Source organism: Daktulosphaira vitifoliae, unplaced genomic scaffold, assembly GCF_025091365.1.
Source record: "Daktulosphaira vitifoliae isolate Bord-2020 unplaced genomic scaffold, ASM2509136v1 Scaffold_4, whole genome shotgun sequence".
NCBI classification, from domain to species: domain Eukaryota; kingdom Metazoa; phylum Arthropoda; class Insecta; order Hemiptera; family Phylloxeridae; genus Daktulosphaira; species Daktulosphaira vitifoliae.
Genome location: NW_026099575.1, coordinates 32275099 through 32347187, shown reverse-complemented (window position 1 = coordinate 32347187; position 72089 = coordinate 32275099). Strand labels below are relative to the sequence as shown.

At 26.3% G+C, this 72089-nt stretch overlaps 1 long non-coding RNA gene across 1 annotated transcript; it reads left to right on the top strand.

Moving 5' to 3' along the window:
- The first annotated feature begins 34586 nt into the window (after positions 1-34586).
- Positions 34587-70853, top strand: LOC126904905 (uncharacterized). The gene is made up of 3 exons (XR_007703850.1): positions 34587-34659; positions 66246-66398; positions 70556-70853. It is a non-coding gene; the product is annotated as an uncharacterized LOC126904905 (long non-coding RNA).
- The last annotated feature ends 1236 nt before the right edge of the window (positions 70854-72089 follow it).

The window sequence follows — 72089 nt, the reverse complement described above, 5'->3', positions numbered from 1 at the left end:
GATCGGCGCTAATTTGTTTTGGTCAAACGAGTTGCGACCGCCGCGAACACTAGCGGCGGTCACGAAGCACTTAGCAATTTAGATTATATTATTATTATGCGCAACCGGGTGCCCGGCTGATGCGTCGACCACCGTCGAGACGTGATCGACTAATACGATTGAAACTGGAATGGAAATGGAAAAAAAAAAAAATGGAAAAGCATTACACGTATTCGCAATTAAACTGTACAAAACGATCGTTACGAAACCTGTGCGCTATACCGCCGGAGTGAATCGACTGCATTGACCTACGCGGCCATTGCATAAAATTATTATTCCGTGCACGTTGCATTTGAGAACCAGCAGATAACGACGAATTTCCTAGGCGCTTTGCTAGCTTTTGTCCGAGTTTCTGCTGATTTTTCTACTCAAAACGAATAGACATCAATCGGAGAGCAAATTTCGAAAATATTTAAATGTGCCCCCTGCTTAAGTAGTAGATACGAAACCGTGTGAAGACGACACTCGAAGCTATGTATCGCTATTGCCGTTTCAATGCCAAACTAATATTCATTCCTCCTGTGTATGACTAGTAATATTTTTACTTTGAACAATAATCAACAATTGACAATCAATTCTGGTAGATTCCATTTTGTTGAAAATGTTTTTCGCGATAAAAATGCGTCTCTATTGAAGTATTTAATACAATGATATATCACGTTGATTAACAAAAACTAACCCGAAGAAAAAATCAATTGCAACGCTGTGATGAGCACAATGAATGATCAGCAGACAATTGTTTGTTAGTAGGGAATATTTTTAAAAGTTTTTAGAACAATGGGTTCCTGAAATATTTAATTTTAAAAAGCTTTTAGTTAAAAAAAATAATTTAATAAGTTTTTTTATAATTTCAATATGGTACTCCGTAAGAGATAATGGAATATTTCCATATTCGTAAGTATCACAAAACCAATATAATAGTTGAATAGTAAACTACGGAGGAAACACAAAAAATGTTTTTATTTTAACTTGAACAATTCGATGTTTAAAATTACGAAATGTGTATGTATTTTCCTATTATTTGTTTTGGTTTTATTATCTCTTCAGTACTCCAAATAATCATATTTACTCACCCGAACCCTTTTAGTTATGATTAAAATTCAATATTATTTTCTTTATTTGTTTTATTAAGTATTTCTGTTTACCATAAAATCGATTCTTAACTAAAAATTTCAAAATTATATTACAGTAAACTCAAAAATTTTATTCCTCAACATTTTTCAGTACTTTATTTATAACACATAAAATAAACATAAAGTTATTGTCTGGAAAACTATTCGTTTAATCATAACTGCAACGGACATTATTCAGCAAAATAAAATATTCTCATACAATTTAATCAGTAGAGGCCCTGATTGCCAACAACCCTACCTTTGAAGTGTTTTCTTTCTTGTGTTGTCGTTGACAAATACAGCTGCTTCCTAAAAGCAATTATTTGATTTCGTAGTCCTAAATGGGATTCGCCCAAAGGATCCCTGTTCCTCATACAACGTACTTACAAAAAGACAAACAGCTCATATACTGATAGCAATTTCAAATTCTTAGAAATTCAATACCTTTTTAACGACTAATAAAGTTACACTTTTACTACCTATTTATTTTATTTCTCTACTCGAGAATTTAACATCAAGTGGATATTTGTGTATAGTACACGGGTAAATCTTATTTAAAATAATGAGCGCTATTTTATTTTGCTCATTTGTTCAGCAATAAATAGATATAAAGGGATACCATTGTAAGTGTTATATATATTTAAATGAATTTTTGTATAAATTGGACTGCAGTTAAATTAATATATCAGTTTTTTTTTTTTAATTCAACGTATAGAGTTTGTCTGTTTATAAATCTATACTTACAATTATATAAATACAACAATTTAAAATGCTATATAAAAATAAAATTACAATAAAGTAATGTTTTGGTAAGTGATAGATTTCTATGAAAATGCATTACTTTTAAAAATGTAAATGTTGTTATAACTATGACTGATTGCCAAAAGCTGATTGTGCTGTTTAAATTTTTTTTTAGTAGAATAAAAAAAATTGCAAACATTAATTATGTCCTAATGAGATTTGAAAGTAAATTTGAAGTAAAAAAAAGACAAACTTTTTCGATAAAATTGAAAGGTAAACTTTTGGTAGAGAGAACAATAGATTTAAGCCANTTGCAAACATTAATTATGTCCTAATGAGATTGACAAATTTGAAGTAAAAAAAAGACAAACTTTTTCGATAAAATTGAAAGGTAAACTTTTGGTAGAGAGAACAATAGATTTAAGCCATAGATAAAAATGATCAATAAAATAGATATTAGAGTCAAAACCGACACAAAAGATTTGAACGTAATCTGTACAAAAAATGTACGAAAAATAAATTTTGTTTAATGTTATATGCAACTAGTTTAAAATTTATTCTTATTAAAAAAAAAAAAACAATAACAAGTTACGCTAAGAAGCCATTAAATTAATGGATTTATACTAAGTAAATGATGACGTTGTATGAACATCTTTGGTATCTTTCCACTTGTCTGGACATTTTATTGTATGACGTTTATGCATCAGTACAATGGATGAAAAATGAAGATTATTTAAACTACTTTGACTTCAATGCATCTTGTCTTTGAATAACGATTTTTCCTTGCATAGGGCGAGAAAAAGTAGCTGCAGGTGTGTATGAACAACAGTATTGGAGTATTTGGACCTTTCGTGGGATCCTTCTTCATAGGATTTTTCGTTTTTTCATATACAACAATATCAATGAAGTGTCTTGGCATTTTTCACGTGGTTTAAACACACTCGGACGAGTTTTATTGGCAAAACATAATAATCTTATAAGATGAGCATTGTAGTATTGCGTACTTATGTATGTTTGGGTCCATTTGTAAACACGGAAAGAAAAAAAACAAATGCTAACTTAAGATATATTTCTACTGGAAAAAACAAACTTTATATTTAACAGGTAGTGCCCAAACTGAAGAAGTTGAAAATCTTAAACTCGTCAAATAATTTCTCATTTTAGTTTCATTTTTTATTTAAACAATACATTTTTGATAGTTATTTATTTGAACAAAATATGACTCTTAATTTTCATTTAACTCTATTATTTATTTAGCTTTGTCATTAAAAAAAAACTAAAATGTTTTAGCTTGTTAATTGTTAAAAAGATATTAAGGAAATTTAAAACTGGAACTGATTGACATATTTCAACGATAAAAGGGATTAAAATTATAAACATCCAAAAATGTCGAGTTTAATATATATTTATAGCAAATTCCTACAATAGTTGCGTAGAATAAAATGTTTTCGAATGACCCTATCAACTATTATTACCATTAAATACTAACTGTATTATATGAGTTTTCCTTTTAATTAATTAATATTTATGCATCCTGAATTCCGTTCATATGCATTTAATTACGCTGAGTAAATATTTGCTTACTGCAATATAAACAGTAGCGTTCTACTGAAATAACATGGGTAGGTATGATATTTTATAAATACCTACTGTAGTAGTTCCATTTCTGTCTCATTGATTTTTAAATTCAAAACGTCAAAATTAAATTATCCGACCTTGTCTTAAGGAGACATGAAAGTTTTCAAGTAAAAGAAAATTGTGTTTTCTTAAAGTTGCAGAAATTGTTATCTTAAATGATGAATATACGGTAGTTGGTGGTAATAATAATATCTCATTCGTGATGGCATGTTTTGTCAGTTGAGTAAATGACAACACTAATGTTTGCAGCAGAATTAATGAAACATTACGTTTTGACATTAATGTGCAAAAGCTATATTATATGGTAAACTGAGCTACCAAAGGCACGTGCAAAGGATAGTGACAAGGGAGCGCGATGAGGATTTCAATAGAATTTACAAATATGGACACAACGGTATCACCAGTGGCTGCAGCCGGTTTCAAAATAATCATAATAATAATAATAATGACGACAAATGCGACGGACTGACAAACATGCGTAGCTCTGCAAATGTATTAGTGTGTGGAATTTCCGACGAAAAGTCGCTCTCTCGGGGTGATAGGCCGTTGAGCAATGGCGGTGGATTTTGCAAAGATACACATGCTGCTGTTATGCATAAAACGTTACACAACCCTCCACTCCTGTCGATTCATATCATGGGAAGGGTCCAGGTGGTTCAACAAAAGTCCAAAAACAACCTTCATGTTACATATTTGTAACGTTAAACCCACCCATTGATGGTTTGAACAATACGTATAATTTAACATATTAAACTGACATTATTTTAACAATACAAGTTTAACGATTAAAAGGTCACTCGTTTATCTAACTAATTTAATTCATTCGAAAATAATTCTCTGAAAATATATATTTGATATGAAAGTTTACACCGATCAAAATATTGACATTTATATTTAACAAATCTATTTAACTTTGAAAATTGACATCTTTCAGAGAGCCTTTTATGAATCATATTTGTTTTAGAATTCTACTTTTCATATTTTATTTGAATTCATTCATGTATTTAATTTCAACCCAACTTCACCAATATACATTTGAATGATACAAACACAGCGCACGAGTTTCTCTTATTTATTTGTCTTTCCGATACAATTTTAGTTGTGTATAATCGAGTATATTTATTTACTGACTTATAAGTACAAAGTATTAACCATAACTCAATATCAATTCCTTAGAGTTATTGACCGAAAGATAAATATAAATTTAATATTATTGATGAACTTAAACATTTGAATACAATAATCACTATTGAATTTTTTGTACTATTACTATTGATAATGGTGAATAAACGATTGTTTAATAAATTATTACACCAGATACCAGAAATTTTTACATGCAATAAATTAACAGTTATATTCATTGATGAATTTCGTATTGTTTGTTCACTTTTGGTTTCATGTCAGTAAACATTTATGAGTGCATTCCTATGGAATGTTTTGTAAAAATGTTCTTGCAAAAAACACTTCTAACACATGTATAAATTAATAATCCTTTAATGTGTCTCTTTTTAAAGCGAATACGATTAAGTAATACGTGCATAAAATTTCACAACGATTTTTACAGTACATTGTATAGTTCTTTTTTTTTAAAATTAAATCGAATCGATGACAGTTATTTTACCTTAAAAAAAACAACATGTTTAACTTATATAAATGTATTATAGGGATTTTAAATTTTCTCTTAAAAATAATTTCTATGAAAAGAGATCATGAAAACTGTTAGTGAGTGATTATTTAAAATTCTAAAAAGATATAGATTTAAAATTTTATAAAACTTTTTGTTTCTAGTCTAAATATAAACACATGTTTTACTGCATAAACTATAAACATAGCGTTTACTACTTTTATTTATTAAATAAAATATACACATTAGATTATTTAATTAAATTAATTTCGAGTCCTTAAAACATGAATTAATTTTATTAAAATGCGTGTAAAGTTTCCATTATTTTATGAATAATACTTAAAGGGAAGCTATTTTTCATAGAATCAGAAAGACTAAAAAGGTTTAGTTGTTCTGGACTTTGATGGGATAAAAAAGTTTAACTTTTTCATTGAAACGCTAAATAGAAGTCTGCAAAATTCTATGAATATGATTTCTAGAGCATCAATAAAACTCTTTGAAATGTGAAGTGTTGTCATTTATCAAAAAACAGCGAGAATAATTGTCGTAACATTTAAGTATCTACGTAGACTAGCGATTTTTCAATTTTTGACACTTTTTCATTGAACACTATTCTAATTTTTTCAGCCATAGATGGTGATTCCTTTATCCGGCTAAAGATTAACGATTTCTAAAGCTCTTCATTTGTAGAGTAGTCAACCAAAAATTCAGTAAAATTTGCTTAATTTCTCTCATTAAATTTAAACAGATTTCTAAAAAAATTTAATTTAAAATCCATTTGTGATTTTTTATAATTGTCCAGCTTAAGCGAAACGCTTACCAAATGAGATATGGGTTTGTCACCAATTACGCGATAAGCACTATCACGTCTTAAAAACATATATAGCTGCATGTAAGATAATATCATGTTACATTAACAATATACAGCGGCAGCACTCATGCAGTCTGTTAATGGCAACTTTGGACCGATAGCGTGTGCAAATCCGGTCACGACATAGTTGCGTAACGGTTAACACAAAAGGTTAATTTGCTTAGTATCATATTGAAAATAATAAGTCTAGTAAAGTGTACAAGATTATTGAATTTTTCATTAAATAGAGGTTGGATACCAGTTATGAGAGTATAATTTAATTAAGGTATAGAATTATTGAAAATTAATTTTGAACAAGTGCTCATTAGACTTTGATGCAGTTTACAACTTGTCATTAAACGTTGTTTACAAGTTAAGAATATTATAAATCATAATTGTTTTCATCTAATCTATAAAAACAATAAAATATTTTATCGAAAAAGTGGTACCAAAACATATATCCACATTATATACAATCGTGTACTGTATGGATATATGTATTTTTTCTCATTTGTTAATTTAATATATTATTGTTACTCAACCTAGTAATTATTTTATTCATATTATTTACTTAAAGATTTACATTTTATTTTTGTTTTAATAATATACAAGTATATTATACGCCAGCACTCTACTAAATATAAATAAAGATAAATAAATCTTTGAATCTTATACGCAGTTACTTTTTGATGCATATCATAAATTATCAAGCTATTTTTGTTATTAAAAATATTTGTATGCTAATTGTCTCGATAATACGTCATGATAATAGAAAAAAATAAACTATTATGCTTTGAAAAGTGCTATTATAAAATTAATAATAAGATATTATTCTGGAGACTATGCGCAAGGCATTTTCTTACCCCTACGAATTCTGTTTAAAGTATGTCATTTTTTTAAGGTTCTGAAACTGTTCGAAATAGTTTAAAAACTGGATACCCCTAAAACTTTTGAATAACCCAACTGAATTAAATAATATACAGTCTTTAAAAACACGAAATTATCTTTTCCTATGTTTATTTAATTAACACATTAATTTAACGTTCAATTGCAATTGACAATATTAATTTTATCTGTTCAATTATTCCAATAAAGATGATAATTATAATATTATGATGATGATTTCCTAGTTTAAGCTTGTTCCCGTCTTACCTTTGTCGGCATATATTTTTATCACTTGTCTTCACTACCACTGTCATGAGTCACGACGCCTCTATAGTGTTTTTACGGTTTATGTCACGCGATTCGCTATACTGCCGTTGGGATGACTTCGGGGCGACCGACCGATATGGTTCACCGCCATTCGACTCGTTCAATCGTGCATAGTATATATACAGATATACATACACATAAGAATAATAATATAATATAATATTGGACTGTGTCTGTCTGTAGCAAAAACAGAACATCTTGTTACTCTTGTTAGTCTTCGTCATAATGTAGTTATAGGTCTCCATGGGAATTTGTTGCCGTTTCTACTACGCTATCATTCTTTTGCTATTCGATCGAATTAGACCTATTAGGAATATAATATTACGTGACTTATTATAATGTTATTTTTCTTTATTCGTCAACCATATCGCCTCTATTATTATTTTCTATTGATGTGGTGTTGTTGTTTACCAACATTTTTTCCCTCTGTTTCACTTACCGCTCCGTTTGTTACAAATGTCGACAAAACTACAGCACTACGTCAATAACAGTACTATTGAATCATTTTTGTTGTTATCATAATTGTTTTACTTAACTTTAGTTTGAAATTCATAACAACTGTCTGCCATTTTTCCCCTTCAACAGTGTTATGGCGTAAAACTAATATTTTAATGGCTAGTTTCCTACACCTTAAAAATACCCTTGTCTGATATAAATGTTACTATCGAGTGAAATATTTACATTTGGTTTAAAGGCCAATGCTCTTCTGATATGTACATATTAATTTATAGTATATGAAGTATAGCTAAAATATACACGAATTGTAGTGCCTATAATACTGAACTATTGCATTTACTGATTAAGCGGTATTTCGATCTAGATAGATATTTTTTAGTGTCATTTAGAATATGTATACACTTGTTAAGAATAATATAGTCATATAACACTTTAAATGTAGTATGAATTAATAAATCTTTGTAGAAGTCGTATTGATATGTAATTTTCTCGTTTAATATAATAGAATTTGATACTTTGACAGTTTTTGCGTTGTGGGTTGATTTAAATAAATATGGAAAGTTATATTGATTGATAGCAGGCAACAATGTGATTAGACGTTTGATAAGACGAGTTATAAGTTTGTGCCACTAGTCAACCACTGATGCAGTAGTTAAAAATAAAAATGCAAATAAATTATTTATAATCTATCAATGCTTTTGTTTCAACAAAGCATTACCTTAAAGAAAATGCCCGACTAAATATAATGCCTTTAAAACTTAATTGGACCAGTTGACGCAGCAGAAGTATTATATACAGTTCATGCGATAACACAACTCTTGTGAAATACTGTAGATATGTTTAATGATTTTGTTTTTTTTGACAGAGATAAAAAAACCATCTGGTGACATATAATAATATTTTCTTTAAGAATCATACAATATGTTCACATGTCTATGGTTCACATCGTATTGTTATTTCAACTACCCGCATGGTTAAACGAAGCGATGCTATTACAGTAATGAAAGAAGTTTTGTACTAGTAAATTGAGAAATGTGTAATGAAAAAGCTAGCAAAGAAAAAAATTGTTATATATCATCATTATTTTATAATATCAATTAATATAGATATAGTCAAGATCGTAATGAATTCACAGGTACAAGGAAAGCCGTTAAAAAAACAACCAAAAAAATTAAACGTATTTATATTTGAACTTTAATATGGTGATCTTTATCGTATTTTTGGAGATTATACAATTACAGATTATCCAATTGTTAATAGTTTTCTTGATTTTTAATACTAACTGTAACTGTCGTATGCATTTAGTTTAACATAATCGTCTTTTTATTCTTTTTCCTCGCATTTATTACAAATACTTGGTCAGCCACCCTTATCCTAAACTCCACTATCTACGCTCATATCATTCGTCCTCATATTGCATTCAATAACGTACCTCACTTCTTTTTTGAAATTCCTCTACCTTTTCTTTCTTCAACATTAATTTCCATTTACAAATGGATGATAACAGCTTCTAAACATTTTCTTCTTATAACATAAACAAACCATCAAAGTCAATTTTCTCTCATCTTATTCACGATTGACGCTACACCTATGCTCCTCTCCTTCTTATATGTTCGTTCCTTATCCTATCTAGTCACTCCACTTGTGGTGTTAGCTACACCCCTCGCTTTTAAGAAAAGATAAAAACTAATGATAAGACTATATTATGTATTGTGTTTTAAAAAATGTTTTAAGTAATAAACGCAATATTTAAACAAACGTGTATTATTCATCTCTTATGAGCAATGGTTAATTGGTTTATGTAAAATTGAAAACATAAAATTGCATAATTGGTTAATTTTTATTAAAAGTAGACTACTTCTCTAACTTTATTTGATCGAATTATTTGAAGTTAAATAAATTTGGAGATACAAATTTTTTATTTGTTAGCTAAATCAGGAATTATTTTAAAATGATTTAAAATAGAATAAACAGTTAAAAGAATATTCTTGTTTTTATTTTTAAATATTTTTGACTAAAATTATTATGGTAATTTTACATCACTACATACAGATGATGTATCTAATTCTAAATACTTGTACAATTTTTTATTGCTCAATACCTTCCAGTTTCAAAGCTACCAAAATTGATTTATTAGAATCGTATTCACTGGTAATTATTGTCGCCATTAGCAACACGTTTTAATATTAATGTTGCAAAAATTATGATGATAGTATCTTGTTATACCGTTAAGGCATAAACCTCCTACATGTGAAAATTTATATGTATGTTTCAATAAATATGTTAATGAATATGTTTCATAGATTTTAAAAGTTTTATAGTACACATCTATAAAATTTAATAGAAAAACCAATTATAAAAATGAATAACATTATATTATTTATAAATTAATTATATGTATAAATTGTACTTATGAGTTACTTATAAAGTATGTTAAATATTATTGGCTGTGCAAATAAGACTAATAATATAATAATAATAAATAATTTTATATATATTACGCAAATATTTCAGTGATGACCACCATATCAATACTGTTACAGACTGAGGTGACTGTTTTTCGTTTATTGTTTCTATTTACAAAGGTGGATTAATAGATAATATCTTATTTATTTTTTAATAAAAAGTTCATTCTTAATATGAATAATTAGATAAAAATTAATTTCCTTTTTCGAATTTGAAATAAAAATGTATTTTAACTTATATCATAAAAATTAATTTTTTCTAGTCTACATCTCAAGTGTGTAATATTTAAACTATATTTCCATAGCTTGTGCGATATACTGAATTATTTTTGATAAATTTTAATTATAAATACTTGATTATATTATTGTCCTTTTATATTTCAAATAGAAAAAAATATTAAAAGTATGGCAAAAATAAGTTGGTTTCTAAAATATATAAATTAGAATATATTTAATTGTTAGTCTTGATAATTATATATGAAACGATGACTTTAAAATTAATATTAAAAATATTTAATTCAGAAAGCCACAAAAAAAAAAAAAAAATTTACTAAAAGATCGAGGACACATATTTTAGGGACAATGTTACCGTTATCAACGCTAAACATATACTGACACCCTAACCGGAAAAAAAGCCCATTATATACCCCTAGTGACGTTATCATCTAGAGACGTCATCACCTAGTGACGTTATCACTAAGTAATATTATCACATTTTGTCAGTTTCCACAAGTTTAATAAGGATTTTTTTTTAAATAAAAAATTTTTTTTGTATATTTAAAATTGTTGATAATTTCCAATGTTATTAAAGCAATCCTTTTCCTAATAAGATAATTTTTTATTTTATAAGCTAGTTAAATATGTATGTTTCTATTAAATTATAAATAAAGTTGACTTCCTTATAAGGTATCACGAGATATAAGTGTATGTCTCGTATGGTGCACAACTCATAATTTGTACATACTGACACGTTTTATATATAATATATAAGAGCTATTTTATTTTTAATTTCAAAATAATTTAAACAAAGTAACTCAATGATGAATTATTAACAAGACAAAATCTGATTCTCCCCATGTGTTATCATTTATCACTATGTAACTAGTCATAACATTAATTCCTAAAGTTGGGATATTTGAGACAGAGATTATGAAAAATTATGATGTGGACTGAGTAAATAGAACAAAATTTATTAAATATATTTAGAAGCAGCTTTTTTTCTTTTTGAAGTTATAACTTAAAGAAGTTATAACATATCTACTCTATGAAAAAATGGAAGTTATTATAGGTAAATTTTAATATTTTTTTAGAAAATTAAAAATATTTTGATGTATTAAGTCCTTATTGTGAAATAGAAAATAAACTAGAATAATTGAAATATTATAAGTTATTTAAACTAGAAATAATTAAAAAAACTATGGAAATATATGTATCAAATTTAATAAAAATCTGTATTTAATAAATTTTAATATTTTTTTTTTAATTTTGAAGTTGAATATTGATTTATTGTTAATAAAAAAATTGAATTGCTTAGTGAATTCATTTTTAATTTTGATAATAGGCTAATTAAATCTGATTAATAGCACATAATTAAAATATTGGACTATAGTTTTATTATTGGTCATATAATATATATATATATATACTGAGTAGAACAGATCTAACTGATAATTCATATAACTTTTGATTTGCGTAACATTCTCAATTTTTTTTATGTACTATCAATTTTTACAAAATAGGACTATACATATTTAAAGTATGTTTTATGTTATTTTTCGTATTTATAAAATATATTTTAAAAGTAAATTTTTTTATAAAAATTTATATTTAAGATATAAATAGTCTTTTTATAGATAAGTTTAAAAAAAAAAATGTTTGAAAAACTTATTTTAATTCAATAATTACATTTATACAGCATTTTAAAGTTTGCTAAATTTTAAATTTTTTTACGATTTTTTTAAGGTATTAAACGTTAGTCCACGTATGTAAAGAATGGAATTTAATCAAACCCATCCCAGATGCGAAAGTAGTTGGCGTAGTTTGACTATAGAGAGTTAATATTGAGTAGAAAGTCCATTATTTTACACCTTAATAAAACTATTATTATTAAGCAAAATTTTGTTCAAAACCTACTAAATCGGATGGAACTTCCTGGTATTTATAGGTATAAAACAATATCTAATGTTATTTTAATGATCATAATGTTTATATATTGTTATTGATAATGTTCGTTTATAATGGAAGATTTTTTTTTATATTACCATAATATATTTCACTCTAAATATCATGATCTGAAATAAAAAATAAAATTCAGTACAACATGTAGTGAACAGCCGATTTTTGCGGAAGCATTAATAGAACAAGATCATGTCATGAAAATAAATAATATTACTGCAAAGAACATTAACACAAAAATACCTTTAGAGTTTTGATATTTTGTTTAGATAGATATATTTTCATTTCGAATCTTTTATTAACTTTAACTTAATACTATATTTTCAAACTGCACATAATTTTGATCATATTGTGAAAAATACATTTAACTGTGTTTTTCTTCTCTAACTATCCACTAAAATATATATTTTTCTGTGTGTTTTGGATTAAATGAAAGGTATTATTGTTGTTATATAAATTTCAATTAAATAAATTTTTATATAAAATTTTTTCTTAGAAATCATTAATTCTTTAAGTTGATACTGTACACGTGGTTCAATATTATGTATTATATATTAGACGAAATAAATAAATTTTATTTATTTATTAACTAACATTGTTTATGATTAATAAATTATCATTTACCAAGATGTAATATCAAATTATAATTGTTGTGCTTAGAGAGTATAACACTATATAGGTTATTATACAATTATTTATAGTTGAAAAAACAAGTCAGTTCACTTGTACTTAGCTAAAGTGGGATGAGCAACGAAAAAAAAAAACAGGAACCAAAAAATAACTCAATGTTTACACTAAATGATGATAGACATTTAATCTTAAAATGATTTTTTATTACTTTGATATTTAAAAAAAAAAATGACTATATTTTTACAACTTTATTAAGGTACAACACAATCCTGAAAATATTTTAGCTTCGATACAAAGTTGAGAAGATATTAAATTTACTATGATGTGTTTTTATTTTTTAATTTATCTGTGGCCGCTTTTTCTCAGCTCTCACCAGTATAATTTCTTTCAACGATTCTTCAAAAGATCACAAATCGTATCTAATTCAAAAATTTTCCCTCATTCTTTTCAAATAAAGGAAATCTCCAAAGAGTACAATTTTTAAAATCGGTAAATTTCAACATTTTTTAAACTTTTTTTTTCTTAAAACTGCAATAACTTTTTAAAAAGTTAACAAATCAAAATAATGTTAAATTAAGTCTCTAGATTTGTATCAGAGCGTTTTCTTATGATAGTGTTTCTAATCTCTGTCGGATATCATATATACTTGTCTCAACTATGTCACGTCCCACTGTGCTCCCATTGTTTAACAAGATTTAAACTGATGCTTTCAACAACTTTTGATATGATGCCAACACATCATATAAATGGAAGCATAAAAGACAATATTCAAATATTTTTGATACAAAATGTTTAAAACCCAGTAATAACCTTAGATGAGTTTATAATTTATAGTCATAGTATCTTAATTAATCTAATAATAATAATTATAAGATAATATGACAAGGCATATTGTTATGAAATATACATATTAATTTATTGAAATTTATCACTAAAAGGTTATATGATTAATAAATCTTACAAAATATAATTTTTTATTTTTATACAACAATACTAATAATAAGTATTTAAAAAACAATTTTTACATACGTTTTTCGAGTGGTGCAAGGCAATAACTAACTTTTTTAAGGCCACAGCATATCATTAATCCACTAAAGTTCAATTTTACATATTTTACAATCATATTATGCAAAAAATTGATGAGCTATTCTGCATATACTTATAAAGAATGAGACTTTTGTTCATCCTTAAGTCTATTTAAGAGTACAATTCTAAAGTAAATTGTAACATTAACTGTACATTTTATAAGTATAATTATCAGCTTTTTCAATTTAATATTGTGCTAAGTCTTTGAAATTTTATTACCATTTATACATTTTGTATATAAACGCCACATATCAAAATAATGAATTTATAATATTTAACTTAAAAAATTTGCAAAATTTAAGTGTATAAATAATACCATTTGTATAAATACCATATTTATACGTTACCGTCTATAAAAAAATGGACGTATTAAAAAAAATAAACCATATGAAAGAACAAACAAATTATCAAAATGTTTGAATAAAACCTAAGAATTGTCAAATATAAACATAGTAATTTTATGTTATATTTGGGTACTGTTGGTTTAGGACAATAGCTTTAGAGTGTTTTTAAATAAAACTTTGTTCAGTTTAATAAAAAAAAAATAGATATAATGAATTATTTGCTTACTTAATTCAAACCAAGTATTATTTATTTATTCTATTTTGTGACGATATAAATTCTATATAAGTACGACTATTTAAATATTAATCTCTGATAACATAGTAGAGAATAAATAATATAGCAGCAATACAGAGGCTATTTAAACGTTTTTGGCTTTGATACATATTGATTGAAGTGTATATAGACACTGTTTTTTATGAGGCCATAAGTCATTTTTTTAAATTATGTTTTTTTTTATTAGTAAAATTGTGTTATTTTATGCACACCTACTTATATCACTGTAATTTCTTTATATAGTTTTAGCCATCAATACATTGATATTTGATTTTGTTTGATTACGTATAAAAATTGGTAAAAATCTTTCGTTTTTGTGTCTCCTGAAAACTAGCGAAAAGTACCTTTTCTCTTAAAATGGTCTATTTGTCTATTGGTGAAATTGACAATTGCCACTTTTAATATAACCTCTTTAGTTATTTCTCAGTGTTAAAATACATTGAAATATAAAATTGAAATCACGAAAAAATTGTTTAAAGAAATAAATGTGCATAGCTAATATAATTAATAATGAAAAATATAATTTAAACATAAAGATTAAAATTAAATTACTGTTAATTACTCTTTGGAATAATCTCATATAACTCATGGAGTGTCAACTTAATTTTACTAAATGACAACATACAAATGTAAATAGCTTATAAAATTGAAACTAGTCTAATTAAAAAAATTAATGGTCTATAACAACTTTGTATCAATTCTTTAAAAGTATATCAGATATTATACTGGGGGAGAGGCTTGGATATGACAATTTATATCATTAGACATTTTTGTGTTGCATTTATCTTCTTCTCTATATGGATACTAAAAAGTTAATAGCTGATAAATCACAAAATATATGTAATTAAAAAAGCCAACAATTTTGTTTTCAATATTGAATGTACACTAATATGTAATATATTTTAGAATGTTAAATGGTGGTGGTCTTTTTAAGTTTCAGTTCGATTAAAAAAAAAAAAAACATAATCATTATTATGTTTTTGATTGTAAATAAAAAGGACTATTATTTCTTCATGTTTTCAGGAAACATTAATATTGATAGGTCTTATACTATTGTTTTTTCTATGTTTTTTTTTAAATTTATTTTTCTATATAAGAAAAAAAAGTTAAAGTAGATTAAAGGGTCAAACCATCGTGGATTACAATTATTTATATGCATTATAAAAACATTAAGTTTAATGAGATCTTAAAATCACACATGAAGTCGTAGCTATTAGGAGTGATTGTACTAAAAATCAAATTTTTTTGTGTGTAATTTATCGCAGTTATAAAGTATGACTAATAAAGTAGAGCCTTTTTTGTTTTATTAGTTATGCTGTATACAACATAGTCACATAGTAAAAAAAAATATTGTCTAGATATCTTAAGAATACGTAAAGAACATTCTATATATTCTTTGTATATTATAAAATAAAATAATTTTTTTATAAAAATGAATTAATTTTAATATATTTAATTACCGGATTTTTTAAAATAAAGAAAAACTTGTGATTTTTAGTTTCTATTGTAACCTTCAATTCTACAAGGACATTATTCATTTTTATTTAATGTCTACAACTCTTGCCACAATACTTTACAGTATATATATTTTTTATTTTCCTACAAAATGCTGTATTTTAACTAAATTTAACCTTTAGTTGGTCGCGTGGAGTAGATTAATACCCCAGAATATTTGAAAATGTGTTTTTAAAATATTTTAGTGCGAATATTAAATTGGGATATTCTATACCCTCTTTAAATACGTGGGGGATACTATTTCATCAAATATTTATCCCGTACGACGGAAAAGTGTTTTCGTTTCTATATAGATTTTATGAACAATTTTATCAAATATATGAAACTGTTAGAAATAAATAGTAGTTTGAGTAGTTTGATATAAGAAATCATAGCGATTTTAAACAATAATAATAATCATAAAATATTTTATTTTTGTATACTAATAGATTTTTGTATATAATGTTGTATTAATTCCATAAAGAAAGTAAAATAGAATAATTTTAAATAAAATATAAAATTTTCTAATTTTCTTTTGAATATATATACTCAATGTATGTAGTTTTATATAAATAATGTAAAATTTCACAAAAATTGTAATATTTCAAGTAGATTTAATTCATGGAAAATTAATTTGAAATCGTGCGACTGGTTGAGGATTAAAAGTTGATCTTTTGTTTGTTATTTCATCATAAAAACAATAGCGTTTTTAGCATATGTTGATACTTTTTTAACTTTTAAAGACTCATGATTAATTCATTTTTATTTTCTGAGTTGGATAAATATTTTATAGATTATTCCTAAAACCTGAAAAGTGTATTATTATTATAACCCAAAAATGTTTTTAGTAACAATACATTTTAATGAAAGTCTCAATCTATCGAAGCTAAAACTATATGAACTATTTAAAGTTCCTATCAGGGAAATTATACTGGTAAATTAACTTCATAAAATAGAAGAGGTTTTTATTGATCCATACAATACGATATTTTGTATCGATTGAGTGTGTTATTTTTATGCTATTACCACAAGTAATCTATTTTCTAGTGAAAACAAAAAAAGTTGAACCCTATTGAAGAAAAATTAGGTTAAAGCATCATAAACATGCCAGTCAAGTCGTAAAATTCGTAAGCTTAAGCTGAAGAAGAAATTGAAAAATAATACATGTTTGTGTACGAAAATAAAATTCTGCGGGGGGTCTCAGGACTAGGAGTAATTTATTTCGAGTATTTTGGCCAACGACAAATGAAAATCACCACCAGTAGGAAAAGACGAATGTCTGTCGGTTGCCAAACAAAACACAAAACTTCCGGAAAAACATAAAGTTTGTTGTCGTCTTATCGTCTGCTCCGTCATCGATTACAAATGCGTGAGAAAACAAATAAAAATGCTAAAGATGGGTTTAATTTCATGTATGCCATGTTGGTATCAACTCGAAATCTCTATAATTTAATGTTGACATAAACAACAATCTTTAAAACATCCGACCGGCTTATCTCGTCCCGTGTGTAATCTTTGTAATACAATAATAATAATAAAAATAATAATTATTGTGATTTAAAAACTATTGCCAGATAATATATTATTGAGACAATTGTGTGTTATTGTTTACAATACCTACTGCGATTTTTTTCAAATACGCAGGTCAACATATACAATAACATGTAGTCGTCTAATCTCAACAATTGCGCGTTATGAAAATTGGTCGCGTGTAAAAAGATAATGTATGCAGCGGATTAAAACAATAATATAACAATGAGTAATTGAAGATCGAACCAATAAAAATAAATTAAAACGCCTGCGTAAATAGAGTCCAAGTGTCTAGCAAAGTCGATTCACGTGTTTTTACGACGACTTGTTTATATTTAATTTAAATTAGCATGTGGTTCCACATAATCATTCTATGAGTGTCATTTTGTTGACTATTTGCAAATTTTGTTAATATGTTTACTTTTTGCAATATTCACACATAATTGTAATAATTTATATTATATATACAAAAATTTAAAAAAATTCAATAATGTTCATAATATATTACTACATAATTGAATTTACTGTGTTCAAAGTTTCTTAAAAATGTAATGATTGGATTATGACTTTAAAATAGCAGTTATGTTTAATACGATATTCACTCAATAACGTGCAGCTTTGATTGTTGCGACGTGTTGGCCATGTTAAAAAAAATTCTTGTATTCAGCGATACGCGACGAACAAGTGAAATAATATGACAAGACTTGTATATATGAAAATGATTGAAGGAATATTAAGAAATAGTTTTAATAGGAAGTTATTAGCCTAATTCTAATTTGCGTAAGAGATGTAGCGTGTCTAATTTTGTAAAGTGAGATTAAAATAAATTTACCCTTTGGCTTACTTCCTCTTCTTATTTACAGTAAAATAGTTATACAATAATTGTATGTAAATAATAATAATCATAACCATAATAATAATAATAATAAATAACTTAACCTGCAGTTAAGCATAATTATTCAATTGTTATGAAAATTGGGACTTTAATTTTATTTAAGCATAAGACATTCTGGAATAATTTATGAAATTATATTATTAAAATTAAAAAAATTTATATTTACAATATTTGAATAATGTGATATACCTAAATTAATAATTTCTCATTATGTATTTAATAGAAACCTTTCTAAAAGTTTTAAAAGTACTAGGGATAATTATGCATATTACATTTACAATTTATTAAAATACAGTATATTTAAAAATAAGTTTTTTATAATGTTAAAAGGAATTATGGAGATTAATAATAAATGTTCATTAAAAAAAAAATCATATTATGATACTATTGTTATGAAATGCCATAATTATTCCCCCTTTAAACTTAGAAAATAATAGGAAATTATATATTTTTATTAAAATGATTCAAATATGAAAAAAGTTAATTATTAAATTAACATAGAATATGCACTATTCCATGACCATTTAGTAAATAGTAACCTACGAGTGCACCTTTACAATTTTAACAATGTACACGTCTAAAGGTAAAATAGTAACCAACACGAATTCCGGAAGTTGAAAAAATATATTATTTGCTTACAGGTTCATGATTGTTCACAAATATGCTAAATAAAATCACTCTATTATCCGAAAATCATGAATAAATTTAATTGTTTTATTTGAAAAACTATTGATGATTATCATGGATAAATCTAACATCCGATTATATTACTAGTGTATCAATAAATTTTTTTTCCATCAAAATAAACGGAAGCTTTACAGTTAACATACTGAACATGGAAAAACTTAAACAATATATTAAATGTTCAAATAGTAAATAGCATAAATAATAGGATGGCATGGGAAGGGGAAAGAAGTTTTCGTAATAGATTGTTTACAGTCTAGTTTGTTTAGAAGTCCAGAAAGTTAGACGAGTGACTAATCAACATTAGTCCGCGTTTGAATAATGTTTTATTAGTCATGTTGATATCAACCTATGCCATTTAACATTTCACCATACCAGTGATTTTAAACTACACAAAATTTGTTTATAATTATTATCAAAATTAATGTCATTCATGGACAATAATAAAATGTTTTAGTTTACGGCAATGTTTCTCTCATTCATTTAAAAATAATATTTTCAATTCTAATATACAGCTTTCTTTTCTTATAATTATTTATCAATAATTATTGTTAATATGATTTACATTTCATCAAATTATTAGAAACGGGAATAACATAATTAATGTTCAAGGGAAAAATATTTAAATGTTTTAATTTATCTTATTAATGGAAGCATTGAATATTACTTTGTAAATAACATATTAATATTTACTTTTTATTTAATTTTGACCTCTATCAAAGTCAATTACATAATGTTTTGACTAGTTTTAAAATTTCGATATATACATAAATTTTAGAGAAATTTTACTTAAAAACTGTATTAAATCATAATTATTTTGTATTTTGAATACTTCATATTTATATTATTTATTTAATAATTTCTCAATTATTGATTATATTTGTTTACACTTTCATTAACTAAAGTAATTGTTATAATAATGTCATCATTATGTTTTAATAATTAAATACATAATTCTTGCTGTACAAAAAAGTATGTATACTTAGTTTTGGCTTAAGCTTAAATATCAATTGTGTGTGTATATATATATATATATACAAGGTGATTTGATTACCATAAATCACTGGATAATTCACAAGATAAATACAATGCCGGAAAAATAGTTTTTAATTTCTTTTAGTTACATATAATTCTTGATTTATCAGTTAATGATTGCTTTTTAGAATCATCCCTTATATATTAGAGGAGTTTCAACTTTATTTGTTTAAACGGTAACATCTATAATTAATTAACTAATAAAGTGGGAAATTATTATAATTATAAGTTATTATTATTATAACTTTGGAAGTTATTCTCATTTGCATACTTAGGCGGGACAAAGAGTACGGGTGAGAAATGACTGTGATAAAAATAGCAGCACCTACTCCTCACCAACAGTCAATACTTTAAATTGTTAATAACTTCTGTATTACTGGTCTAAAAGTTGTTATCAACCAGTTTATTATCTTAATTAGATCATTTTTTATTTTATAAACCAGTTAAATGTGTATTTTACCATTTAAAAAAGTTGATTTCTCTTTAAGTTATAAGGGATTATCAAAGTAATTAATAGCTAATAAATCAAGGATTACATGTAACTAAAAAAAATCAAAAATCATTTTCCAATATTTTATTTATTTTGCAATTAATCGAATGGTTTATGCTAAATCGATCACCTTGAATATATATGCCCACACGTGTTTGTTTTGTATCTTATGTTAATTTTGTACATATTTTATATTTCAACTCAAGTATACACAATAATAATATGCGCATAATAGAAATCAGAACTTTATACCAATATTATGAGTTGCGACCTAATTAATAAAATTTATAATGCATAAAAGCACAACAAATAAATGTATTAATTACCATGATAATGATATTCAAAACACGCATCAAACATATTTAGGGAAAACGGTAAAAGGTAATTAACATTTTTATATAATCAAATAATACACGTGTGGTCGTGTTTGCGTCATAATTGTAAAATACATGTGTTTAAAAACATTATAATTCAATTAGCCAGGATCCATAATCGATTGATTTGATGCAATCAAATTATGATTAAAAACAGACTGGTACACATCAAATGTAATTAAAAACATATACTGAATGAATTGTCATAAAATTGAATATATTACATAAAAAATTACGAATTAAAACTTTTATAGAAGTTATTATATTTATTAGCGAGGGTAACAAAAATAAAACTTTATCAATACGCCTACTCGTGATAAATATATGAAAGTAAAAATAAAAATATTATATTTTTACAAATAACACCATCCGAGAACTTTAAAAGTGACACATACCTTAACCCTATACTGACTTTCTCGACCATACTCAGATAACGTCAGGTCGGCAAAAGTGTAAAAATCTGACGAACGGTAAGGAGAAGCTAACCCTCTATAAGTTAGGATAGAGGCTAAGGAGATGATGACGTTTTCCTACAAAACTTATTAATACTATTTAATCAAAGAATATTAATATATAAATATCTCAGTATCGAAAAGTTGTGTTGAAAATGTTGAACTTATTTTTAGCCTTTAAAATTTGATTATAGTAATCATTTATCAAAAAATTAAGCTGAACTTTTCATTATAACTTCTTTTGATTAAACTTCCAGATATCTATTTATAATTATTAAATAGGCAATTTTATGAACCTTTTAAAAATGTTATTTTTTATTTTAATTCGAAATTAAAAACCGGTTTAATTGCCGTTAATAGAGAAAAAAGCGTAAATCTCAAAATATCTTATAATTGTTATTTTTTCGATATAATTATTTTTCCCAAAGCGTCATTTTAGATTTAAGTAGACCAAGTCAATATTTTGATCATTTCATAAAGCCTCTCGCAATTTATCTTCCATAATTAAATTAATAAATTAATTTTAGATAAAAATAAACAATTTTAATCAATGAATTTTAGATTTTTTTTTACAATTTTAACATTTAAAAATGTATTTTTTAACGTTTTTCTAGTTTGTAGGTAATATATTTTTATCATATTGTTTTATCTGTTAAAAATATAAAATACTTCACAGTCAAATTATTGCATTTACAATAACGCTCAATTTAAAATTAAGTGATAACCGACAACAGAAGATTGGATTATATGCGATTACTGTTAACACAGTGATTTCAAAATATTGTAATTAATAAAAAATTATTTAGGAAAAATGTTTTTTTTTATATTATAAAATTTTATTTTCACGACTAAAATTTGGACTTTTAATGTTTTTCATTAATTAAATTTAAAGACCCGGTATAGCTCGGCACTGAATAAGTATAGCTCGATGGCACTAATTTGACTGAAGCAAATGCTCAAATTGCCTCCTCTTCAAATGATAGTACTGATTATTCCATTAGCTATATTTAAATTAAGTAAAACTATGTTTCACAAATTAGCGTATATTTTTACACTGAATACGTTATTTGGGTTTCTTCATTACTTGTTCAATTATTTAACTTAAAGAGATACAAAATAAATGTTAATGAATTATAATTATTTTTAAAATTTAGTGAATAATTTCTATAAACGATAAAATTTTTTTTTAATTAATCCACAAATATTAAATAATTGTTTAGGTTTTATTTAAGTGTTATAATTACACTTTTTCCAGAAACAAAAAAGTGAAAACTAAGTAAAGGTTGTTAGATATATGTTAAAAAATTATAAAAATTAAATAAAAAATTATTGTACTTTTGGTTAAAATACGAGCATTAAACTAATGTAGTTTAATTTACAGATAATGTATCTGTACTTAAATTGTAATATAAGTTGGATGGTATTTATGAAGAACGAGGGGAAAGATTTAGGGACTTAAGTAAAAACGTTTGTTATATTTTTTTATGAATTTTCAAGTGTGTAATTATTGTTCAATTGCAAACTAATAATTATCTTAGAAACTAGATGTGATGCAACAAATCTGAAATCATATTTGGAATCATATTTGGAATCAATAGAAAAATTCCGTATAGGATTCATCTAAATGTTGTAAATCGCAGAATTTTTTTGTAATCTTCTAAACTTATAATTGAGCTTAATATAAGTATTTTGGATTTTTAAAATCAATTTGCGGACATTTATATATATTTTCATATACGTCGTTTTTTAAAAATTTTTTATCGATAAAGAACTTCACATGCCTTTTTACATTTTAATCAGAATTATTATATTCATTAAGTAATTAACGAATTATGAAAATTCTAAGTAATATATAAAAATTTGTTGTTTTTAAACGCTTTACAAAAATACTGTTATTTTGATGTAGAGCTTATTTAAATTAAGCTTCACAACATCAAATGGAGAGAGATAGTGTAAATGAAAATTGGTGTTTTAGCTGATAGACGATGATTAAAAATAAAAATATATTTTGGTATTTGACCTAAATAAAAGGTTAATTACTAATTGATAACGTCATTGTGTACATTGTTCAGTTTTATGGGCTAGGTAAATGACTCCGACTAGCATCTCCGAAGAGTAAAACACCTTTAGCGACCTTCAAAGTTCAAACTGACTAAATGAGTTCAATAAACTAGAATCATACGTTACAAGTATAAGAAAATCAAAAATTGTAATAATTTTATTGCGTTTATTTATATTAGTTACTAATTTAAAGAAATTAACCTCGTTTGGTTTGATTAGTAGTATTTTGAGGACTTTTGTCTGAAAAGGCATATGTAATTTTCACCAAAAATTAAAAAAAAAATTGAGAATTTAGGTAATCTAAACCGAAATCGATAACTAATCATAGTATGTATTTGTGCCACACTAATTTGCATAAAATATTATCTGCGCAAAAACTACTTACAAATTTGTTTCTCTAAAAATATATTTGATAAATAGTTAATAGTTAAATAGTTAAAGTGACGATCTCTTAAAAATCAACAATCAGTCCGATTCGATGTTCTTTGGCATTCGCGTGTAAATCGAAGAACATAAGTAATATTGAAGTATTAGTATTCGTAACAGTATACTGCTAATATTAACTGATATGATACTTATATTGATCGAATATACATATGACAAATTGTTGATATAGTAATAATATATTTCATTGGACATATGGATTAATGTACTTATGTATAATTTAGTACAAGTCACATATATACATTTTCGTACCTATTGGTGGCGCAAGTTACCATTTCCCGCCTAAATAAGATAAATTATTGATATAATCATAAAAAATTAATTATTTTCAGTTTACATTTTTTGTGGTAATATTGGATTATAATTATTATTTCCAGGGTTAATCAATTATTATTAATATTTACTCAAGATCTTGGCAAAATACAATAGCCATTGTAATAACATAAAAATAGTAATTCTAGTCGATACTTAGTTTATCTAGGTACCTTAAAATCATAAATTCAATTAAACTTTGATTGTTTGAAATGTATCTTTCTATTTAAAAATATGCAACTAAAAAAACATTAAATAGAGATACAATTAACTAGTAAGGGCAAATTATAACTAAAAATCATTTGAGTAGACGTTTACCGTTAAAACGGTGAAACAAACGCTTATCCAATAATTCAACCAGAGGATACGATAGGTAATGCGATACCAAAGGAAATGTTACAGTGGCCACCTGCATGGCAAAAAAAGAGCATATATAATAAGATTGTATAGGCGATAGCAGTGCGTCGCGTTGTACGTTAAACGCAGTACAGACTTCAATGTAGCAATAAACACACCTTGTACATATAAGTATTTACTTTTTATTTGTTGTGACAGGCGCAATTAAAACTAACACAAATCACTGATCAACAGTCCGCGCTACCCGCCGTTTTTTTTTAAACAAGTGTAAAGGTCAATAACGTAATAATAATACTGAAAGCATATTAAAAATTCAAATCAGATTATACATTTCTCATAAGTAAAAAATGCTTTATGATAGTGGTGCCCTAGTTTAGATAAACCAAACGAGTGCAACCACGTGAAAAAATAATGATAAAATAATGACTCATTATAAAAACAATTCTCTATAAAAAATAAAAAAAACATTAACAATTAATTAGTGTCAACGAGTAGGAAAATAAACGTACAACTGTAACATAATGTCGTACACAATATAATGTATTAAGAATACTATTAATATCTAGCTCATTTTTTATGACCTAAAGCAAATATCAAATTTATTATAGAAAAAAAAATTATTACTAAGGATTGACATTAGGGGTAATGTTGAAATTTAAATGGGACTTCATTGTTATTTTCATACTAGTAATTGGAGATTGGGATATAGATATTCTTAAGAATTTTCTTATGTGGATTAAAAAAAAAAAATAAAAATAAAATAGAACTAAATAATTTTATTATAAATATTTAATCAAAATTGAAAATTATTTGAAGTAATGAGTTTATTTATTGAAAATATATGATGGAAAAATAGTAATTTTTTACTATGTTAATAGTTGCATAATAACAAAAATAACAAACATTTTATGGTTTCTTAATGCTTTTATTTGTTTTTAATAAATTAAAATCAATAACACGCCTAAAAAATGTTGTAGATGCAATTGAAAAGTTCCCAGAAAAAATAATTCTAAATAATTGACGTAAATTGAGATCAATTTGAAATTCGGTTAATTCTAAATATAACTTTAAAGCGTTTGTAAACTGGAGAATTTGGAAGTGACCAATCTTTTACTTTTTGGATAATTTAGGGTCATTTTACAATAATATAAAATATAATAAAAACAACTTAAAGTTTTCTATACATTTGAGAATAGTCTCAAAAAAGATTATTATGACAATTTTATATAAAATCTATATGACTACATGAATATCAAATAAATAAAATATGATATGTTTCCATCATATATTTTTGATAAATATTTACTACGTCAAATAATTTTTAAGTTTGACTAAATATTCATAATGGAATTATTTAGTTCTATTTTTGTTAACAATATATTATCCTATAATTGTCTGCATAGGAAAATTGTCAAGAATATTTTATAAAATATTTTTTCGTTTCTATAATATTTATATAATATTTTATCACTATCTATAATAATATAAAACTAGTCATTGACCAATTAAAGTTTTATTTTGAACATTCTCCAGTTTTCTAGTAAAATAATAACAATAAAGTCCCATTTTAATTTCTAAGTTGCCTCTAAAGTCTACAATTTAAAACTGTACATTTTTATGGAAAAATCATTGATTGGAAAATAGTATTTTTAATAAATCACACTGCAGATAATGTCGTGCAGATTATTTTCGGATTGATGCTATCGGTTGTAAGTATGGGTGTAATGTCAATATTTGCTAAAATAGGGATTAAATAATTTAATATTCTTTATAATTGATGATGACAATGATATTGCACCAACATTTGAAATTAACAAAAAAATCGAGAAATGGGAATACACTGTAAACTCGTGTATATCTTTCACTACACCATTGATTATTAGTTAACTGATAGTAGTGTACAATTCGTTCAAATGACATTAAGCAAGAATACTATGTAACGACACATTTCTTATTATTTTATTACATAAATATAGGTAAAATGTTATGTTTTAAAATAGTTATACTAGTTAATAAATGAGTGTACAGTATTTGAGAAGAAAAAAAAATTTATCTATCATCATTGCTTTTAGTAAAAATATATCAAAAAAGTTTTTTTAGTTTATCTTTCAATTAACTTGAAGTTAATTTTGTGATTGAAGATCTGTCATTTTAATTTATATTTTATTAGAATTGTTAGTATAAATGAGAAACTTCACGAAATAATTTTCTGAGTAATCCTTTACATTCTGATGTCTTTTATGGTTTTATTTCTATTGAATTAAATTAACGTGAATAAAAAATTAAGGTTAATTAAAAGCTTCCTTCCAAGAACGGTCTGAATGCCTACAAAGATCAATCGCTGTAAATGCCCTTGAATAAGCAAAAATTGAGTTCAAGAACCCGTATAACTTTTCAAATAAGACATTACGTCTTTAATGGAAAAAATAAAAAAGTTTAAATTTATTATATTGTCAATTCTGGTGACATGGCGTTATTTCGTTCATTATTACATTACACAAATTGAAACATTCTATATTTAGAGAGAAATATGTAGTATTTATATATATATACATATTTTTATATCATAGCCGATCGCGGTTCATTAAAAAATGATGTCAAAAAAAGTTTTATTGAAAATGTATTATTCCTAAATTGCGCTTTTAAATTTATGGAAGATGCTTCACATTGCTTCGTTGAATCGAAAAAAATGAATACAAGTTTTCTCATAATCATTATTACCAGCAACAAAAGACTATGACTTATTACAAGATCACGTGATTTTTTATTTTAGAGCCGACATTTTCAAAATTTTATTATATTTCACACGCATATCCCAAGGGGTACAGACAATTTTTGCATTATGCTCATACTGCAATTAAAAAAATATTTATTGTCTGAGATATGCATACTGTCAATACCTTACGACTAAGTCATTATGGTGAATTAGTTTTAAATAATCTTTAAACAAATTAGGCGGTAAGGTAATACAAAAAATACACAAAAACATATACTTGGTTATATCTAAAATTTATAAACTGAAATGTTTTAAATTTTTAAACGAGACATTTAAAAATGTTCTCGCCATTTGTTCGTTGAAATAAATTAATGAGTTTTTGAATTGCATTAAATTATTTTTGAGTACCATTTGATAAGTCTCGCAGCAAAACAAAATTTTAAAAGCGTTATATATAAAAGCTATATTAAATTAATTCAATTTCTTTGACGTGCACATACATTGTTCTCAACAAAAAGGAAAAAGTTTTTTACTATACAACCTGAACTTTCTAAAAGTTTCATACGCACAAAAGTTTAATAAAATTAGAATTTGTATACTTAAGATACTATTATGTGTAAGCACTTACAGATAATTACACGATTGGCATGTAATAAATTGTTGCGAATACGGAAAAATACCAACTGTATAATAAATTAAGGGCTTTAATTTAAATTTAGATACACCACTTGAAAATGTATTCGCCGATCATATTAATTTTTTGTAGTGATGTTTTTATAAAATAAAAACCAGCACAGTTACGAGGTGGCATTGGGACATCAGCATAGATTCTGTTAGTAATTACAATCATTATAAAACGCTTCAATACGAATACAAAAAAATTAAAGGATGAGGATTGATCTACAATCTACTCACTTGATACTCTTATTAAAAAATAATAATTACTAAAGATCGCCTTAAATTTTTATGTAAAATAACATAAATAACTTTTTTGAAATTCACAATTTTTGCACAAAAATTGTACTTTTATTTAATTGAAATTCATTTACATAAAGAAGATATGTTCTGAGGACAAATTTATTTTTCTACACGAAACATACAAGATGATTGTTATAAGGCTAGCTATTTAATTTAACTAAAAATAATAAGTTTTTTATGCAAAACTCTATTTATCATTTTTAAAATATTTTAAGTCTATCCCTTATATCTAATTGGAGTTTCATACATATTTAACTAGCTTTAAATTAGAAAATGATTTAATTAAGAATATGACTGGTCAATATTAACTTATGACCTAATACTTTGGAAGTTATTAACATTTTAAAATATAGACTAGAGGTGAAGCGAGAATATTGCTATTTTTATTAAATGTAATTTTTTTAGCCACTCTTCTTATTATGTCTAAGTGCAAAATTATGAATATCTTCCAAATTATTGGTCCAAAAGTTGTTATCGACCAGTCATTTTTTTAATTGGATCATTTTCTATTTTATTAGCTAGTTAAATATGTATGATATCATTTAAAAAAATAAAGTTTATACCTCTATAATACAAAAGGATGAAATTAAAAAATATTTTATAACAGATAAATGAAGATATATTAATGTAAGTAAGGAGACGGGTTTCTATTGTCCTCTTTGTTTATGATAATTGATCGGTCTCCTTATTTATTGAGGACTCTGTATGTGTAAATAACAATAACAAAACAAAAGAAATTATTGTATTATAACAATTTAAGTGGATATTGTTAAAAGAATCACCTTATATTATATAAGCTAAATTTAATTTATATTTAAACGTGTCAAGCTTCCGGACAATTTTCAAAAGTTAATTTGAAAATGTTTTATATAAAAATGTTTATTTTAACTCTCCTTTTAGATAAATAAACAGTTTGATTTCCAAAAAAAATCTGCAAAAAAAAAAATAATAAAACAAAGTTTTTTAAACTTTAAAGTTTTTTTAAGTATTTAAAAAAAAAAATCGTATTAAATCATATATTATTTTAAAAATTATAGCAATTTTAAACTAAAAAAAAAAAATTGAAATTGGATGATTTTAAAATTTATCACTTTTTCGAGGACGGGTTGGGTTACAATCTTCTGATGTATGATTAAGCAAAATCGATCAAGCAGGTACTAAACATTGGTGTTCACGAAAACCCAAAAAAGAACACATCATAGCAAAAATAATACTATTTAAGTTTCGCAAAGAGGATGATAATGATATTAAAGATTGATTTTTCAAATTTGTTATTTACAAACAAGCTATTAAAAATGTAAGTAAATACGATACTTTAATCCACTTATATAAAAGCTTGATAAAAAAATGATTAATATGTAAATCATATAATTATAATATATTAAGCACAACAAACTATAATAAAACATCACAACACATAAATTTAATGATTTAATTAAACATGCATCATTAAATTAAAATAAAGTTTTATAGTTAAAATTGCAGTAATAAAATGCACACAGATAAATGAATTATTTTTACAAACATGGTTTTATTGTATAAACATATTAAACAGTCAAATAAAATATAATTACTATTATTCATTTTAGAGGTTCTTAATGATGAGCTTTTGGGAATGAGATTTCAGAATAATATATAATACTAAATCACAAAATCATTTATAACTTTTGAATATTACTTAAAATTGAAAATATTAAAATGTTTTTCTAGTATTTAATACTCGTTAGTAAAGCTACCAATTTATTATCAAAAGTAATTTTTAAACCCCGTAACAAAATTCTCTATTTTATAAACAAAAATCTAACACCCATAATATCGAATATTTTACTCAGCAAATGTGATTAATTTGATCTTGAAATTTCGTGAGATGCATTTTCACAACTTCTCATAAAACATTAGTACAGTTACATAGATAAATGTAAGTCAAGGCTATAATTGATAGCTGAAAGTACAATTATTTGTATTATTTAATCTTCTAAATTATACAATAGTCAATTAATAAAGATTTTATAGTCATTATACTCAGACCACAATACTAAGATGTACTTTTCACTTGCATACAATAGCTAATAACTTTGCCCTTGTGTCGAATAGCCATTTTGAGCGCGACATTAATGTATTTTCTTATTTCGCAATAAATTAACCATAGATTTTATGATTTAGCGTCCGGATTTAAAGACGTTATCTATTTTCCAGGACAATGTATTACACAGTATTTATAATATATGTGCGAGTGTGTTTGTATAACAGTAATAACGAGGGACGACTGTAATAAAGATCGTAGAGTTCCGCCTACGCCGCTTATTATACGGCGTTATTGCGCAGCGCTTGTTTGGTTTTCTCGTAGTAAAATAGTAAACGCGTTATCGGCAGCGTGCCGTTTGATCAGCGCTTAGTTAGAGGGTCGCCCACGTATGCATAAAATAATAATATTATAACACTATCACACGATAAAAAAAAAAAACAACAAATAATAACAATAATGCAATTGTAGAAGCGACTTAGAAAAATAGAGAGTTGGTTACTAATTGTAGATTAAAAAATATAATCCGACCAAAACAGCGCTTCGTCATCACAATGTATACGTCCGGCGATTCAGTAGAAATAGGCCAATCGAGATAAAATTATTGCCTTATGTAGGCCACCGACATTAACACGCGTAGTGTTAACTTATTACAGAAATTCACGAAAACATTAATCATTGGATTCGTTGATAAGAAAAAAAACTATTAAGGTAATAATGCGGAGTGATCTAGACAATCCCGAGAACTTCAAACGGTAAACATCGACGTTTGATAGCAAACGTAATATTATTTTGAAAGTTATTTTGCAAAGTAGCATTTTTTTTTAACTTGAACACCACCAGCCTTTCTTTTCTCAGGTCGTTTAATGAGTTAATTATTGACACATTAAGTTCACATTCATATCTTATCTCCGACGTAACTGTCACATTAGTTATCTATCGGTCAGAAGTTTTACAATGATTATTGTAATAACAGTTATTAAATGTATTGTTATTGTAAGCTTATTAGTTGAAAAGCTACGTACACTTATCAGATTGAAATTGTCGTTCATGTACAAAGCCGTGACAATGAACCTATTGAATATCAACAATAATTGAATATACAAGTTAGAAAAAAATAAAAAGAAAACGTAGAGCTAGGAATATTTTATGTATTCAGACGCACAATACAGAAGTGATCAAACGGGTTTGACACGGAAAAAAATCCAAAATTTGATGATCAATTTTAGTGACGTCAACATAGACGGCATAGTGTTGACATTTGACAGCGAATAGTTACGACATTGGACAAGTGGATTTTCTTTTTTTCTACTATTATTTTATTTTTAAAGTTGCACGTTTAGTATTTATCATTAAAATGTACTTCTGGAGTATACTTTTTACCATAAAATTAGATAGTGGATACGAAGTGTATATCTTAATTGAGTGTAAATTATGTCACCACAAATATTATAACTTATTTAAGTTTGTAGATGAACAGAATGCATTAAAGTTGAAGAAGATATGGCAGTAGTAGATGCATTTTAGAGGTCATTGATAAGACCAAGAAAACAAATATGAATAGATTGGGAAATCAATTTCAGGAAAATTTTGATTATTTAGTTGTTCACAGTATTATAGGCAATTGTTTTCCATGAACTTGACATTACATGATCTTTTACAAATAAACAAATAGCTGTGATAACTTTGTATGAGTATAAAGGAATTTACACGAGTGCATTTTTATTAATTGTAAACATTTGGAGAGTACAATGAATATTTCATAGTTTGAATAAAATGTACATACACAAAAATAATTTTAATTTATCAATATTTCAGGCTAACTTAAGATAATTATGATGATTTAAATGAAAAAATAAATGTATAATAAAGATAATAGTATCACTTCAACTATTATTGTGTAAAGTAACTTTTTTCGTCTCTTAAATAAATTGGATTTGACTTCAAAATCATTTTGTTCGCAGAACATGGTTGATTAGAGTCGACTTTTGGAAAAAAAACCCTTTATGGCATTTTTCTATCTCTTGTTTGGATCTTGACGTATTATTTAATATGTGACGTTATTATGTTATTGTGTACCCACATCCAATTTGCTCCATCATTGTATAGAAATAACTCTTATGATTTCAATCGGTTATACCTACAAAGTTCAGCGATTCAAATCAAAGGTCATTATGCCGTCTTTGGGTTCTTGACCATGATTTTGATCAAATATCTTTCGGCGACGTCAAAGGTATTTTTTCTCGACATTTTCCCCTTACGTTCTATTTAACATCTGTTCCCGGCATTAATGAATGAAAATGTTTGTGACCCGTGCTCATTTATTTTTCTCTCTCGACCGCTTCTGTAGTATCAGCATTGACCCATCACAATGTAGTTTTATAGGGCTCAATAACCGTCTATGAGGATCGTTTTTCGTTGGCTATTCTATACATTCCCCTTTGGTTCAGCTACCCCACATTTGTCTACCCTCTTGCCCAGAATAACATAAAGACTAGCTGTGTTGATAACGATTGAATAGTTGGCATGCGATATGTTACAAGTATAAAACATAGTACTGATGGTCAGTGATGAACAAACAATGAATAAATTCGTGTTATTTCAGGTATTGAATAGAAATAATGTTCGTTAAATGTATCGGTCGAAAAACTTTTCACATCCATTTACCATTATTAATCTATTTTCTCACCAAATGTCAATATATTTTTCATTTTTCAGATAAACGTTAAAAAAAAAAAATGCTATGAACCAGTAATATATCAAGTTGACATATTTATAATTTTCTTTTGGCGTTTTAATGTATTCAAAAATAAATGTGTCGACTCAAAATGTCTTTTCTATACAATCGGACGTTATCCGCTGTCAACGGTTACAATTTAGTATAAATTAACATCTTCTGTGTTAGTAATCATATTAATATATTTTTTGCTAACTTCCTAATGCTCGAGTATTAAGAATATAAAGTTGTAAACATGGTTAACGAGTATCATTTGGTATAAATGAGTTCATTGCAACTGTAATAATAGTCATTATACAAACCGTGAATAAAGTAGATGTTTTCTTGCAACATACTGCATTATAATTAAGTTGAAGGTGTAGTTTACTATAATTAATGACATTTTACTACTTTTTTAATAAATTATTAAATATAACTATTAGATGCAGTTATATGAAGGTTAATCGATAAATTATAAAATTGTACTGCATTAAAAAAATAGCGAGTAATACTTTTCAGTAAAATTTTTTTTTAATTTGTAAAATTTTCTCGTTATGGATTTTGAAAGAGCATTTGATTTATATATATTTACATTTTTAATACGTTGTGTTAAAAATAAATGTTTCTATGACTGCCAAACATAATTATGATATGTATAATCGTGTGTATAACTGTATAAAAATACTAGAATTTTCTTACTGATTAACTTTTAAATTAAATTTACATGCGGTTAAAAAATTATATGATTTTAACTAGAAAGTATTATAATAAACACACCATTGCATTTTATTGTGGGAATCATATTAAGCAACCGGTTTGAAGTGTTTACGACTGTGAAGTGTATACTTTAAAAGAAGTTCCGGCGGTAGCGGTGTGTAATTTAGAACCTTTAACGTTGAAAATATAAGTAATGCAATAATATAATAATATGATTACTATGATACCAGACGGTAATAACATCGTAGATGTGTTGGTATAATCAAGACGACTTATAATATTGGTCTTTTGAGGTTTCTGACTTTCAAAGATCCGACGATACGTAGTACGTACGGATGTTTCACGGGCAATAAAGTCTTCCGTTTTTTTATTCAACAAGCGTGTAACCTTCTTCACTTGGTACACATAGTGGCGATTCTTCTGGGGCTTCTCCGATTCTCGCTTTAACGCGTACAGCAATACTATCTGTTTCGTATCATTTTCTTGGACGGATGACACGTTTTGATTCACATTTTATGTAAAGAAGTCACAAAAACTCGAGCCCTTTCAACTATTATTGTGATATCGGTTGCGTACGATTTCAGCTGTTTTTTCTACTGACAAGTTTATGGCCGAAGAAAAATAATTAATTTCACGTTACCCAGAAAACAAAAGGTTTCGGCTGGACATTGTTCGATAGCGTTAAGAACACATTTGATTAGCCCATCACACAAAATAGCAGCGTTGCAATAAATAGTAAGTCTCTGATTAGACGTAAAGCATTTAAGATAAAATATTAACGCTTTTTGTTTTGATACTCGGATGACACTTGTTACGTCCTTTTGATTGCTTCGGCAGATTACAATATTCGATGGAGATTTGATTGTATCAAATATCTATTTGTCGCATTGTACATTTACTTCAACACAACGCTTTGTACACGTGTATTCAGCGTGTTAGAACAATTATGCATAGTATACCCCACAGTTTATGTGTAAAATATTATGGAAACGATGTGTAAATGTGTACGGGCATTATAATCGTTGGTTGTTTTTCTCCGCCTCCAAAGGGGTAATAAGAGTCACATTGTGGAACAACTTGTTAACGGAAAACATGTACTTCGTATCACAAACACCACATCTCGCGTGCTTAACTCCAATGCTGATTTGCTGAAGTTTAGTGAATTCTAAATACAACGTATAAAGCTGCAATAATGATACTTATAATAATGTGTGCTTATCCAAGTATGTAGATGATGGATACTAAGATATTTTTTTATTTTGCAAATGAAACGCATTTGGTTAAAAGTAAACCGGACGTTTATCTACTGAATGAATTAAAGTCTCGCCTTTTTTTTCGGTCGGTAGTCATTTCCCTTTAATTACAATAGAAAAAACATACATAATAAGCAATTTTTTAATTGGTTATTCTGAGAAATACGTCCGAGAAACCGTAAGACTATACTTATTATTTTTCACAATTCAAAGCAAGTTTAGAATTTAAAATATAATTTTATTCACAACTTTTATTTGTGTTCTACTCGATAGTCTATTCAAAATCATTAACCCGTTAATAAAAAAATACAATTTTTCGTGAAATTAATTCTAATTTATCTTCAATACGGTTCAGCAACAAATAAAAAATATTTATTCTAAAAATGAATTAAATATGCGTCATATCGAGCTGATAATCACAATTTTAGGCGTAGTTAATTTAAACTTGGCAAAATATTTTTCAGTTGATCATAAAACTTTGGACTTTTTCACTAAAAATTTATAGATAGTAATATTTGATGAATAATTTAATGTAAAATAATGTTTTATAATTATTTATTTAAAATTTCCTTTAAACAGAAAATACTAAGAAAAATATTTAACGATAACACGTTTTTAAAGTGAATTGAATCTGTTTTGCGCAAGTTCAACAAATTTAATATACTTTTATTGCTCTTCGACCAAGTCATTTAGTGTAAACAAGATATTTATAATAGATAACTCATAGTTACGTAAATAATAAGGGTTTGCCAACTGTGATTTATATTTTTAGAATAAGACCATTGAACTAATTTTCTTACGTCAAGAAAGTTTTTTTGAACAGCCGTAAGGTTGTTTATTTCTCTCGATAGTGTAACACAAAAGATTCTGTGTTACTTTTTATTGACAGACATCGAAAGAACTTTAGTTGTTTTAAATGTTGCCGGAAGCGCAATATTAGTGAAAAGTTTTATCATGGCATGTCGATAAATAGTTTAAAAATAAATATATTGAAGATGTTATTTACTTAATCCTCCTTTTGAATAACTAACATTTAAACCTCGTAAATTTAATACTACTTAACCCTATCGCACTGTGAGTGGATAAGCGCTGTATCTCGAAAATAATCGTTTCGAGATTAACGGCTCCTGTGTTTAGATCATCTGTAAGAGTCACATTATGGGCTACTTTGTTTTGGGCATTTATATTAAGTTCAAATGAAATTTTATACAAGTTACTCGCTTATTAAGATAGGTTATATAAAACTACGGGTGAATAATATCAAAATGTGAAATATCAGGAATTTCGATTTATGGCATCTTACAATAATATCGCACTGTACAATCTTAGGTAGTACATTATGCTATTTAACATAAAAATACGTTGTTGAAGACATTTACTTCAAATTCAAATCAATATAAAGAATAGTTGTTTATTCTTTGGAAACTCAAATAATTATCTATAATTTAAAAGTTTTATTCTGATAAAAAATTAAATCTGAATACTTTTAATAATACTATGACATACAGCTACATTATTTATTAATAATTTGTGTACAATAATAATTATTATAATTTGAGTGTGATCAAAAAAACTTTAGTCATCGTATGTACAATTTTTAAGCTGTTGTACATGGTCGGGCGCTGAAGTGATAAATAATTAATAACTACTAACAATTATTTAACTGCGTGACTGACCGGTAGACAGACTGAGCGTGCACTTTTATTTCTAAACATGTTATTATTTAATATAAAGTTATATTCTATATTATAAAAACCGTGTTACATTATATAATTTAACTACTTCAAAATATAAGTATATGTGTATTCAGGAACGTTAATGAATAGTTATGGGTGTAAAAAAAATAATTATGATTTATCTATCATACTTAGAATCATATGGGTGTATAAAATAGTCATGAGAAATTTAACAGTGGCTGTTGGGTGGGTTGGGTTGACTGAACATTTAGCAATGAAACAAAGTAATAAAAATATATATCTTAAAAAATAATAACTCAAAGTTGTTTAATAATAATAACATGATTGGTAATAATAATTATCATTTGTCTAATAAAATGGGAGAATTGTGAAATGAAGTTTTTTATTGTTCGCAAATATATTTTAGTACTTTACTATGTAATATTATCTATTTTAATATTATATAAAATAAGTTTTGGATTTTTTTTTATTACTAAAAAAAAGTATATATATATATTTTTAAGTTATGTCTCTGAAATAAATAACTTATTGCTGACATAATATATCAGAAATATATATTTTGTTTGTTTTGTTCTAATGATTTTTTTATATTAATGTAATTGACAATGGAAAATGTTTATAAGAATTCATGAATCCAGCTTATTACAAATTATCATATAATGTATACAAGCAGATATACTTAGGTGTTATATAGAGACATATGTACAATCGATTTACAATAGATTTTAAACAGATATTAATATTTTATTGAAAGGAAAGATTAGTATAATTACTAGCCACATAAATACCTGTATTTATAATGCACTTTAAACTTTTATATCCAATAAACAAATAACGTTATGTTAAAAATTTAAATGCCATTTATTATTAATATAAAACCTCAAATACTTTATTAAATTCAAAATATGTGTTCCCATTTTAAAAAACAAAGTTGACACCCTTTCAGGGCACAAGGGATGAATTTAAAAAGTATTAAACAGCTTATAATTCAAGACTAATGTGTGACTAAAGGTATAAAAAAGAAATGTTTAAATTATTTTTAATCTATGAGTAATTGAGTGGGTTATGATAAAAAACCCAGTACAGTGGGGTCGTAGTGGGTTGTGGCATAGTTGGATCAAGTATAATGATATCTGACAGTGATTAAAATCACTATCATAAGAAATGCTTCGATGCAAATCTGTAGATAGTGTTTAATTTTAAAAAATTGATGGATTATTTCTTATATTTCTTTATTTATATCCTGATTACAAGTTTTATGATTTATAAGTATAATATATGAATAAATAAATATCTATATATATTTATAATATATAAAGGGAAATGGTGTTATTTAAAAAAAAAGTATGTCGAATGAAAGATGGATATAAATATTATTTCTCATAAAAAAATTGTATTAATCCATACACTTTTCAATAAGTTATAGCATTATAAAGTTAAACATGTAAAATCGAGAATTTTAGTACAATAGTTTTAATATGAATAAGAAATTTCATCAAACGAGGGGAAACTATATCGATGTTTATTGAAGTAAAGGGATCTAAATAAGATAAAAATCTAATGAGAATTAATAACTTTTATAAGGTGTTTTAAAATAAAATAAAATACAAAATCGAGAATTTTAACACAAAAATAGCATATTTTTAAATAAGATTGTCATTTTTACCATGAAGACAAAATAAAGTTCGCATTTTTTTTTTCATAATAGATTACATTACATAAATTTTAATTTAAGATATATAAAAAAGTGTCAGTATTTCCGGAACATTTTCAAAAGATAAGTTCAAAAAGTTCTACTTTTTACATGCATTTTTTAGATTTGAACCCTCCTCAAATAAAGGGAAATGGTGTTATTATAAATACTATTTCTCATGAAAAAATTGTATTGATCCATACATTTTTCAAATAGTTATAGCATAATAAAATTAAAAATGTAAAATACAAAATCGATAATTTTCACACAAAAATAGCATTCGGTAGTCATTTTCACCGTGAAGATAAAATAAAGTCCGAATTTTTTTTTTTTTCATGATAAAGTATATTACATTAGCTTTAATTTAAGATATATATAAATGTGTCAGACCTTTCGAAACATTTTCAAAAATCAAGTTGAAAAAATTGTCATTTTAAATCCCCCCTGTGGGCAAGTAAAGGGTCACATATAAAAAAAAAATATATTCTAAATGAAAGGTAATGATACCATACATCTATATAAAAAAAAATTATATTGATTCGGTTATTTTTAAAAAAGTTATAGCAATTTTAAGTAAAAAAAATTGAAAAATTTCGAAAATTAGCGATTTTTAAATTTGTAATTTTTTTGGTGGTTTTCCCCATTTACGGGGAATTTTTTTCAATTTTTGAGGGTAATGTCTTCGACTAGATACGATTTGTGATCTTTTGACGTATCGTTGAAAGAAATCGGTTCGGTGAAAGCCAGGAAAATGTGGCAACGGACAAAAAAAAAACCACTTCATAGTAAAACCAATACTATTTCAGGTGCGCATTGAAGTTAAAAATCACTCTGTATACACCCAAAGAAAAACCTCAATCAATTTTGATAAAGAAATTTTATCAAGGGTTTATGATAATATTTTATTAATACGAACAAATTAATTATTCTTATAAATAATTATTGTTCTAGACAAGAAAAAAAATTATCATATTGATAAATATATCATAGTTTCAATAGTAATGATATATTTATCAAATTGAACAATGAATTTATTATATAGATCGAGTTTTTTCTCTGGGTGTAGGATGATTTCTTAACTACGCTTCACTCAATATCTTTAAAAATATAATGTAAAATCAAAACTTATTATAACATAAGTCTAATATTTTTTAATGCTATATAGTTTTCATAAATATATTTTGTCTACCTTCACTTTTTGTTCCTTAAAATTGAATCAACTTAATATTCTTAAATGGCAATATACATAAATAAATTAATAAATTAAAACATTATTTGTATTAAAAAATGATCTAATCAAAAAAATGACCGACCATTGACAACCATTACTTCAGAAGTAATGAATAATTTTAAATATGGGCGGCTAAAATGTGTCTAATGATAGAAATAGTTATTTCCGCGCTTATCCCTAGACTAAAATTTAAAAAAAAATAACTTCTGCAAAACTGGCACAAATTTGTCCATTAATTTTCTTAACTAGATCATTTACTAATACAAATGTCATTGCATGACAATTTCATTTACATATTGTCATTTAAAAAACTAAAGTCGATTCAAATTTAAAGGACAAAAAGAAGATAGAGGTAGATATTTGTATAAAAATTATACAGCATTAGAAAATATGAGAATTAAATTATATATATATATATATATATATATATATAATAATGTCTTATTAAGTAAACCATAAATTCATTTATGGTTTTAATGTCCTTAAAAATATGAGATTTTGATTTTATTATACATTTTTAATGATATTGAGTGAAATCTAGTTAAAAAATCACTCTATATAATAAGTAAAGTTATTTTTTTATGAAATAAATATCATTTTAAATGTGAAAAGTATCGTGTAAGAATGCTTCCCTAAAAATATATATTCACCGTTTTATCGTTTTCGAAGAAGGGCGAAAGGAAAAATGTAATCGTTTACTAAGAGCTGAAAAGTATTTTTTTTTTTATAGTTACTATTATGCATTTTCAATATCTAAATAACTTGATTTTTATTATTATATACATTCTGTTTAACTATTACTTTAAATGCAATACTCTACTACTATTTCTTATATTCTCCCTTTGAGTGTATATAATGTTTATAATATATGCTATGGTATTCCATACGACAAAGGGAGAAAAAAAATTAAATTAAATGAACGATATTTTGTTCAATAGGGGAAAATAATTGAAAAATAAAAAATAATATTGTTTGACTCGCTGAGTAATTTTTCTTGCTTATACTAAAAAAAAAACACTCAATGTTTTGCGTAAGTTATCTCTCTTCCTATGATATATTTTAAGACATATTATGTAAAAATACTTATTTATATCATATATATTTTTGTTTGTTTGTTGTGCACTTTTTTCTACGTCTGTATTGTTGGAGTTAAACAGCACACTTGTTTTGTAAATGTTTGCCGACGATAAAATAGTTCTCGACTGTCCCTAACCATCAGTCACACGCTTGGCGGGGCGGCGATGGCGTCGATAGAAATCATGAAATGTCGTCATCGCTGGAGCGCATCTCGAACCAATTAAAAAGGTCAATAACACTATGAGTGTTGTGAAAACAACCTTATATCTGTCCAGATTCAAAACATTCTCCTTCCTAGTCAATATAAATAATATAATGCCGTAAACTTTGGTAAATTTACAATTGTGTATGTGACACATTGTACTGGAAGTGATCTCATTGATCAAGATGTTGAATTAGATGAAAATATCCTATTTGCATTCTGCGATTAAAAAAATTGATAAACTTAAAATCACACATATTAAATGTTTGGACGTAAAAGATGAAAACTTAAAACATTTTAGTTATTCTTAACTTAAAATTACATAAATGCGGATTTGTTGAGACAAATAAAGTCTCAGAATATTAATCAAACAATTTTTGATAAAATGTGTTAAAAGCATTTAAAATTTATCATTCTTATTTGTTAACTTTCTAACTCACCAGAAAGATAAAATGGAGATTTACTGTAAAACTATATTGGATTAGATTTAATCTAATATAGTTTTATAGTAAAAAAACTATATATTATATTGTTTTTTCTACTATAAAACTAAAATAGTAAAATAAGTAATATGAATATTTAGATTGTTTTTCTTAAATATATTGCACATAATTACAGTGGAGTTACTAATAAATTATATCTATAGTGTTAATTATATTATATATGAACTTATAAATAGAAATAAAGAGATATATTCGTATATTAAAAAATACAAATTTACTTAAATTGCAAACTTATACGAATAGCAGATCGTTGTTAGATGATTTTGTACTTATGTTTAATTATGTTAGGTTCCAAAACTTTGCAGAAACTGTAGTTTCTGATTACTGTTGTTCTGAAACTTATCAAGTTCATCCGGTCTTTGAGAGGTAAAATTTATCGGTTACTCAATTGTACTCAGTTTGTAGAAACTGTGATCATACAAGATTAAAAGTAATCTTTCAAAGATATTTCAAAAGTTTGAAGAATAATTATAATTGAAAGAACTTAAATATACGAAACATTTATAAAACGGTTTTATTTCACAATAGAAATACAAAACAAAATATATCAGTACCCTTGACTAAGTAAAAATTGTCTAAGAATTATTTTAATTATTATACTCATTAAGAACAAGCATTAAAAACAAACTTCCGAAAAATGCCTTAAAATAACAAAATTACTTTTTAGCTCTACTCCGAAGCTTTACAAAAAAGTATTATTTTTTCTTTTACACTTCATTAGATATTTGTTGTATAGCAAAAAATAGTAAAGCAAACGAATAATTTTTCGAGGCATAAAATTAAAGGGATCTTCCCACGCTGGGGCATTTCCTCAGCTAAAAGGAAAACAACGCAGCTTACTAATTAAGTTATTTTAATAAACTTTTAACAAATTTAAATCACGAGTAAAAAGTTAACAACTAAAAATGTTTTTAAAATATACAATTATCACTATTTAATAATTCAAACGAATAATTTTGCCAGTTGATTTTAAATAATTCATTACTTTTTCTACTTTTGATATGAAAATTCAAAAATATATTGCGCTGTAAATATACTGTAAAGAAATTCATATAAAAAAATTATTTAGATTTACCATTAAATTAAAATTTTAAATAACAAACGTTCAATATAAAATGATTAAAAATATTTATAAAAAAGTCTCGGTCATAATTGGAAACTTTTTCATAAATTTATACTCTTATACACTCTACACGCCGTTAAAAGAATGATGTGAGTAGATAATAGAAATTGAAAAATAATTTATCGACAAGTTTATCACAACAATGGCAAGCAGGCAGTAATTGCTCGAATCGTATCAAATGCTCGGGTCGGTTCTTTTGAGATTAAATCGCGTAACTAAGGGATACAACACGAGGGTTTTTTCTGATTCTACAAAACACCCTATCACTCGTTGGAATAGCTTAGGTGTTATCGTGTTTACTTTAAAGATGAAGCTGTTTGTTTAAGAGTTCTAAAAGTTCCTGTTGAGTTTAATGTGTTTAATATAAAATTGATAATCATCACTCGAAAAATAATTGGACATGTCTTTAATACGCAGAATGTTACTCAAATTTTTATAGCTTATGATTTTATCTTGTTATTTATTTATTTTTGAATATTTGTTTTTATAAATTTAAATTGAGATTACTAGTATCATTCTAGATAATAGTATCTAGTTAAGAAATAATTTTTATAGGATAATTAAGTAATAAGCATATTAAATATTAGATATAATTTTTTGTTATTAAATTCGCGGTGTCAAAATTAATTTTAAATTAAGATGAGCATGAGTTACTCCGTAGGAGGATATTGGACAAAATTGCTTTAAATTTTATAAAAATCCTAACTTTTCGAAGAAAATTAGACTTGAGAAATTTTTCTAAAATTGGTTATTTTTATTTTAAATTTACTATGGAAAAAACAGTAAACGCAAAATAATGACATAAGTAATAATAACATCCAAGTTTCACTAAGCAATATCTATTTTTCTACCTAACTTGGGCAATTCGTAAACATAAAACAATGATAAAACATTTCAAAATAATGAAATGAAAAATCTATTCATAAGCTATTGAAAATAATCGAATCTCATTTATGAAGTGCATAATACAACGTGACTAATAGTAAGAAGTATAGTTTTCCGATCACGTCTGTTACGAAGCGATATTAACACGTAATATTTGTACTTCCGTCCATAAATTATTCATCGAGTGTATGCAACGTATAGATAAACCCTCTGATAGATACATTGAAATTATTATTGTTGTCGATTAACCCTAAATTATTATGTGCACAAAAAAAAAAAAAATTGAAAATGACAAATCGAACGTGTGCACCGTAACCGGTGAGAATTCATTGGAATCATATGTGTGTGTTCGATGACACATGTTCTCAGCAATATTATTTATAATTTTACGTTATATATTTTTTAATATTATTATAAAGAACAAATAAGCCCGTAGTCATATAGTCATTGGATTTTATCATAAGTCAGACATCTCTTTTGAAGTATCCTTGAACTCGTTTCAAATAATTCAATTGGATTTGATGAACATCAAATCGTATTACACGGCAAAATAGAAATTTACAATAACCTCATAAGAGTCAGTACTTTTTGTGTAGTCTAAAGTTTATTTAACGTTTGATGTCTTAGTTAAATAGGCAACTGTCGGTGTATGAACGAACGTATGGCCTATTCACACGGTTGTTGTGAGAAAATTGTGTTTATCTTTTTCATCAGCTTGTGACTTATTTGACCGGTAAATTTTCTGATTGAGCATTTCCAACGAAATCTTCAAAATAAATTAAAATAAAAAACGTGAATTACTCAAAAATATATATATATTTTCATGATAAACATTTCATGAGTACGTTTTAATTTGGCGCTATTTAAAAATTCTTACATAACTTCGAAATTATTGTGTTGATGCCTCCCATTTAATATTTAAATTATAACAGCGGTGTGTCTATCCTAAAGGTTACAGCTTAAAAAAAAAAGAATAACTACCACCGACTAAGATGTAGGAGTTTACACGAAGGTCAATGTCGACGTCTTCATTTTATGTAATCTTAAACATGCCCGACAAGATAATAATTTATAACGCTATTGACTATCGAGATACATAAATCTGCAAGTGGTTTTTTGCGACACGGTGTCAAATGGAAAACCAGTTAATTATCGTACCAATAAAGAATAGTTTGAATCAATTATTGGTATTTCGATGTAATAAGCCCCGGCTTATGTTTTAAAAGGATTACTATTGGAACCCCAAAACGTGCTCAAAGTTTCTTCCATGTAACAATCGATTAGTACACACTAGATTCGGTCGTAACAATACGGTGTTGTATATACGACATGGCACGAGGAAAAGTATTATGGGATCGAAACTCAATTGGTTTCTGTAATGATTGTACAGAAAATAACTGAGGGGGAGGGCGCGTTCGGGTTGTCTATACCAATTCAGATACATCCACGTCTGGCATTGTCGGTATCCCCGTTATTATGGACTTTTTGGAGATTTTTGTCTTTAATTGTATCGGCGGCTGCTCTTAAGACTCTTGACGTGCTACTGCCGCCCGGGGATCTTACAACGAAACCAGACGCACCTAATAACAATTATTCAAAATGTCAGCGACAAAACCTAATGTATATCACGAGGAGCACATTTGGTGTTAGTGCACACACAGGGAGACTGACGGGAAAAATAATAAGAAATGCTGCGCGTGGGATGTACACTGCCATGCCAAGTTTCAATGCAAACGTGAAGTAAATAATGGACAATTTAACTATTGGTTATTTCTTTTAAGTTCATAAAAATAAACACATGTTCTTTTTTTAATATAATGGATATATTCAACGCTCTCATCACGGAATTTATTTATGATATCATAATTTTCGTTAAGAACCAATATTTTTACACATTAAGATCCTAAAAATATGGAATTTAAATATTGTTAATTATAATTGATATCGAGCATGTATTCAATTATATAAATGTTGAACGGAACGATATATTCAGACAACAGTAATAGATATTAAAGAGGAGAAGTAACCTTATTTGTTTATATTTGTATTTTTCTATAAAGATTCTCTAGCAAATCTTATGTGTTATGCTTATAAATTTCAAATGTTCTAATAGAAATAAATTGTAAATTTATAGATTACATATGATATATTTTATAACCTTAAAATAAAAATCTGCTCATTCTTTATATTGAGTAGTCATTACTCTTTAGTTTACTATAATGTAATGTTTTTATGCTAAAAAAAAATCAAAAAATCAGAGGCGCTAAAAAATCGTTAAATACACTAGTCGTCAACCTACCAAATGTTTTTCACCCCACAATCATAAATAGTGCTTAATTTGCCGAGAGGACCCGTTTTGACTATTATTTTTTCTGTTCGACTTATTCTCTATCTCTCTCTTTTCAACAATCCCATGGGCTATTCATTTATCTCAAACTGACTACCGTTACTATGTCGTATAGGAGCTGGGAGGAGAATCGCCGACAAATAAATGAATTTTGTATACATACGACATCTGCCAGTCAGATGCAGTCACGTGTATACAACCCGTTAGGCGCAAACCCCTCACTTTTCCCTTCTCTAATTAACGATTAAAAAAGTGTGTCTACTCGTGTCATTTAGCATAGTCGGTGCAGTGGTAATCACAGTGTACATCAATATCGCGCATGTATAATGTAGATCACGCATAAAAAAATATAGGTACACATAGCATTAGAGGTCGATAATTCAGAATCGTGCTATACATTATTTATATTTAATGAATATTTTATTTAACGGTTATCTATATCTGTATGTAAAATTAACTGATAAAAACGGAGACGTATTATAATTTAGACCTCTTCGTCGTATTTATCAATATACATATTGTTTTTTATTTGAAAGTACGACCATATTAACTTAAAATAATAACGTGGATGTAAAAAAGGGACTTTTGCAGGGGTAAGATATAACTTTAAATACAAACCAATGTATTATTTTATTAAATTAAATATTTTTCATTAAGCTTTGCGTTTTAAAATTGAAATGTAACATATATTAGTATTAAATCGAATATATATCGTGAAAATGTGATATTAGTATGTTTAAATTATAACTATAATTGTATTCAAGATCGTTGATATTAAAAAAGCATTTAATTCGAAAAAAAAAAATAGTATGGAGATACCTAAATTCTTTTAAATAATTTTGATTTTACTCTTAATAAAAAAAAATATTTAGTTACTACACTTGTGTATTTTATAAAATTTGTAAATATATATATATATATATATATGTTTTATTATAATCATTCATTCACAGCAGTTGTTATCGATACTATCTCAATTATATATACATAAAAAAATTTTCATAAGCCTACTGGACCGAGAAGTTCACAGCACGCCCTTCGACTTCCATTTAATATACACAGGTTTTCTGTATGTTTGCGTCCAGTCATCCATGCATGTTGTGGGACATTGAAAAATGACTTAACGCATTACCCATTGGATTGGATTTTTGGCTACGTCAGATCTGTGTGCACTACATAATTGGTTCATAAAAATAATGATCAAAATGTATACTAGGGCAATTATGTGTGGAAACGTTAATTTTTGGTAGTTGATTGTGTGAATAATATTACTGCAATGAATTTAGTTATTCTAAAATGTATTTATAAATTATTAAGTAACCACGATAAAATAATATTTTTATGAATAAAAAATTTTATTATACTTTAGCTAAAAGATTTTGAAAATAAGATTAATTTAAATAAAGTCAAGAAACTATTCTCTCTGAATGGTGTGATTTTGCGCGTCTGTAATGCCTGTTATAAAACAACATTATTTTGTTATTTTTTTCACTATTCATATCAAATAAAAACTTATCACTCGTTTCTATAAAAATACACTTATATTCAATATAAAAAAACGTGTAGCAGCTTTTATTAGCTAAGATTTAATACTAAAGGTTTTAGATTCATCAATTTTTTTGGGGCGAAAATAATAAAAATGTCTGTAATATATAATTTAAATGGCATATTTTTACTTAATTTTATATTAGGTAAACATAATTTTGAATTGTTTTTACAAAAATATTATAATTGCATAAGTTGAGTATTTGAACCAATAGGCGATAAAAAATGTTATTTTTAAGAATATATTTAGTGCCAAATCATTCATGATTAAGTACTCTAATAATATATAACCATTAACTATTCGAAGTTTCTAAAATTTTTATAATAATATATCATCGCTAACTATAACTCATTATATGTTATTATGGCTTTATACGGAGTGCGTGGGTTTCATCTTGATTAACACTTAGCACATTATGCCGTAGTTGTTAAACTTCAATATCTTGGAGCAGCAATTTCTGAATGTCACTCATGCCACAGTATATTAGGAACAGGTTTTTGTGTAGATCTAAGACATAAAAAATTATCTTGTGTAAGTGAATAGAAAATTGAAATAGTAAAATACAGTATAGTTTAGGGTAATTTGAACTTAAAATTAATTATAATGTTCTGAGCACATTTCCCAAAAAGTTATGTAATCTCAAAGCAATTTCATAATTATTAATAAATTTAATATTATTGCTAAGATTCTTTATATATATAAACGTTTTAATACTTAAAAGCATCAGTTTTTTATGCATTTTTACGATGTAATTGTATGTTAAGTAGTATTCTGAACACTCATAATTGTCTACTTTATTTGTTACTTTGATAATCATCCAATTTTATATGCGTTTAAAAAAAAACTACTTAATGCAACTTATAATTATTGATTAGAAGTTATAAATTATAATTTATACTAAAGGAGAGGTTAAAATGTAATAGTCTAACTGTTTTCTACGCTCAACGTACTTCTAATTGTTTGAATATTTCAATTAACTATTTTAGCAAATTTCAATTGCAAAAAAACAATACAATTAATTCTAAGGAGTTTTATATAGGCAACCAAATAATCACCAGCATTTATTTTTCTAAAATGATTACTGAAATATTTAATTCTACTTTTATTAAATGATATCAGATAATAAACTATTTGAACTTTAATTATTATTTTTTAGAAATTGATTATAGAATTTATGGCAAATTAATGCAAAATGTTTTAACAAAATATCAGTTTAAATTAAATTTAGTTTGATTGTCTACTTTTAGATTATTAAGTTTTTTTAATGCAAATTAAAAATTAAACTACTATTTTATCGTACATAGGAATATTTGATAAAATAAAGTATATTCCTTACAACGTTCAATGAACATTGTCTATTGAAATTTTTATTCTAATTCATTGAACATTTTAATTTTTTACCCAACTTACATTTGTATGTTAATGAGCAGAAATGCAAATACCTTTTTGTGCGAAAATAATACTAATTAATATACAAAGAAAAAAGTTTATTTTGTAAAAGACCTAAAATTTGTCTCGCAGCTAAATGAATTAATTGACATTAACGCGAATTAAGTGCTTAAATCGCAATCTGAATGATGTGTTCGTACAAATAGATGAACGTGAACAATATCACTCAGTTATCCCTTACTAGTGACACGATCTAACTGTATGATTTTTTGCATAGATTCACGCTGTTTTTTTATAGTATTAAACATTTTTTGTCCATCAACCCTTGTGGTTAAATTATGACAAACAATGGTTTCAATATTTTGGTACGCGTGGCAGAATTTTTTTTAATCACATCCGCGACCAAGTTTAATGAACTATCAATAAACAACTATTCATAGCCTTGACATTGGGGCGATTATTATTCGTAAGCTAATAGAGAACATTAAGTGTAATTTTGACATGACATTGGAAATAATATGGAAATCGTGAGGACCATAATTTTATAAGCAATACTCATTTTACAATGTTAATATTTCCGAACACACAAGATGTTATCTTTCGTCTAACGCCAACCAATTTTATAATGCTATAAATTTATTTCTAGAATAATTTTCAATGACAAATTAATTGAATTTTAAGAAAAATAAAAACTAACCTGTTTACTATGTGCGGTTTATAATTTCTACTTATTATGTTATTACAAAATAAATTTTATTTTTATTCCGCAATGTTTACTTTTAGACCTGTTTTTATATAAATACCTACAACTATATTACTAGTTGAACAGCTTTAAAAACATATTGCATTTATTATTTATAATATAATTATATTTTTTCGTACTTGTGTGTAAAGGAATTATTTGTAAAAGAATTACATGAACGTTAATTATAAATTTACAAAACTTTGTTTATATCGTAATCAATTTCATTTCCATCGGATTGTAGCAAATAACAGTGTAAATTATAATAAAATGTCAAGTGAATTTTACTTTCATTCCAAATGTCTCTTACTATTTTCCAAAACGCGTACAATTAATATCTTCGCACTTTCATATTTTTTTATCAAAGTTAAAATGTATTGAAAACAGTGCACATATTCACGAATACGGTGTATAGTTGTTATAGTATTGTTGCAAATAACATTATTTATACAAAGATAGTGCGCACACCGTTTTTTACTACAAAAACTTATGCCACTCTCGTTAATGTAGTGTTTTTCTGCAACTGAACTTGCCATATAAGCCACGGCGCGACCAGCACGTCTCACACTGCAGGTCGTAATTCATCTGCACTGCAACTGTTGCTGCTCATTTAATCTAGTCCAACGCGAGTTTCATTGTATGCTAATACAACTGTCACGTGGAACTCCGTAAACAAATCCAAAGGCCTATGAACTTTATGTAATACATTGTCCTACCTCGTGGGTGGATTTTACTCAGTGAACCGGAGTAATAGTTTAGCGACTGGTTTTAACGGCAATAGCCTAGAACTGTGACAAATCTGAATACGATTGAAGGCGCACTTGGCGTCGAACTTTTACGTGTTATTCCATGGTGTAAAGGTGTAAGCTAATTTTTTATCTGAAGTCTTCACTAAACTTGTCCAAGAGTAATAACCCGTTACACTGTAGTACAATTAATTGGACAAAGTTGTTGGATAAACTACAGTATAATATTAATACTCGGATGATTTATTGGGAAACAAGTTTTAAGTGCAATAAAACAATCACGTGAATGATTAGTAAACTAATTACAAGTTTGGAAAATATATGTCATTGGTCTACCTACTGTAAGTCCTTCAGAGGGGTCTACATTTTGATCTAGTACTGTTATAGAACGGTAACTATTGTGATATCCGGTCGTACGCTATAAACTATCCTACTTGTAATTTAATCTAACATTTGTGTTAATCAAAATTGTAAACGTCCGGCGTTATACTTGACGTATAGTAACAACCGTGAAATTCGTACGCGCACAGCAATGTAATTACTTTTCCTACAATCGTTTAGTCTTGCAAACTAAATTCAAACAGAGGCCGTTTCTTTAAACGCATCGTCGCGTGTTTAATGACCGGTCTCAGTATCGTAAAATAACATATACGTGCGTATGGGTAATATATTATTATGGTCGAATATTTTTTGGGAACGATGTGTATGGTAATTCATCGCCACTGGGATTTTCTGCCGGCGAATATAACGTAATCGACCGTGACTTCTGACTTTATGATATATGACGTATAGAGATTCTGGCCACCAAAAAATACTACAATGTAATACTGTACACAATATTTCTTAAATTCCACATTTAAAACACCGTAATCATCGGGCATGATTCTCAGATGAACGTTTTCGTGTTATTTGTCAAAAAAATAGAGAGGCATAATTTCTTTCGAAAACCAGCAGGAAACTAAAAAGTAGCAAACATAGTCAGAGGCGCGTGATTTTATGCTATGTAAGTGATATAGAGTAGAGTCGAAAAGCTGACAAAAAAATTATGAAAACATTATTTGGGTCTGCTTACACGATAAAACATGTTTATTGGCAGTAGACATTAATTCTGATATTTTTTATCAAACTGGGCTCGTTGTAATGGGCTTACATTTAAGAATCAAATTATGTCCTTAAGTAAAGTACACAAAACGAAAAAAAAACAAACTGAAGTAAAATACTAAACAATGGTCGAGTTTTCTTAAAAGTAGGGGCATTAAGTAGTATACTCGTTCCTAAAGGCATAAAGTTCTTTATTTCTTCGTCGAAAAATAAAAATACATTAATATCATCTACTGATCCACGCTTCTCGGTAACGATTATCCAGCAGTTTCTTTATCCGCATGAACTTCATGATCTCGTAAATACGTTTTACTACTTTCTTTCCACGAGTTAGTAAAACTGACGTTAGTTCAACACAATTTAATGGACGAAGGTTGGAAAGGGTCATTTTTTATTTCACAACAAAAAGAAACTTTGTAAAACACAGTTGAAATGCTATAAAAAACAAACAGGTAATTAATAACGTTAGTGAATGCTTAAGTATTATTATCAAAAAAAAATAAAAAATTCAACACATCTATTGTTAAATTAAATAAGTGTACTTAATTTTAATAATAACTCGACATTTTTCTCAAACGGTAATATTTATACAAAATGACGCAGTGAGTTTTGAGTTGTGTATTAAAATACTTTCGAGCGGCTCATCTAGAACCTTTTTATATTTTATCTCTAACAATTATGAAAGTGTTTAGAAATAAGTACAAATAAACGCTTTTATTGATATAACTGGGATCCAAATATCACGTGCATTTATCATCGAGATTTGTACGTTATTTAAAATCAAAAAATTGTCTGTAATGCATTTTGTGGAGACAGTCATGATATTTGTAAAATTTCAAACAAAAAGAAATTTGATCTGTCCAGCAGAGTAGGGCCTAAATTATTGGACCAATGATAATTCGTGCCTTGAAAAGAAAGCATTCGATACACTCATATTAAACTTTAAACTTATGAATCATAAGTAAGGCGGTGTTAGCTGCCCAATGACGTATTTTGTAACAAACGAAACCACAAATACGTAAAAAAAAACACACATTGATTTCCGGTCTCACGAAGTTTCGGTTGCACTACCGTCTCATCTTCCGTTGTTTCAACTTCCAAGACAAGACGGCGACAGCGATACGTCTTAACCAGGTACCTCCTGACACCTCCTTTCAATGAAAACGCGCATATGGCTAGGGGTAACGGTCGGCGGAGGAGAAAGACACGGATAATTGAATGGCGGGCGGGGATGAGGAGAGAAGCAACAATAAATGGGATATATGGTTCAGTGGTTTCCTATTGAGTCATCCGAGTGTGTATACGGCGCGACACCACTGCCGACGCTGGACGGTCCACTTGTTACAGAGGCCTTGACTGCGCGCCGCTACGTTACTCGCATAAATAACTAGGTACCTACCTGTTATTCATTTCATTTTCTTCTTGTTTTATTGTATCTTTTTTACACTGTAGTCTGTATGGAAATCATTAAGACGTCCCCGCGTTTAGTGTCCGCATGGGAAATGAACTATAAATTATAATACGTATAATTATGTGTACTTACATTTGAATGCTCCGTGAAAACAAACATATTTGTGTGCAGTGCGTAACTAGTACTATTTAAGGAAGTAATAAGAAATAGACGATGAGTTTCGGGAAGTCAGTACTTTTCTGATTTTCATCGGCCATGAGATATTTTGTCGATAATTGCTTTATATTGTCAAAAAATTCAATAGAAAAATAACAATAGTTAAAGACTATAAGTTGAGTTTTATAAAATTTCACTCTTCATTTTCACGTTAAATGCTCCTTAATTTTTTTATCAACAATACGATTAACCAATAATTAATAATAAATAAATAAAATTAACTCAATACCACAAAAAACACTTGAACAAATTAACGCAATCTCCTTATTATTAAATTATTTTCAGTTTAACTTTATTAATAAATCTTAATACTAACAATTAGTTATTTGTTATAAATGTATAACGAGTTTTATTGGAGTTCAGTATTTAGTAAAAAATATCAACTTATACAACAAAAAATATATCTTTTATATAACTGCACTTATAAATCATCTTAAAGAATACCCAGATTAACAAGCAGAATGTCTACTTGGAATTGATAAATTTTATGTTTGTTACCCTCGAAAGTTTAAGAAAATCAATTGAAAAGTTAATTTCAGTTTTTTTAAACCATCTTACAATGAAGACTTTTATGGCAAACGGGAGATAAGAAAAAAATTGTCTCTGAAATAAGTTAACCGTAACTAAAGAAGATTTATTCGATACTTACTGAGTACTTTTTTAAAATACAGCAGACATATAGTTACTCAAATTTTTTTATTTATTTATTTATTTTTGACAATTAAATAATAAATTTACACCCTGGAAAAATATTTAATTTGATTTTATGATAAATGTTGCAACTATATCTCATTGTTTTCATATATTTAGTTATTAAAATTATTGTACATATTATTAGATTGTAATTGTTATAGTAATGAATTTTTAAATTTTCACTTTTTTACTTATGATTCCTTATAAATCAGATGTGAATAGTCATAAGTTGCTTATTAATCCAGCTATGTCCTCTATTTTGTCTATAAGGTAATGAATCGATGTGATTTTTTAATTTATTCGTTTTGATGTATTCTTATATCCTCTCTTCGTTCTCCCTCTACATTTTATACACCGTGTCAGAGACAGAGTTATAATTATTATTCACCGATTAATATAATGTTAATAACCTGTAATGAATTAAAACTGTTGAATTTTTCTGTGACACTTAAGTTAAGTTGAAGTTCTATTGTTACAAACAGTTTAATAATTAAGCTTAGTATTCGATTTATTCTAATTTTTTAAATTCACATTTAGTGTAAGTTGATTAATTATTGTTATGAATTACATTATTGTTGATCATTTATGTTATGCATTATATACCTTTTTGAAAATTTTAAGTATTTCTTACTTTTATGATAACTTACTGTTCTATTTACTTACACTAGGGTATAAAATTATTATAAATAAATATATGGTGTTAGAAGAGAGTATACTTCTTTTTTTAACCCACATGAAATGTATTTTCACATTCAATCTCACCGGGTAAATGGTATTTTGAAGCTTCCTTCGATCAGAATATTTTCGTGTCCACGGGAGGTCGTAAAAACTTGACTAGGTGGTCATGGCCGAAGAAAATCCTTATATCATAGTACAGTGCCCTTCACATTGCACTACAATTGTAGTTAACATGTGTAAACTATTATTTATAATTGATTCGAATGCGCAATAATGAAGTAAATATATTTGGAATACAATAAGTTTAGGTTCTGAGACGTCGTACTGACAAAAATAAAAAAAATAATAATATAGAAAAGCGATTTGCTGTGCACTCGAATTTCTTTGGTCGTCCGTCAATCATACCCTCGGCACGAGGGGTGTGCATTGTGATGGGCTGCTGCAGGACTGTCGCTGCCGCTGCATGTTGTGCTAAACGAAGCGGACGAGGAAAACAGCTATCGTTTGAAATCCATGCGGGAAAGAAGGGGTTCTTTTCATTATTATGTATTATTATTATTTTTATAAGTATTGCGCGTGTGGATCGTATAGCATTGGTTTGACAGGGGTGGAGGGTTACCCATTATAAACGGGCACACACCCGAAAATAATAAAAATACCCCCTGGAAGCGAGAACATCACAGCTGTACCAGGTGATGTGTGCTGTTTCTGCATTATGCTATAGCAATCGTAAATTTTTAAGTGTATCGTAAATTACTCCAGCAGCAGATTTTTGCGGTGGTCCCTTAACATCGTCCTTCTGTTCCTTTTTTCATACTTAACAGTGTTACTATTGTTGTTACGATTATGTGTGTGTGTATTTTTGTGACAGTCAGATAACTTTTCGGAAGACCCGTACGCTTATTACTCCTCCACAATAAAAAATCACATGTCATGTGGTGTAGTGTTTTTTAGATTGCATTCATTTAGTACGACAACATAAATAAAAAGAGAGAAAAAGTTCGTTAAATCCCTCGCAAATATAATTTGATTTTTGTGTCCCATGATTTACATTATACGATCTTATATCGCGACAGTTGACTTTTACTACTCAACATTCTGGCTACAATTGTATAAAATATAGAAAAAATCATTTTAATTAGCCGTATAAAACTAATTCATGGTTAAACAAATTATTATACTCTTTAAATTTGTAAATAATTAATTCATTAACTTTATATAAAAAATGAAGCTAAACCTAAGAGTATAATACATAAATAAAATGAGTCTATGTCATAGACTCTATGATATTCGCTAGTGCACCATCATCATGCTACTGATTATTAATTAAATAAAATTCATAAAAACAGAAAAAAACCGTTAAATAAATGAACACGAAATAAACAAAAAATAAATCTCGATAGTAGTTACATTTTATTTATACACTTAGGTTTAGCATCATTCTTTTTATAATATTTTATTATTTAATAAATTAATTATTTACTAATTTAATGTATTTATTTAAAAAAAAATCAACCTGCTATAATCAATATTTATATTGTAATTCATTAATTGAATTGATAACTTTTTTTAGCGTTTATTTAAGGATAGGGTTCATTTACAGTAAAAATACAAAAACATTTTTTAAACATAAAAGTGAAAAATTAAGCTTGACTTAAAAAAAAAATCATTAAGAACAACTGAAGTCGTAGATTTAAGACTTAAAATACGAAATGGATTGACTTTGTGTGACTGAAGGCGTAATTAATTGAACGTGCTAACGAACATGATTACAAAGAGTTCTTTTTCCATTACGCAAACCTACTAAACTCGCGTCAATACATCTAAAGAATAATGATAAATGGGACAAACAAGTCAAGTGGTTTTCACAAACGGACAAAATAGAATAGGATCAATGATTTTAAATCATTGTACAAAGGCTTTCGTGAATGGAAAAAAATATAGTTACGGTTTCAAATTATAGTTGTAATTTTATAGTAAAATGATTGACTTGACCAACTTGACCAAACATTAATGTACTAACTCAAACGAAACGAATAAATATAGCACTTACGATAGCTTTTTGTTAATTCGAAATAAAAATGCACAAAGTGTATAGAGTTCAATGTCTGCCGGAAATGTTAATTGTCCGCATTTTCTAAGTATACGCATGTTTGTCGGAATTATTTTTTATACTAACACGAAAAATGTTTTATCTAGGGAAACAAGACTATTTTAATGGCAACAACTACTCAAAATGTATGTGTTAATTATTTTAGTTACATAAAAGTATTTAAACAATATAGTTGTTGGTAAAGTGCAGGTGCAATATTAACTAAGGCGTATTTAAAAAATCAGGTTTTTATAGGTTTAACAATTTTATGATTTTGTTTTTAAATATTTTAATTAAAAAACTCAATTTTCAAATAAATAAAAATACAATAAAACATAAAATATTTTTTGACAATTATTAAAAAAAAAAAAAAAAAAAAATCAAATTAGCGTTAAATCATATCGGATAGCAAAATTATATATTTCTTCTTCGAAAACAAAATGTAAAAAAAGTCTGCTTGATTTAATATAATTATTACGATGGATACCGTTGAAAAGTTTAGGCTATATACAAGTTATTTTAATAAATGATTTATAAATTCAAGTTTTCTTTTTGAAATGTCACAGTGTTATTGTATGCTACCTTAGTTAAGTTAAATAAGCAAAAATATCAAAGTTTTTAGACGTCAGTCTCGTCACTATTTCAGAATAACTTTTAGTAGGTACTTTGATAAGTGTCTAGCTGTGCTTTTAACTTTTGGAAAAACTTGAATTAAACGTCAAAACTATTTAGTCAACTGTCATTCACCATCGTAAAATTATATAAATGGTAGTCGCAAGATGAATTCATTACGGTTTCTAATATTTTATTCATTACATTATATGTTTTCAATGTCATAAAATATATAAAACACCTTATATTAATACATTTTATATTATAGTTATATAAATAAAATTTATTCAACCGTAAAAGAGCGCTATTTTAGTTTTTTAAGTTATTTCAATTTATCATAAGACAGCTCAATTAATGAAATTCAGTGTAAATCAACCAAGAAGATAGAAGTGCAATGATTTTTATACTAAAATTATGTTTTTTAGCATCAATAAAGTACATCAATTAAAATCAATCTAACATTAATATTTTAAACATAATAAGAAACAGATTTTTATTTTTTTCAACAAATCTTCTATTTTTAGTTTCGATGGGAAGCTAGAAATGCATTAATTTTATTATGATGTTTTTTTTTATATATTTGTTGCCACTTTTTCTCAGCTCTTTCCAAATAGTTTCTTTCAACGATAGATAACGATTGCGGAATCCCGACTTTTTTTAAACTGTCATAACTTTTTTAAAAATGAACGAAACAAAGTAACTTTTTGTTTAATATTACCTTAGGTGCTTCCCTTTTATTTGGTATACATTTTTTTTGAAAATCTGACCCTTTACCAGCTCAAAGGAAGAATTCATAATAGCAACTATTGCACAAAAATATAACTTTTTCAACTCAAGTTTTGAAAATATTCCTGTAATAAACCGAATATTAGCTTCAAAAATATGTTAAAATAATTTCTGAATGTTAGTATATACTATAATATACTAATATTCAGAAATTTTACGGGCCTAGTTTCATTTATGATTTTATACGCTCATGTGTTGTTGAATTGAAAACTTAGATATATATATATATTTTATGTAAATATTTGTTTTTTTTTTTATTTATTAGTAATAATCTCAAAAATTCTTATTTCAGATTTAAAATTGGTTTATAAAAAGTACATTTATGTCATTGGTGAAAATTCCTTGTAGACCAGTTTAGACAAAATTATTTTAAATTATTTTCTGAAAAGTTTTGTATCAAAAACATCAATGTTTATAGACGTTTACTTTAGAAGTAACGAAATATACACTTCTTTGTAAAAGTTACAATATTAAATTATTGAATATCAATTTCATACTAAGATTAGTAACTATATATGTCACTAAGTATTCATTCATATATTAAACTAATTAATCATAGAACTACTAATTAGGATTTAATTAAGGAAATAAGAGTTGATGTTGCTTTTGGAATAAAACAACAATTTCTTAAAATTATTCACTATATACACTGTACATTGTACAGATTTGCATCGTAGCGTTTCTTTTAATAGTGATTTTGATCACTTTCAGATATCAACTATACTTGTCCCAACTATACCACGTCCACTCTGTGCTGCAACCACACTGTGCCAACATTTTTATTTAATTTGATCGCTTTTTAGACCTGTTAAGGGCCACCTGCCCCAAAGGGGGACGTTTCTCAACCGTTGATACTCCAGGACGGTTGGTTAGTCCGTTGCTGGAGAGAGGGATGGAAACTGCAATTACCGAACTGATCTCTCACTCGACAAATGAAGCTGCCTGTGACCGAGTTTCGAACCCGATGCAGTGCCACGTTACCGACTCGGTCACATCGTCCTTCTCAATTCTTCTACATAGAACATAATAAGAATAGACTATTCTATGAAGATAGTCATAAATCAAAGTACATTTTTTCATTCATAAATATCCTCAAGTAAAAAATAATTAATGGAAATTACCGGTTACGGCCTATATTATATTAAAATTACGCACATGAACAAAAATGTAATAATGTAGGCATGATAATAAACCCAGATAATAAATAATTAATTACAATAAAAAACAAAATAAAATTATAATTACAAAAAATAAAATAATGTAATATAATTAACACAAGTGATGTGTGAAATCAAGTAGTTTAATTTTAAACTAATGTTTTGTACGATTCCGGGAAAATATGTTTGATTACCATTCTAATTACTATTTAATAATAATTATACCTCAAGAAATAGCGGTATTTAAAGCAGTTAATAGTTATATTTATGATTTATTTTAAGTAATTAGCATTGTAATGTTATAACGTAACAACTATATCAGTTGATATTTTATGAATCCAAATGAAAATCGTATTCATTTCCTAATCTATAAATATTTAAATGGTTCATATGTTAGTAGCACAAAAAATACATACCCTTAATTAATAATTCACACTACTAGAACCGGATAGTGAAATGTTTATAGAAAGCTCAATTTAAAACCAATGCCACAAGTGCACTTTTCGCAGTTCAAAATTTAAAGTAAGTATCATAATAGTCATATATTATAAGTAAGTGTCCTGAAATACCATTATATTCCAAAAATTTTAACTTGACTCTCTGTATCGTTGATTCTATTATGAAATCTATGTTTGTACTATTTTAAATTTCACAAAAGTAATAAAATTAAATAAGTTCAAAAACAGTTAAGATGAAAAAAAAAATAATCGATTGCGTGAGATATAAATTAAAGCGTATTTTCTAAAGGTTAAAGAATTTTAAAATGTTCATATTCATGCTAATTATTGAACCCTATTTTAATAATAATAATATTGTCGTGCGTTTATTTTTAAAAAAAGTTATCAATTAAATATTACAATATTTAATTGAATTATGGTTTTGTTAGAACTATTCGAAGTGACAAACTCAAAATAAAGATTTTATGTTGGGCTATATCAATAGCATAATAGTTTCATAAAAGTAAATAGACATCCTCCCCTTTCATACGTTTGTGGTTACATCGATCTCATGCGAAACGTCAAATCCGAAAACTGGCAACTTAGAAATATATTTTACAGCTTAAGGCAAAACTTCGAATGGGATTCAACGGGACGGAAAACATCACAGCACTATCTTGGTGAATGAGTTTCCTTTGACCCTTCTATGTAGTTTCAGCAAATAACAGTAGTTACTAATCAATACTATGACGGTGATAATTCAGCTAAAATATGTTGGCTGTTCACTGGTATGTACATATTTTGAAGATATTAAATCTAGTCATTTGATATGGATAAAATCACATTTACCCATACACTATATAGCCAATAAGATTGTGAACGCACACGTATACTGATTTGTGATAATTAATTAAAGTTTATAATTGTCTATTTTTCTTTTACATTATTTCACTTGAAACTTATTAAGGATTTAGTATTGTAATCTAAATACAAATGAATAAAACCAATAAACTGTTTGAATTTTTTAATTCAACATGAATTTTATATTTTACATGGTAAAATTTCTTTGTAACGTTGTACAATGTTTAATTATAATTTACAAGCCTAAAGGGATAAAGGGACAATTATCCAAGGGTTCCATTCTAATAATATGCAATAGTAAAAGCATAATAGAAAGGAGCTGTTTGGTTTGGAGTGATGTCTAATGTATTTGCCCTGGAGCGTCAGCAGTTTTTTTATGATCTTACCAATACATTTTTACAATGCTTTACAAGTTTGTATTTACAGATTGCGCTACAATTCATACGGAAAACATTCTTGAAAAATAATTTTTTTTAATTTTAAAACGTTGTTTACTCATATTTTTCAAGATATTTTTTTTAATACTAATCTATCAGCTTAACAATGTGCTATGTAATGTTAAACATTATAACTTGTTGAGGAAATATTCTATATTATGTGATATTGAAACCTCTGCTCGAATATCGGTTGATCGTATTTACACATTCAATTGGTTGTATGTAAACCAAGTTGATAGATCGACTTTCAATGACTATAATAATATTATAACATGATATTGAAATAATATATTCTGATACGTCACTGATATGATGGTAGTTCCGACGACTTGCATGGGGTTTAATTTAATAGTTTTTTTTAATCCAATAAATATATACGATAGGATATAATCGTCAGTCCTTTCAAAAGAAAGCATGTAAGATACCGCCCTTAAGATGGAGATAGTTACCTCCGGTTGTTATGGGTCTTCCGATGCAATGAGCTCTCTCGATTAGCCAGCATTATCATTTTGCGTCCACTTTTGTAAATCGAGTTTCCATGGGGCTTCTTTAAAATACAATGAATTACTTATAAAAAAAGTGTATGCGGGCACCATCCCAGTTTCATACAAGACCTGTTGTGCACGAGGATAGAATTACTCAAGGATTGGTCTATATGCGTAACCAGCAATAGGACTGATCTCGAGTGATTTTTGTTTTTTTAGCCTTCGCTGCAACATTGCCATAATATAATTTTATAATTGTATTTATTTCGGTGCTCATAACATAAGTAGGCAAACTTACAAACTGCAATCGGTGTGCTGTTTATCGCATACGGTTCATTTTTCATAGGATCATAAAAAACTGAAATCACTTGCATAATGTATAAATATATCAACATAGTGCGCATGGAGATGTTTTTATATTGATTTCAATCGTGATAGCGTTAACAGAAGTGTAGATAACAAGTCCAGTGAGGGTAACTCCTGGTTTACGAGCAACGTTTATGGCTATGCAAAATAAAGGATATCCGTCTAACCGAACAAAATTATTTAGTTGAAATTATGATGGGAAAAATATAACAACACTAGAATCATACCGTTCGCTCATTTTATCGTTATTCTATAAGAACCTCTCCTATATAATAGGTTTTAATAGAATACACGATTTAATATATATATATATATATATATATATATATTCAATTCTTGATATAATTCAATCTTGATGATATAAATTATTTTTGGAAAAAAAAATATTAAATAATATTTGATTTACGAATTCAGAGAATAAATACAGTTTTTTGTTGTCTATCATAGATATTTTTTAATATTTAACACTTTTAAATTATAATTAAAATATTATTTATAGTATAATTTTTAACTCGTGATGGATATATCCATGGTGCAAATATGTTGTCGGACTCCTATAGGATTTTTAAAATTAAAAATCGAAGTTAATTTAGTAGTAATGATTTAGAAGTACACATAAAAAATAATTAAAGCTGTAATTGATATCTGTTGACACTTGATGTACACCAAAACAACGTAAAAAGTAGTCACATACCAATGATTGACTGGGATGGCTTTATACAATGCCGTTAAGTCCTTATAAACTAGGATAAGATAATTTTTGAAGGGAAAAAATACAAAATACACAAGTTCATTGAAGATTGAACATACAAGAAGAAGAGTTTGTGGTTAGGTTAAATAGATGGGACTTTATTAAATAAAAGAACGTTAAGTTAATACGAAGCAAAAAACCGAACGGATTTACAAAAAGGTAGATAATCAAAATTTAATTTAGCAACCTTGAAAATATTTTTATCAGCCTTTTTTCTATTCAAAAATAGTATTTTGACTTTTTACGAATAATTTTGTTCTGCTAAGTACTGAAAAATTAGACTAAGGCAAATGCCATAGACGCTCCTCTCAAATGACAAACGACATTTATTAACTGAACATTGTTCAGTTAATAATTTATTATTTATGATTTCAGCTATATAGTATATCCGTTTTTAGTCGAGATTAAAAAGAAATTTAATTTTTATTATACATAGAATAAATACAGCTGATATAACATAACTCAGGCAATAATTTATTATATCATATGGGCAGTAAGTCAATGAAATGACATAGGAACTGGAATTAAACACATTGTGTCAATATAAATATATACAGCTCTGATTCGTCTTAGACGAATTAGAACTGTTACGGATGGAGATCAATAATTGATCTCTATCGGTCTGTTTATAATAATGGGCAATATTTAAAAAAAATTATCATTTCTATTATAAAGTTTAATGTAATTATTTCTTACTCTATATATGGTAGTTAACATAAATAGAATAATAAAGGATGACGTTTAAATAGAAAAAGTATTTGTATATCATCAAAATTTATCTCATTTTTTTAAAGCTATGGCGAAATTATACGAATGATTTGAGTAAGAAATAATATTCAGTATAAGTATAATAATTTGAAAATATTTACTTTATAGTAACGTTCTGTTAACACAAACCCAAGCAATAAGTTCATTTAATAGTATGAACTTACTGGAGTAGTTTAGCAAATTTTTTTTTATGCATTTAGTTGATACGAGTTATTTTTTTTTCATAATCAGATTCATATTCTATACAAAATTAATTTAAAAATATTTTGCAACAATATTTAGTAAATTTGTTTAATATTTAAACGTGCTATTTTATACTATTATTATTATTATTGATTATGCGTTTTACGAAGCGAAATACCGATAAAATGTTTTAGTAGCTTTAACTTAATTTTTTAGCATTAAAAATATGTAAGGTGATAATGACATCCGACAAGATAAATACTCGCACATTAAAAATGTTTCTTTTACGCTTTTTTTAAATTTTTACCAAGCTCTTTCATCGAGGAAATTGTTGCTGGAATGTCAGAATACTGTTAGGTCTAAAGATCATAAATCAGTTAAAGCAAGAGCTCCTGCAGTAACTGTGAGCTGTAGGCTTAATGTAAATGAGTTTCCGAAAAGTGAATTAACATAAAAACCGTAATCAACACCTGTAATGTAATACATTTATAGTACATGCTGCGTATTCTCATATTTTATTAATAATATTTAATATTTACATTAGTATTACGTTAAATAGAAATTTTGAGCGTTTCTTTATAAATCACCTAATAAAAACTTTTCAGAAAACACTGTCCGAATGAAATGAAATTGAAATATATTTCGTCTATTTTTTCAAAAAAAAAGTTACAGCTCTGAGTAGGTCAGATAATGTTTATAAAAATAAAATATTATGTTATTAATTGCAATAAATTATTATACTAAGCTAATTTACTGTTTAATAAATGCAATCATTTTGGTTAAAGTTAAAAATGTTTGCGTGAGAATTTTTTTAAGTGCTTTTAGAAAAAAATGATAATATTCAAGTTTAATAATATTTAATACAAGTATTACAATAAATTATCAATTATTATTAGTAATATTTCTATATTTTAGCTAATTAATTTGTTAGATAACGCGTAGCAGGCAGTAATCTAAATATAATTTTACCTTTTCAACATCTTTATTTGTGAAGAAGTTTCAGGCACATCTGTTAGAGGTTTGAGAAAGAAAAATATAGTTTGGGGAGAGTTATGCGCCAGAGGCGATCAGGTCAGCTCAAGTGTAAATAGATATTAATTTTAATTCTAACTTTAGGCCATTAGTCATCGGCATGGGTCTTGCTGTGCATTAACGAGTACCAGTCAAAGTTCCCTTGAAACGTGGACTGTTGTAATCATCCTGAGACAGGCGTCATTTCTGACATAAGTTTAACGTTCTCTGGTAGATAAATATTTGTAAACTTTTCATTGTCATTGATTAATTATCATTTACAAATAGTCTTAGATTGCATGTGTATCTGATAGTTCTGATTAATATCAATAAACGAATTATAAAATATTGTTATCATAATTATATTTCAACAGTCTAAAGGAGTCGACCCAGTTACAGAGTCTTTGTATATGTGTACTCATGTAACTCAATTATCTGTTAGCACAGATATATGCATGTCGATGAAATATAAACCAAATAATTTAATTTTTTATCTGTCACTATCGATTTGAAGTAGAAATGATATTGATATTACAATAATTTTTTTCTTAGCAGTGCACTCTTTATGTAGGTGTTTTAACTCTGTAATCCAATTATTCAAAGTTTTAATCCAATTATTGTTGAATTGAATTATACGTATAATTTTTTCGTTGAAAATATTTTTAGGGAAGTCAATTATCATCAGAAGTAAAAAATAAGTTGTAAAAAAATTGTTGTAATTATATTAGTGTAGTTTTGATTTTTGGTATATGTTTTTTAATCTTACTTACGTAATAATATAATGTCAATTGATATTCAATTTTAAATATAAAGTGTTCAAAATGTTTCATCATATAGTTCATAATTAAAATAGATATAAAAATGTTTCTAAATGTAGTTCAGAACTAGATAATTGACACCTATACATACATAAATAAATTAGATTTAACATATTTGCTTAAATTTGGTTGCATAATTAAATAAAACATAAAATAAAATTTTTCTACGCAAACACTGAAAAACACACATACTAGTATGTTAAAAATCATGTAACACCGACGTCAGCAAAAGTATAAACATCATAAAACCATATCCTTGAATAAAACATTGTCTTTATTAGATGATAAATTTATTACTTCTGAGTTTATTATCGATCACTGAAAATAGTCACAAAAAGTACAGTATCAAATCTTTTAGAAGCCAACTTATGTGATGTATTTAAAATACGTTTAAGACACACATTTTCATTTTGATTAGTAAATATAGATAATAATGTAAAGCTGTTATCAAAATACATATTTTGAGAACTTAAAGTATGTTGAATAATCGTGTAATAGGATAAAGCGAAAATGCAAAAAATATGTTATTATTAATTGATTAATATTTACCAATTTGTTTATTAATATATATGGACAATAAATTTATAATTTTGTGGAAGAATTGTAGATTTAAATATATTTCATTATATCTTATTATATTAATAAGAACCAAATTTTTTTTTTTGCTCGGTATAAATACAATTTTTGGAAATTAAAAATTATTTTTTAATTTAAATAAAGTTTTTTGGGAATAATTAAAATGTATATTCCAAGCTTTATGTTATCATAAAAATTAGAAAAAGTTTTCCTCAAGAAATTTTCAAAATATACAAATTATGACTTTAATAACACATTACCGAGTTAAATGATTAAAATTGAAAAAGTGAAAGTTTTTTTTTATTGTCCGAGGTGTTTCATAAACTAAATCCTATACGAAAATATAGCTGTTACAACTGTAAAGTTCACCCGAGAAACTTAAAAAATACAATTTACTTATAATGGCTCTTGTTTTCATAAACAGCTAATTTATGTTTGTATTTTTTAGTTAGAGTTGACTTTAGCCATTTAAAGTAGTAGCAAGGCTATTCAAATGACTAGTCGCGGCAACAATAATATCCAAGGTTTAAGCTCCAAAAAATGATTAACAATTATATTTGGATAACGAAATTCTTTCAATGGCCGTAACCTTGGCTTATCCGTAAGTATATATGTTAAAAATACTTCCTAGTTTATTTGAATTCATACAGATTCTATAAACTATAATAATTTATAAACCATTTAAATTAAACTTTTTTAATGATCATTATTCCTCATATTACCTACATTATAATATAATATAGCTAGCTTTGTATTATAAATCTATGTACTTTAATTATCATTAAATATTATTCATAATTAATAAAATAAATTGATTATCAAATTACAATAATTTTATCAAAACGAGTAAAATTATTATTCATTTTTTGATTATATTATGTATTTTATGATTATATTATTGTATCTTGGCTTAGGCAGCTGCTTTGGGCCCAACATCTTAGGGGATCATCTTGATACGTTAGATAGTAATTTATTTTCCCGATAGATACAAAAAATTTGTTTTANTGTATCTTGGCTTAGGCAGCTTCTTTGGGCCCAACATCTTAGGGGATCATCTTGATACGTTAGATAGTAATTTATTTTCCCGATAGATACAAAAAATTTGTTTTAATTAATATAATACTAAGTAGAAACATTGGCATATTCACATGAGGGTCATAAGGTCTGGAAACCACTGCCCTATTAACACAAAATTATAGTAGTTTGGGAAAGTACAAAAGTTTGGTATAATTTTCAGAACATAGAATTCTGAAAGTTATACGGATCATTCCTATAGTAAATTTCTAAACACTGAAGTAGGGCATTGATTTTATAACTGCCTTCAAGTCCAGCCTTCATCATTAAGATTATTGTGTCTTTTGAAAATTCAAATTTTTATTATCCTTGTAGTTTATTTTTAATTGTATAATATCAACTTTGGAATATTTTCCAAAAATAAAATTCGTATTTTCTTTACCAGCTAAAAGTTTTCATTGCACTGACACAATAAAAGGTATAGAATAAGGAAATTTGTATATTTTAAATTTATTAAAAAAAGTGAAATACATAGAAAATATTTTTTTAAAGGATGTACCATCATTGATATATTTCAAATATATATTGGTGGATCATGGTGGGTGCTTAAGACACAGTCAGTATTGTCCGGGGTTTTCAAATCATAACATTTACACATTTAAACGAAATTTTTAAGATTATAATTTTCTTTAGGCTACTTTTAATTGTGTCACTCGGAGCACTTGCACTATATGTTCTTCCCTAAACATATCTCTGAGGGTGTGTTAACCTATGTTTATAACATACATTTTTTAATGGTGTATTATTTATCATTTTAAAATTTGTAAATAATAATTAAAAAAATGACCTGGTTAATGTATCCATTCTAAAATTATTTGTACGTGATACAAATTATAAGTCCAAAGCAGTGGGCGTTTTAGGTTTTCTTTAAATTCATCACTATATAATACATTTACAACTGGTTACTTCATTGAATACTTTCTTTATATTATTAAAAATAGTTAAAATTTAAGTGTCTCGTTTAATATTCAAAGAAAATAATTCATTGATTTTTATTAACTATCTTTCAAGCACATAATATATTTAAAATCATTCACAAAACATAGCAGTTTCATTTATTTTGAAATAGAACTTTATTTAGGATTCATAAAAGCTATTAGTCCATTTATTAAATTTAAGTAGTGGAGTTTCAAAAAATTTAAATGACTTTTATGTCAACATTTTACAAAGCCAATAAGTTATATTTGGATAAGAGTTTATTATATTGTTATAGAGAAAATGCCGTTGTAAAAGCTAATGATTTTGCAGTAGTTCATTAAGATGATAAAACGAATCAATATTTTCTAATAAAAATAATTTATTAGTTCTGTGAAGTTTTAATAGTTCTATAATACATTTGCGTGTTTGGTATGACAATTCTAATAATGAATTAACCTTAAACTTTTTGTTTCACACTATAAATAGAAATATTTTTATTTCAAAATTAAAAAAAACATCATGAATATTACATAGCAAGAGTGAACCGAAATATGTATGATACATATTATATGAATATCAAATATTCTAATAAATTATTTAATTCTGGTCCATTTGTTACAAAAGTTTTTAAAGATTTTTTGTGAAACACAAGTTTTTTTCACGACTTGTACAATATATTGTTCGTGTCGAAAAATGTGTACATGAACTTCGATATGGTATCGATGAAGTACAGTAAGGGTATACCTTTAGCTTATTAATCCTTGTTTTATGCATCTGACAGCTTAAGGTTTCAATCGAACTTAATGAGAACATAAACGAGAATTCGTTAAGTCTGCAGCAAGACTTCGAAGATAGCCATGCAGTATATACTATTTGTAACAGTATTGCAAGTCAAAATTTGACGTCGACGAACATGATTCGACAGTTGAGGTTCCGATCTCAGAAAACAATTGTGTAATTGATCAAAAATCTTCTAATAACATTGATGAAATGGAGCACGTTTTCGATGAAAACTTGGGTTATGATTTGTCGATCAATGTTTCTCTATGTTGCCTGTTTGACTGATGAATTGTGGCACCTTGTAACCAAACCTACACTTATTGGAATGATAGCTACGGCTATCGATCGGGCAGTAATAATAAATGTGATTATAAGAGAATCTTTTAATTAATGAGTGTGAGATTACATAGAATTTGTTGATATACGAATTTAGAACAAAACGCATGATGTGAATGTATATCAATGCGTTTATTAAACCCGTGAACAAAAATCTTGACTGTTTTTCTAAAAGGCAATCACTTTAATGTCATTGGTGCAATGATTCGATATGGTATTGATGGAGACTTTCCTCCATTATATAAGGATTGGACAAAACAAGATAAAAAAATTTAGCCATTAGTAATAATGAGTTGACGTCTAATTTAAAAGTCCCAACTCAAAATACATCAAGTGTAGAGGGTTTAACATTAAAGGCAAAAACAAATAGAAACTGTGTTAACAATCACGACATTGGTCTTGATGACAAAACACTGGTGAACGAGTCTATACATTCAACTTTAAGCACAATCAAAGATGACAAACCGAATGCTGAATAGAAAGCATCGACTATGAACAAAAAACTTTTAGTGCTTTATCATATAATCCAGATTGTCATTTGTACATTGGTGGAATTAAGAAAAATAAAGTTGTAGATTTCTTAAGAGAAAGGCTTTCAGAGTTTAGAATGATTGTTAATATTCACATTTTTATACTAAGACACGAGAGGCTTTATAACTAAGTATGCTATTTTTGTAATCAAAAATAAATCTGCTGTTGATACAATTCTCGTTAAAAAAATTTACAATCTACAATCTATGGTAATAAAATTAACGTTAACAGATTAAGAAGATGAGTAATGTGTGAATAACTCATATTTCATTTAGTATTTTTGTATATTACACTATTTTGAAATGATTTTTTCTATTTGTTACTACAAATTACTTTTTATTTGTACGTATGGATTTTGTATTAATAAATTTTTATTATTAGCGTATTTATATACATATTTTAAAAATAATAATATCTTTAAAATTAGAAAATGTACCTATTCAACTAATATAAGATGGAATAATTTTTATGTAAAACAACATCATATTAAAATGAGTTACGCATTTTTTATCTATACAGTGTTCAAAAAATATAAATGATACGTTTTAATAATTTAAAAATAAAAGTAGAATAATAGAGTAATTATGATAATATATTGTGTGTACTATAATCGTATAGATAGTGCGTACATTAGTAACCACGTAATGATAAAAGCAGTAAACAAAATTTAAATTACAACTTGAACGTGGACCACTTTGACACTTATATTTTACCTAGCACAGTTTTCGTTATTTTTATTTATACACTTGTTTGTGCCGGTTTCCTTAAATTCTAAAATAAAACACTAACTTTTATTGTGATTCATAGCACGTTTATATCGACTTATTTTTAGTATATAATTGTATAATAGAAGTTGTACAACAATAATCATAACAACTAACTACGACAAACCAGAATATAACAACTTTTTTAATGAACCAATTCACCGGTGACTAGAAATATTCAACTAGTCCTACTCGTGTGAATCAAAATGTTTGTTAACAGGAGACATCCAAAAAATAACCCTATCTGTATCTTGGTAATTTGAAAATCTTAGAGTGTTATCATTATTCGTTTGACGAGAACACGTAGTTATAAAAGAATAATAAGAAGAAAACATTTACCACTATACTCCCACAGGTTTCTCGACAGATAAGAATCAACTGTGTACTGTTGAACATTACTCGCTGAATGAATGCTGTTCACGTCCATTATACATTTACACGGATGAATAATCATTAACTCAGAACATCCACCGGACAAACGAAGAAAATGTATTTTTGGTAAAAAATATAATTCACTTTAAAATTATCCTAAAATTATCCTAAAAATATTTTTATCTTTATTTATCGAGTAGGTTGGGTTAAACTGCAATATAAAAAACAGTTGTTCTATAGTGGTTATTATTTTTAAACAAGTTAAAAAACAATTTAATTATTATACCTTTAGGCATTTTTTTTAAGTAGATAAACATCAATAAATTGTTCTCATTCTTTATTCTTACAATTTGTCTAATCAAACAGAATAAAATTTAATAGTATTTTTTTAAACATGTTCCTTTTATTTATACATCATCAATTATTTTTACAAATTAAAAAAAAATTGTTCGTAAATTATCAGTCATAAAAAACTTATTTGTCGAATATAATTTTAATATTTAATTTTTATTTGTAAACAACTAATATTTTTATATTTAATTTATATAAAAAACAAAGATTAAAAAAATTTTGAAAAGTTTATAATTTTGTAATTGAGAAGCTAAAATAAAACTATGATTTTATAAATAACACTAAAATAATGCTATTTAAGTTTAATTATACTTATATTTGTATATGATAAAATTGTTTAATAGTTTTAAAATGTTATAATCATATTTTTTAATGAATTTATTTTATCTTGAATTTATAAATGAAAATAGTTCATATAATAGATGAGCCTAAATTTATGGTTATAGAGTAAAATACTATTGATTTTAATAATAATTGTTTTAATTTTTAATCTTAATTAAATTCATTGTTAACATTTTATGACATTTTAAGAATAAATATTTCATGATATTAAATTAGTTTTTAATTGTCGACTAATTAAGTCCAGTTCCTTGTTCATTTTAATGTCTTTCGACTCTTTTTATTTGATAGGATAATAAAAAAACCTTTTTTCTAAAAATACAACGCTATAGCGTATATTAAGTACCAAAGTAATTAATAAAGTTTATTCTAAACGCCAAATCAAGTCATATTTTGATTATTTTCTACAAATAATCATTCTAAATTAACACTTGAACTTATAAACATAACATAATTATAAAATAATATATATTATTAAATAATTATATTACATTTACCTTGTTTTATAATTTCTTAAAAAAAAATTAGCTATTAAATATTATTATTTACTTTGAATTAAATTATGTATATTTTTTAAATTTATATTTGTTAATTTCTGATTGGGTAATTATCTATTTAATAAGCATAATTTTATAAAAATGTTTTAATATATTTGATTTATTTTGTATTAATCTCGTATTTCAGAAAATAACATGCGTGTTCAATAATATTTAAGCTATTCTTTTAAAATAGCATAAACTAGAAATCTTATTTTGTCATAACAATTTTCATCTATTTATTTAGTGGAAAAGTTCATATACTATAATAAGTATATTTATGAATAATGT